Source organism: Notolabrus celidotus, chromosome 13 (genome assembly GCF_009762535.1).
Source record: "Notolabrus celidotus isolate fNotCel1 chromosome 13, fNotCel1.pri, whole genome shotgun sequence".
NCBI lineage: Eukaryota > Metazoa > Chordata > Actinopteri > Labriformes > Labridae > Notolabrus > Notolabrus celidotus.
The window spans coordinates 16607805-16679893 of NC_048284.1; the positions used below are offsets into that span (position 1 = coordinate 16607805).

General features: G+C 39.6%; 3 protein-coding genes and 1 long non-coding RNA gene across 7 annotated transcripts in view; 2 read left to right on the forward strand and 2 right to left on the reverse strand.

The window, feature by feature from the left end:
* Nucleotides 1-2119: 2119 nt before the first annotated feature.
* Nucleotides 2120-6189, reverse strand: LOC117824380 (melanocortin-2 receptor accessory protein 2A-like). Its single transcript, XM_034699855.1, has 4 exons — nucleotides 5911-6189; nucleotides 5682-5818; nucleotides 5059-5158; nucleotides 2120-4479 (listed from the first exon to the last, which is right to left on the reverse strand). Exons 2-4 carry the CDS (start codon nucleotides 5797-5799, stop codon nucleotides 4008-4010), a joined length of 690 nt encoding a protein of 229 aa, XP_034555746.1. The 5' UTR covers nucleotides 5800-5818; nucleotides 5911-6189; the 3' UTR covers nucleotides 2120-4007.
* A 22536-nt stretch (nucleotides 6190-28725) lies between these two features.
* ripply2 (ripply transcriptional repressor 2) lies at nucleotides 28726-29809 on the forward strand. The gene is made up of 3 exons (XM_034699769.1): nucleotides 28726-29183; nucleotides 29290-29357; nucleotides 29452-29809. Exons 1-3 carry the CDS (start codon nucleotides 29061-29063, stop codon nucleotides 29612-29614), a joined length of 354 nt encoding a protein of 117 aa, XP_034555660.1. The 5' UTR covers nucleotides 28726-29060; the 3' UTR covers nucleotides 29615-29809.
* Nucleotides 29810-33379: 3570 nt separating this feature from the next.
* Nucleotides 33380-43985, forward strand: LOC117824314. Of its 2 annotated transcripts, none has more exons than XR_004633558.1 (5): nucleotides 33380-33476; nucleotides 34668-34734; nucleotides 35979-36088; nucleotides 36202-36288; nucleotides 43301-43985. It is a non-coding gene; the product is annotated as an uncharacterized LOC117824314 (long non-coding RNA). The 2 variants fall into 2 exon arrangements; XR_004633557.1 differs by lacking the exon at nucleotides 43301-43985 and adding an exon at nucleotides 38162-38682.
* A 21240-nt stretch (nucleotides 43986-65225) lies between these two features.
* Nucleotides 65226-72089, reverse strand: part of LOC117823665 (single-minded homolog 1-like) — a 14959-nt gene continuing 8095 nt past the window's right edge. For all 3 annotated transcript variants that reach the window (XM_034698892.1, XM_034698891.1, XM_034698893.1), the window contains exons 10-12: nucleotides 68118-68274; nucleotides 67631-68015; nucleotides 65226-67179 (exon numbers count right to left, since the gene is read on the reverse strand). In XM_034698892.1, coding sequence (XP_034554783.1) covers nucleotides 66443-67179; nucleotides 67631-68015; nucleotides 68118-68274 — 1279 coding nt within the window. In that variant the 3' untranslated portion in view covers nucleotides 65226-66442. The remainder of the gene's footprint in view (nucleotides 67180-67630; nucleotides 68016-68117; nucleotides 68275-72089) is intronic.

Here is a 72089-nt window from a genome sequence, read left to right on the forward strand (position 1 = left end):
TGTGTAGGTGTTTTCTACAGGAATATAGGCACAAACAGAGCAAAACTGATCCACAGAAGTTTAAGGTTTGCTTAGAGCTTTTCTTTCCTTCCAATCCTTAAATCCTTAAAGGGTTCACTGCAGTTTTTAAAGGACAAATTAACGTATTTCGTCATTTCGTAAATAGCTCATATATATGAAGAGTTCATTTGCAAAAACAGATATTTCCTTTTAATATACATTTTTAATAAAGTAAAATTTTTAAGATACCGCTAATTATTAATGTCATTTTGACTTAGTAAAAGCCACCCAACTTCTATTGATTGATAATACCTAAAGCTAGTAATAGAAAAAATGTGTTTTATGAAACATTTTTTAATTTTTTAAAGTGAGTTATCTTTTTTTGCAAATGAACTCTTCATATTTTAATGGTCACAATGTTGAGAAAAATGAACTCCATTATCAGATCTTTTTACCATGTTGGGCCCGAGCACACAAACTTTTAGCCATGTGCATGAAAAAGTGACGTAGATAATGTAAAGACAGTTGTTGGTTTGTGGTCAGTTTTGTGCCCAAGTTGGGTATTATGACCACAGTAGGATTTTTTTTTTCTTTTTAGCCAGAAGCAACCATTTTTACATTCAAATAAATTGGAGAGGACCTAAAGCTTAATAAGGACTTTGAACATACAGTCTTTTCTCACGGCAAAATTGTTATCTAGCTAATAAATGGTATAAAGCTAGTGTTGAGAGGAACGGAGGGAATGGCAAACACAAAATGTAGCTAATTCTGTATATCTAATGCAATAGTTTCCTGCAGTGATCCCACAGTAAGAGATTATATTCGTGGTGAAAGATAACCAAATGGCAATGGTAGAGGAGGGCAAGCAGCTGGTAAAGAATACAACCTTGATATCCTGAAACTCGTCTTCACATCATTGTTTAAATTAAACTAATCATCTTTTTATCACTGTTTTCTCATCATGGGGGAGAGCTCTGACAACTGATCAATGTATGGGTAACACAGAATGAAAATACAAACCAGATCTGGAGAGTACAATCACCAACACCTATAGACACAACACATCCCAGAGTAAATGATATGTCACATATTTGTGTATAAATGAACTAAAAAATATATCAACACCACCACCATGAAAGGTCATGATCAGAGACTGAATTAGCTGAGGAGAAACCTCACATACAGCTAGTAGCACCTAACTGTCCATTCATGAACCTGCAGTTTCTGCACATCTGTACTGGCTTCATTTTTATGCCCGAGAGGTTCCTGCTTGCATGTTAATCAGAATCCAGTTAATGCTGATTAACATGATCTGACCAACATGTAAATGTGAGTCCAACAATCAAGGTCCTTCCAGCTCCAAAAACTCTGAGGGGAAACACGCTTAAAAATCCCCAAGATGGCCTTGGTTTCAGTCTCTTGTTTGATTGCCAGAGGGGTTCCAGAAAAAAAAGGATATTGGCTTAATTTTTATGAAAGGTGCTGTAAGATTTTGGCAGAGGCCACATAAGAACCTCTTCTGATTTTGGACTTGCTCCAACTCAAGGTCTGTGCTCACAAAGTGCCGCTCTGGCACTTTGAGTTAATCATTAAGACCAATACATGTTACACATGTCAATTTGATTTCAGTACGACAACTCACGTTAACTTCAGATAAAGTTTATTGCCGCATACAGTATTGTGTTTGGCGTGTGGGCTCCGAACCTCATTACTCAGCATATATTATTTAATTCATACATTTAAGAGCAATGAGATAGGACTAACCCCCCTCGGAGCCCGCAGGTGGATGCCGGGGAGGAGGTGGGTTCAAAGTTTGCACACAGCACTGAGCAGAACAGCAGGAGCACTTGCAAAGCAGAGGCAGAGACGGGGAGACATGCAGCTGAAATAGACCGCCAAATGAGGATGTTGAGATCAGCTGATAGGGAGGATGATGACGTGTCAGTATGACTGAGCGCAGCTCGAGTTGTCTGCCTTAACTAGCTTGCAGGCGGTGCTCCATTCATTTCTGAAATACCTATAAGCTATTATTGATATTATGTTGGTCTTAAATAAATCATACATTTGAAATTGATTTTGTCTCACATCATTACGTGTTAAAAAATGCTGCAAACACAAGTTCTCAGTTGAATTCCAAAACCCTTTGGGTTTTATTTGAACAATTAAGACAATCTAATCTAAAGTGAACTCTGTCTACAAAATTATAGTATCACATTACCAGCTCACATTACCTGCCCTGTAACATGTTTGATATTCTGCAACTAATTACATGGTTCAAGTACATGTCAAAGCTCCACTTCACCATAGTTGCAGTCATTTTCCTCAGTTATCACAGTTAAGAGTTGGAAATGCATTTACAGTGTTGTACTGCTGTGTTCCAGGTTTTCAAACCACATCATCACAGGGAATCTGAAAAATTAGAATCATCAACTTGATCATAATTGAGCGACAACTTAAAAGACAATGTTTAGCAAAAATCCAAAGAGGCAAAATGTTAAGCAAAAATATCATCCATTAGCTGCTATTTGCCAACAGCTTATACTACTGTTTGATATTGTAGCATTTAAGCATGAGGAGAGGATACATTTTTTGCTCATGATAATGCTAGCAAGAAATAATCCCCTGTCATCCACTAGAAATTTGGCAAACTTACTTGTCTGCTAAATTGAAAAGTTAATGCTGAAGTAGCTAACGGTAATATTGGCTAGAAAAACGTGTCTTCCTTGCGTATCATGTCGTGGGGGCCTGGGATCAACAGGAGGAATGTTTGTATGCTAATCTTAGTTTTGCATTATCAAGTGGATTGTTTAACTTGAAATATGCCAGATTATCTCTTTAGTTTTTCATAATCTATCGTCTCTCAGTTGCTCATTTATCAGAAATGAATGAAAGAGTTAAGGCTGATTTATACTTCTGCGTCTCCCCTACGCAGCAGGGGCTGACGCGGACATGAGCACCACATACTTGTGCGTCGATATGTCCGTGACACGCAGCACTTCTCCGCCGAAACGCTTGAGGGCAGTGCGGTCTCTCTGATAGCCGGCCGCCTGCTTCCAGCCCCGTTACGATCTCTGTTTACTTTTCCACAGAGATTCAGAGCGTGTTATGTTAATCTACAGCTGATACATGTTGCTGTTTATCATACAGACATGATTACATGAAGAATAGAGGGGAGGAGATGAAATACACGGCCGATGTGCGGCCGATGTCCGGGATCCCGGAAGTCCTGTAAATGCGGGAAACACAATGCTGCTGAGCGGACCAATTTCAGGGCTTACGGTCCGTGTCAATTCTACGCCTAGTAACATTTTGGAGGAGGTGCACGTCAGCTACGTGCGTAGGCCTCTGCGTAGGTACGGGAGCTACGCAGACCCCCGGCGTAGGCTATGCCGTCGATTCGACGCAGAAGTATAAATCAGGCTTTACAGTCAGATTTATTACATTTCCTGCTTACAACCTTAAGAGCCACATCCTATGACTGAAAATGGCCACTGTGTGAATGTGGTGAAAGAACAATATACTATTATGAAATTTCATACTTTTGGCATCTGTTTTCTGCTAGAGATACAGCATTCGTTTAAAATCACTGCAGAAGAAACAGCACAGCAATAAGTGAAGAATGAACTGGAGGTAAGTATGTCTCCCTGCTGACTTCACTGTCCTCCCATTTCCCTAATGCAGGCACAGTACAGCTCCCTCCAATAGAGAGGAGCCTCGTACTCACAGTAAAAGCTGCAATTTCTGGGGCAATTTTATCTTCATGAAGAAATGTCATCTCATACAGGGAGTTGAGCTTATTATTGAATTGTGGGTCATCCTTTGTGTTCTCTTGCTTGATAAAAACGTATGCTTGTTGAAAAGGCTATTGAAGGGTTGCTTTACAGGACAAAAGAGAGATGTTGAATGTGATTCCCCCTATTGAGTCACAAATGGCCCAGTGGAAAAGGAGAGTAATAACTGTACAATACCACAATGTCCATGCCTGTGATGTATTAGCAGAAACAGCCTTAGTGGATGTCACAGTGAGCGCCCTGTGAGTGAGAGTGGTGTTCCAGTATGGCAGACGATTCGTACAGAAGGTCATCCTCGCCGAGGTTTGAACTGTGATCCAAGTTCACAAAGTTAGGGATGTTGAATTGGGAGAAAAAGGCACTTTCTCTGTCCACTTTACCCTCCTCTATTAGTCCACTTAAAGGTTGGTGTCTGCCAGCTTCCTCCATATCATCCTCCATCTCGTCCATCCCTGAAGAGCTGATACCCCTGGGCCGGTTGCAGGACTCCTGCTGCTTACTAACTGTCTTTTCCTCTGGTTTCTGCTTCCTGTGGCCTTGATCCTCTTCGTTAATGTAGAAATGGAAGTAAGAGCGGGACTCTGGTAACAATGGACGAGAGAAGGCTTTGTCATTTTCGTCTTGGGGGCCATCAATGTCTACCAGACAGCTCCCTGGTCGATGCCGCTTTTCAGCAGATTCTGGGTTACTGTATTGAGAGACAGAAAGCACAAGAGTAATGCTGCTACAGGAGAAGGCTTTGGAAGTAATTGATTTTTATGATGTACCCGAGATAAACTACAGCCGAACACAGTAATGAGTGATCATTTCTCATCCTGTTAGTCATTTTTGCATGAAAATCAATACTGAAGTCATTCTGACATGCTTCCGTGAAAGAGGAAAGCCAATCATTTTTGCATGTTCTCTCAACTTAACCTCAGTGCTCTCAGTCTGACCTTATACTAGAGGTCTCTCTCACCAATTCCCACTACTGATCTCACCTTGAAATGGCCATGCCCCTTCCACTGCATAAACTAACATCTGAATGAAATATTACCTTTTCTCAAAAGCACAACCTTGAACCACAGCATACAAACCTCTTTCTTTAACTGAAATTAACATGTCTTGCAAATCATTCAGGGTAACAAAAGCATCAATGAAACTAATTAAAACCATGTGCAGTCTCAATGCATACATTTCCCCTCAGAAGTGAAAGCAGCCCCAGCTCTGAGATGAGATGTGGTGTATGATGTGCAGTGTAAAATGTACTAAAGCTCATTATACTCACTCTTGATGGGGTGCTCCTGTCTTTGTGAGCAGTGTCAGAACAAAGAACATGAAAATGACGAAGACAGCAAGTCCAACCCAGAAGCCAATGACGATTGAGTCTGAAATGACAAAGACAGAGTCATATTAGAGTGCACTGCTTTCTTTTTTTGCACTCATTACTTGTGAATTACTTTCTCTCAGAGGTGAAGAGAGCCTCAGTTTATTCATCATAACTATTTCTCAAACTTGAGTACACCTGCCTATCTGTCTGTTTACTTGCTGATGGTTCTGTTACGGTTTCATTAATTGGTTTGTGTATTACCAGAGGAGTATGATTCTACAGTAGTACAGGTGCTGCAAGAATTAATACTGCCAGATAATTAGTTTTAGGAGAAGCAGGGGGAGTGTGTCTTCCCACTGCTGAAGCAATAAGATAAAGCAGTGTGCAGGCGAGCCTGGAGAAATAAATTATTTCTAATTAACAGTCCAAAGGTGAGTAACCCTGACAAGAGACATCACACGCGCGCGCGCGCACACACACACACACACACACACACACACACACACACACACACACACACACACACACACTGTACAAGTTAAAAGCAAACAAAGGATCAAGAGATTGTAGATTCAGCTTACATCTGTGCGCTCTGAGACCCTCAAAAGACACGGGCTCTTCGTCGTCGTAATATTCATACTGCCACACGTAGTCATTGCGACGCGCGCTCGTATGGCTCCGGTTGTGGAAGTCGGACATTTCCAACCGATTTAACAGCCTGTACAGTAGAAAGCATAATCGAAATCAACCCACAAGGACGTTTTACACATTGATAATGTTACTACATTCGTAAAAGTTACAAACCACAACCTCTTGAGACGTGAAACCTCTCTATTCTGATGTTATCCACCGACTGGGAATTACGCAAACAACTCCTTAGATATTACCTCCGTCTTTCAGAATTCAACAACGTGCGAAAAAGGTGAGAAAGAGAAGGGGAATCCATCGCTTTAACGTGACGCAAAAAACTCACTTCATCCTTATGATGTGCTGTTAGCAAAAGCAGGAGCCTTATAGCGAGCTGCTCAGTGCGCATCACCTCCATCCAGCATCCTCTGTCCTGTTGGCTCTCTCACTCCCTGACATACTGCAAATACTGCTGTGAAAAAACGCTCATCTTATCAGTCACTAAGCAGGGGGCTGAGAATGCATGACGAGGCTATCCAAACACCATTCATAACTTTACATTACTGATAAGAATGAAGGATCATGATTTTATTGTATGGTTATGCAGCTGGTGGTATTATCAGTATTCTTTACGTGTATCTTATGAATTTACTTATCAACACAGGATTGTCGACCATGTGTCAAAAAGGGCTCAACTTCAAGAGGACGGATTACAAGGTGAACATTTTCCCAATTCATTTTAATCTCTTATTCTGGAGTTACCTCAGATGTTATCAAAGCCATTACAGGTTCAGAACAAATTATGTAAATGTATCATTATTGATATTTCAATCAAACACGTCAATTACAGGGGGAAAAATGAGGGAATGGGGTAACCTAGTGATCCTCCTCTACTTCCAGGTCCATACCGAATGATTATATTATGAATTATACATGATTATATTTAGCATTAGTGGGACACAGCCCTTTATTCAGGAGACAAAAGGCTCATCTGGAATGATTCATCAACGGTCAGTGTGCAGGCTCACAGACTTCTAGACTTCTAGGAACTAATTAGACACAGATGAGATTTTATCAAAGAGCATGATGTCAAATTAACATAATTTGCATTTCTAATAAAGTACTTGCCTGTGATTTATTTGTGACCAACTTATAATCAGACAGTTTTCTCATCTGTTCCTCTGTCATTGAGTACCTAAACATAGACATGGTTGTGTAACTTATGCAACATTAGTACAGGGCACTATTTTAGAAGTCATTACATAAGACAAACACCAAGATGCAGAAATGCTGTATGATCATTTCAAACCATCAGATAAAGCCAAATGAATCCATTGACTGTATAAAAGACTGTATATAGATACAGATACAGATATATATATAGATATAGATGTACTGTATAAATGGACGACATGCCTCTATCTTCTCCCCCTGTAAAACAGTGAAGCAAAAATACAACCTTGCTAGGCACTGCCCATAGATTGCTTTTTTTTTTTTAATTATATTTTTTTGCTTTATTTTATAGGACAGTTGAAGAGAGACAGGAAACGTGGGGAGCAGAGAGCGGGGGAAGACATGCAGGAAATGGTCGACTGGCCGGGAATTGAGCCAGCGACCCCTGCGACGAGGACTGTAGCCTCTGTACGTGGGGCGCTTAGACTGCTAGGCCACCAGCGCCCCTGCCCATAGACTGTTTAAAACATACTACCTACTAATGTAGTAGGCAGTAGGTACTGTCTATGCTGCGTTTGAATTTAGTATGTAGTATGACTGTTCTGTTCGATCAGTGTTGCAGTACGCTGAGCCAGACGTCACTGAATTTCCGGTTTCGGAACGCAGAAGTAAACAACGGCCAAGCTGATAGAGAAACTGCTTCTTTAGCATCCACTTCTGATTTAAAAAGTTAGGAAGTAGTTTATATGGAATTTAATAATTTTCACAGCACCTAAAAACTGAGTTCCCCCCGTCAAAAAAAGAAGAGAAAAGAAAAAGCGGAACAAGCACTGTGCATTATGGGAAACAGTACACGAGGCAGACTGGTCCGATGCATACTGTGAAATTTTCCCAAATCAGAAGACATCCGGGGAGTTTTGGCATACTGCAGATTTTGCTCTTTTTCAAATACTACATACTACATACTGAATTTTGGCCAAATCAGTATGTACTGATAGTATAGTAGGCGGTTTCGAATACAGCCTTACTCTCAATTGTTCTCCAAACAAGCACAGAGGTGAAGCCATGCCCCTAATTATGAAAACAGGTATAACTCTTAGCCTTTATATTATTTCAGTTGATGTGTTGAAAAAAATCAAACACTCCCACAGCGTTAAAGAATAAATAACAAGCTACATATCCAAACTGGGTTTTAAACATGTTAAATTGTGCTGTAAAAATGACCATACTAAAATGGGACCTAATTGGGATTCCTTGGCCTTGAAAGGACTCTCAAGGAACAGCACTTCTCTGCCTCATTTTCCCTCACATAAAGTAATGGCTTGGTGCTGACATATTGCAATGGAGACTAATGACATGCCAAGAAGCAACCTGGCTGGTGGAGTCCTGCAACTGGTGAGACGCCTCATCCGCTAATCAAAGCACACATTTGACCTCCTGTTATAATGGCAAAGATCCCTGTGGTCATTACAGCCCTCAACAGGCTGTGCCAATATGAAGCAGACACTCATGGTTGTGGAAAGTTCAACAGCTTTTTTACTCTGTTAACCTGTGAACTAAGATGTTAATTTATAGAACAGTATTAAAAAGTAACACAAATATTTAATGATAACAGAATAACTGATAATTCGTTGGGCACACATCTGTCAGCTAACTAATTACAACAAAAGTTTTTGAAAAATGAACACTTGCACATAAATACGCATGTTAGAAACTAACTCTCAAGACAGAACGCATGCATGTTTGAGAAAATGTATAAAACATTTATTAAATGTTTTCCTAGTTAGATCCATGATCTGTTAAAATGGAGCAAGAAGGCTTTGTGATGGAATTCATGAATAAACTGGACACTGGACACTGGACACAGAAGACTCAGGAGACTCTGACGGCTTACGTTGAAATAGTTTATGCAGAACTAGATCGAGGAGAAATAACATAACAGTACACAGGCAGGGGAGTGCAGTGCAATGCCAAGTCAGTTCTGTCAGACAATTCCTCAGGCATGTACCTTTATTCCCCCAAAGACGACACTACAGTTAGATAACCATATTTGGACAATAGGAAAAAAAAACAATTGGGAAGAAGACCTGTGCTCTAGTCTGGAGACAATAAGTTGGTCACAACACACAGATAAAGACAGGAACAGGGGGAGAGACCTTGATTACTACACTGACCATGTCTCACTTATCACCCAGCAGCCACAGCTGACATAGGAAGGAAGTTACTCTGCACCTGACACTTAGACTAGAGAAATACAAGAGTTAAACATTCTTACATACATATATATAAGAATATGAAAATTCCACGACAGGCTTAGTGACCTGTACAGCAGCCAGTCACCCGGGGATGCTCTAAATATTTAAAATTTTGGCTTCACTTTTGGGGAGCTGCTGTGCCGTCCATCCAGTTATACAGTCTGTGGTACACAGGAATGTTTCACTCATTTCCCCAATATGCTGCTGCCAATAAATTTTTATTATAAAATATTCATAGCACTATTTTTGAATTGTTTTCAGGGGGCATGAAAGTAATGAATTACAATTAGAGGCAACAGCTTCAGTTTAGTGATCATTGATGTGTAAACCTTGCGGTGCAGTCGTATGATTTACCTCCCGCTGAGTCCCTCCAGGAAGTGCACATCTAATGTTCTGTCCAATTGCTATTTCAGTGGTGCAAGCCCTTATTAAAAGGTTGTCAACAAATGGACAATGAGTAGTGATTCAGAAGTTATTTTCAAAATTTGCTGGAGCTGTCTGATTCAGGCTGGAAATGTTTATCAATAAAACTAAAATGCCACATCATGATCTTTTCATCTTTTGATCAATCATCATTTCAGACACAGGCTTTTTTTTAAGCATCCTGCATTACTGTAATTTCTCAAGTACCCCTAGAGCAGGGCCACAGCACAAATTATTTCATTCACTGTTGGCCCATAAAGTGTTTATTTCATCATCATGAAAATGAAATTCATCAAAAGTGCATAAAGTGCATTTAAATACTCATGTATCACCTGCCCTTGAATTACTCTACTGTTTTAAAAGCATCTCTGTTTACAGACCACAAGCGGGAAAAATCTTGATTTTTGTGTCTTATGCAAATTTAATGATACTCAGTTTGTCTGTACTGGAAACTTAAAGGTGGAGTAGGACATGTTATTTTGATACATTTTTCTCAATCACGAGCAAAATGCGATGTATACATCGATAGGGAGTAATACACAAAGTGATCTAACACTGAGATGAGAAATCTCAGTTGTCTGTGTCAGCAGCTAGACTGCAATAAGTTCGTCCAATCATTCATTCGCCACCGAGCGCAATGATTGGCTGACCGGCCGGATGACCTGTGACCTGCCGAAAGACACACCTCCTGTTTACAGGAGTGCGCGTGACCTGACTGAGATCGTCATCAACAGGCTGTTCACTAACGCAGAACATCTGATAAACACGTCAGAGAGAGAGTAACCAACGATTTAGCTCAACTTCTGCCCTCAAGTTCTGTCGCTAAACAGAGCAAGAAGAGGGAGACTGTGATGGAAAAGGAGACGACTTAAAAACACTGGATGAAGATACAAACACGAGTCAATATTCGGGATGCATTTCTGCGACGGCTGAAGGATTTGAAGGGTCTCTAAAGCGACGCCATGGTTGCTGATTTTCTACTGGACAGGTAATCATGTCATTTCATTTGTCTTTGTGTTCATGGTTTAGTTCATCTATGAGACAGCTAGCGATAACTTCGGCTAATGCTAGCGGCCGGCTAACGGCTTGTAGCTCTGTTTATAGAGACCTGTACACAGTGTGTTAGCTTGTAGCTCTGTTTATAGAGACCTGTACACAGTCTGCTAGCTGCTAGCTCTTTATAGAGACCTGTATACAGTCTGTTAGCTGCTAGCTCTTCGGTTGCTCTTTATCAGCATGAATGGGGTGTTGTACTAAGTCTAAATGCCGTCTTGTCTGTGTTTTCATAGCTACGAGAAGGAAACATCGACATCCACACCGTTAAAACACGGGACGCAGAGGCCTCCACCCCAGCTGTTTCATGTGTTCGGAGTCCCCCTCTGACCGGTGAGTTTCAGGCCCGATAAGAACTCCATGAACATGAACGTTGCTTTGACCACTGCTTGCGTGGAGGTATAAATACTGCTCTCTTTTTTATTATCAGCTATTTTTGATTTACGTACGCAGAAGGGTTTTTTTTAATGTCCGCACAAAATAAAATCCAAACCCTTCTCTTTCACTTCACGTGATCTGCATGCTAAATCGCAATCTGAGACCACACCATACAGACTAAAGAGATGAGAGACAAAAAGTTTGGCTGATAAAAAATCCTGTGAATGTTAGCTGCTTCTCTAAAAGCTTGGTTTGGTGAAGGAAAGCATGAATAAAAGTGTTCAACAAGGAATCAAATACACAGAATAATTGTATCAATAATCTGTGGGCACAGTCTTCCTCTCCAAAGAGGGAGAGAGCACATTTTGACATCACTTACTCTGAAAATATTAGATAATATACAAGATATCAATAAGAAATACAGTATATGTACCATATGTGCACAATACACACTGCAGTAGGCACTAAGCACACACTAGTGATAGTGGTGTCAACTCCTTGCATGGCTAGAAGAAATAACTGTTTACATACGGGGCTGAAGGAAGGGTTATTATGATCGAAATCAAATGCACAGTGCTGTAAAATAATGAGAACCTTTGACTAAACTTCTGATTCTTTCTTCTATGTCAGGTATTGCACAATATTTAACAAGAAGTCAAAAAAGTGGAGCCTGTACACAATGAAGGTGGATAAGGACTACAAGTACATCACAGACCTCCAGAGCACAATCCTGCACAGAAAGCTGACAGCAACTGGGGGATGCCATAGAAGAGAACAAGGAGGCCGGATGATCCACGCCAACATGTTTACCTTCAACAGCCATTATTTTTATTTCTGTAATAAATACATTTTCTAATAAAAGTAAATGTAAAACAACTCTTTGATATTGCAATTATTTGTTTATAATGTTGTATGTTACTTGATATGGATTTAAATTATTTTGTGATTTGAAGAGAGAAGGCCAGGGTAAATTTAAAGATTTATTTAACAAATGTATACACAGCACACTCAAGTATTTTTTTTACATGAAGATAAAATATATACAAAGGAACTAAAGGGTCACCATACAAGTATTGTATGTAATCATGTCATAGTTTAATTCACTTCCAACTGAAACCTTTATACTGTCCATGTGGAAGGGTCACGGATTTTCCAGATACAGCAACAAGGTATTACTCCTCTATGACCTGCACCAAGTGCTCCATGCTGCCAGACAACAACCTGTCTGTGCAGCATGGCGGAACTTTGTGTTGCTGTCCCCAGGATCTGGAGCTCGTCCCCGGTCGTTGCTCTCCCTCTCGCTCGTATGGCTCTGCCTTGCACTCGACCCCGGTCTCGTCCTCTCCGACCTGAGGTGCTTGGCTCAGGATCGTAATCAGAAGTCATCATGAGAGCTCTAACAAGCACAAAAAACAGTCAATATGTTGTAGTTCCAACACGAAAATGAAGACTGTCAACAATGGTGAACGCTAATAAATATATAGGCACTGTAGCCGTCTAGTAACTAAACATCATGACATGCTAAATCAAAATAAACATGGCTAGCCGGAGTTATTAGCCCGGCAGCAACAACTTGCTCTAGCTGTATTTCAGATGATAAAAAAACAAACACACATAAAGCTAACATGCAGGCTATGCTGTGCATTCTAACTAATTACATAATTTTTTAATGTGGTAATATAAGCGGTTTACTTACATGGGAGATAGACGTGTTTTTCCTCCGATGAAAATAAAGTCAATCGCTTGCCGCTCCACAGCTAGCTATCGTGACGTCATCCTCCAGCTGGAGTCTGCCACAGCGCGTTCATGTGTTTGGAGGCGTGTCCCTCCCCTCTCCCTACAGGCTGCTCTGAAGGAGGGGGAGGGCTCTGTTCGGCTGTGTGCTTTCAAAGTCAAGCGAACTGCTGCGGCTTTCTCAGGATCTCCTACTCCACCTTTAAGCTGTAGGAGGACTGTATTTTGCCAAGTTTTTTCTTGCAAACACAACATCATGATCAATCCATATTTATACCCTCTGCATGGTTTCAAACTCAGTTCTGATCAATATCTCTAAATTGAAGCCACTGTTTGTTTCATTGCTTAATTTGGCACCATCTGGTGGTAGTATAAACACTGACGTGAATACAGACCAAAGCTGTTGTGCTGTCAGACATGATGTTGGTATCAGATAATTTTGCAAAACTTTGGATTACATTCACTGACTTTTAAATGCCTCATCCAAACAGTTTCTGTGTATTCCTAGAAAATTTTGCATTTGAACTACAGTAAATTTAAGGTTTGGGTAAGATGACTACGACAAAAATCATCAGCAAATTTGAGGCCTCAAATAAATAAATATATGTATAAATACATATATATGTATGAATTGCTTCAATTTGACATAAAACCAACCCCAATTTCCAGTGTGACAGTTGCTCATCCATCATCTAGATCCAGATCTCTCCCATAATGCTTTGTGTTTTATTATAGACTGCAAGCATCAGCGCTGAATATGATATGTTGAATGATCCAAGACCAGGCAGATGGTCCACAAACAGATCCAAACACAGAAGAATTGGTGTGATAATAGGAATTAGACTGCACTGATTTCGATAAGCATTTTTTTCTTTTTGTGTTCCACCAGAATGATTGGAAAGATTTTCCCACATAAAGCACACATCAAGCACAGAAGATTTTTAATTTTAAGCACTTAACCTTCTAGTTATTGTGTGTCTGATACTTCTTTTGATATCCGTCTTTTGGATTAAATCACCACTTTTTTTTTTTTTTTAACTTTCTGCTGCTGAAAAATGCTGAACATCTTAATTTGCTGTGTAATATTTCAGAAATTATATTAACTGATTTCAACTCTGAAGTGGGTATTGCCCTTGGGGATGAGATGTTCACAAACAAAAGAAAAATCTATGATATAAGGAGATGAATCACAAACGCAGCTTTGTCATATATAAAAGCTCAAAATTTCATCACTAGACTTTATACATTTCCTATATTTAGTGATTCGTCTCCATCATTTTTTAAAAGCTGCAAGGGCTGAAAAGGCTACATCAAAGCTGTCTTTTCAGGGATTAAAGTCTCATATTCCTCTCTAGATCAGTGATGCATATTTATATGAAAGCAACCGGTTACTCAAATCTGTCCCACTGTCAGTGCTTTTGGGTGATAATCTCTGAGGTATTGCTTTGTTCTGCTTTTGCCGCCATGATCATAGGGATAAGATTCGCTGTGCTCTTTCTCAGTGAAATTTTCAAAGGCTTAGATCAAAAGAAATGAGTCTAGTGGTACCTGATAGCACAATGTTGGAGGCATCTGTTTATGTTTCTTTGTATCGCTTACACAACAGATATCTGCAAAATGCAGATAAAATAAAACAATCCATGCCTTTTTTCTATAAAGTTTAAAGGCAGGAACAGTTGTATATTGTTGTAGTTGATTGTTGTTGTGGTATCTGAATTAGAATGCGATAACAATAACACACAATAGCCTGTCATCCAAGTGGCAACCTCTGGTGGTGAAAAATGAAGCCAATGCAAAAGTGCAAAAACATCCCTGCAGTGTCCACTTGAGGCTGGCTGCAAAAGGCAAAGAATCTCAATTTGGTCCTAGATTACAATGATGATTTTTACAGCAAAATTAAACATTTCAACTGGGGCTGGAGCCAGACACCATAAACATTAGGGGCTTGGACCAAACCTAGGGGGGATTTTGGGGGCATGAATATTTTTTTGAATTTATGCTAGGTATAAGCAGCATTTCAAAGCCTTTTTACTCTAGCGAGGACCACACCATCAACATAATGTAATTTGAAAATCATATATTGATTTAATTGGGAAAGTGATTATGAATTTGGCATTGCATTTGCTTTACTGTATTGATTTAATCTTATTTTTAAGTATTTTATTGTACTTATAATCATGCCTTCTATAATTTTACCATTGCTGTTGTTTTCTGTCTCTCTGTTATTCTGTGATGCACTTTGGGCTTCATGTTTTTATGTATGAAAGGGGCTATATAAATAAAGTTGAGTTGAGTTGAGAGTTGAGTTGAATTGAACTTCTAGCTGTTACTGGTTTGGGGGAAGCCTTGCAGAATCTTAGAACGAAAGGGAAGGAGAGGGATAGGTTTGAATTTATAAGCGTGCAGAGAGTGCCTTGGTTGAGTTGCGGTCCTGCTCCTAAAAACTTTACTATTGAGTATCACTAAATAGAAATTCAGATCTCAGATCTCAACATCACTTTAGAAAAAAGCAACATACAGATGATAGTATTTTATACACCTGTCTCATAAAAAGGGGGCACTCTCTGATATTTATATTTTTAAGTTATATTAAATAGGTAGGGTTTGAAGCCTATAGTAGGTGTTAGATATACTGAAGAACCATTATTTTATATAACACATTTTAAGTGAATGTTCTGAAATAGGTTGCAAACTCCTTACCTGCCTGGGACAGCAGTAGCAGGTAGCATCTTTTTACATAGCATTATGGCATTGCAGAAGCACAAGAGGCCGGACATGTGAACACACAGGAGGAGCTTCACACTCCCACACTTTGACTAATCCAGGATTCATGTTCATCAAGTGTTTATCCTCACTGAACACGTTAATTTCAATTATGACATTTTATAATGCAAGTTGTTGTTGTGTAGAATGGTATGTAGCTGGCATGCTTCTGTGAACTCTGCCTGAGCTTGTGGTGTGACCACTCACACCTGAGGAGGTGTTAAAAGTGTGACTTGGCTGAGCTCCTCAACCTTCCCACAGTCACACCACCGCCTGTCACTTTGGCCACAGACCTGCTGTCTAATTTGCACAAACACAGAATGGTTTTGATGGCGGGGTTTATGCTGGTTACACACTGTTGTAGTAGTTTCACATGCAGTTCTGCTGTGAGCCAGAGGGGGCACTGTGGTTCAAGTTTGTAGTGCAGATAGACAGGAAGTGCCACTCTTTGTGGAGGGAAAAAGAAGTCAAATTTGTGTTCTCTGCCTTTGATGTGGACTCAGTAATTTACTGCTGTGGATGGATATCTGACAAAAATGACACAAGTGGAATTTGCATGTTACAACGGTACGTTCTGCTTTTCTTTGGATTGTTTAACCATTTTCATTAAGGATATTATGAAAGAGGCCTTTTGTGTGTTTTTGTGGAGTAATTTTGTAGATTGAGCACACCTGCCCAGTGCATATCAATGAATCAGTGACTTATGATGTAAAGTGCAATGTTTTAGCTGTTTCATTCTTGTGGACAAAAGAAATATAAGGGTCTGTCCTTGTATCATAGACCGTATAAAATATGGACGTAAGATCCGTGACGTCACCCATCTGTTTCTGAAGTGCTGTTTTGAGGCTTATTGTCGGCGGCAGCCATATTGCTTCTGTCGAGCGATTGTTACGTAAAGAGGCGGGCTTTGAGCCTCCTAGCCAACAGCTACATTGTCAGGTCAGCTGTGCCTCTCATTGGAAGACTCTTAATCTCAATATCTTTGAAATTGCCGCGTTAGGAAAATAATCACCCCCCTACAGTGTGTGCCGATCGAGAAATGAGCTATCCAGACTACACTCGTCTTTTGTACCAGGCTGTAAACATGTTTATTTCTGCTGTAAAGATTGGCTTTTTTGAATTGGTGTGTATGTGGTTTCCTGTACTTTGGAGCCAGCCTCAAGCGGATCCTCGATGAACTGCAGTTTTTAACACTTCCGCATTGGACTCATATTTTTAGACCGGAGGTTGCCTCTTGGCACACACATGCAGCACTGCCTCTGACATTTAGCAGTGATCCCATAACATCCCTTATCTACCTCTGTTATTACCTGTGGGGTATCTTTGGCACAGTGGTAGAGTCTGTCACCTCTCAGTCAGAAGGATGGTAGTTTGATCGCAGCTCCTCTGCAGTCCACATGTCAAAGTGTCCTTTGTGCAAGACTCTAAACCCCACATTGCATAGCCAACAGCATGCAAATGTGATTACTGATGATCATCGAGGTTTGAGCGTGCGTGCGTGCGTGCGTGCGTGCGTGCGTGTGTGCGTGTGTGTGTGTGTGTGTGTGTGTGTGTGTGTGTGTGTGTGTGTGTGTGTGTGTGTGTGTGTGTGTGTGTGTGTGTGTGTGTGTGTGTGTGTGTGTGTGTGTGTGTGGACTAGAACAGGGCTTTAATCTCTATCTTATTATCATTTACCTACGATGTCAGCACAGTGACAAAGCAACATGGTCCCACTTATGTGTGAAACTTACAATGGAGGCAAGATGTTACAGAAGCATGAAAGTACAGCCTTAGACTGGCAACATAAAAAAAGCTACTCAGGCATTTATTAATTTTAAAGGGCACTGAGGACTTGTGGAATGCAGGGCTTTTCTTACATGCTACATTCTCTTTCAAACGACCTTAAACTCCTCATCAAAGATCTGTTAAGCCAATTTCATAATCCTCTCATCCTTTTCTTCTTTTAAAGCTGGGGTTGGTAATCAGATTTAGATACACTTTTTGTAATACTGGTTAAAGTGATCTTTATGTCCAGATGGCCATCAATACATAATGTGTTCTTAAAAAAGAGTGAAAAAAGCTGCCATCTACAGCCTGAGAAAACCTGGGAAGACACAAACCAATCACCCTTTTTGGGTCCCAAAATTTTAAACCAATCAAATCCCGTCCTGCCGTTCTGCCCGCCTCCTGCGCATACATTTCATTTGGCGTGCACTCCGAGTCCCCGTCCCCTGCCTCTTCTTCCCCTGACTCTATTTAATGCCCCTCTCGCTCGACCTCGGGCCTGTCCCCTCTGAAACGATAAGGTGCTTTGCTCAGGACTGTAGTCCAGATCCAAAAAGCTCTCACCACGGGGGCTCTGACAAGCAAAAGAATTAATGAGATTTAGTAAGGTGACTAGGTTATTTGTCTCTTTGTCCCAGTGGCCTGATTTTTCTTTTGTGCTGTAATCAAGCCTACATTTTTTATAACCCATTAAAAAAACAGTGTCAAGCATTAAAAATGATACTTTACATCTCATATCACATTTATTAAACACACCGCGCGACAAATTATGCTCCAATCTTACTATCCGCCAGAGCTCAGAGAAACACTCAGTCATTAAAACTCTACTTTCACTGTGATTGTACTAATTCAGCTGTAACACAGACTGCCACACTGGTGAGAACAATTTTAGATTAATTCTCAACAGCTGATTCCACTGTGCTTTTTTTGAGTAGTTAATTGATTATCAGAACAAAAACTCATAGAACAGCCAGCCTCTCTCATCAATATTGGATGTCATTTGTAACCTGTCACTTCTGTAAGACTCCTCTATAAAGCCTGCAGACCTGGTTTGCATGTTAAAGACCCTGACCACTGGGAGCAGCCCTCTCTGACTCATCACTGCAGCTGCTGCAGGTAGGAGGTGTGTTCTGATTAAGATGTGTTTCTTTTGAAGATAGCCTCAACCCCAATGTTGCAGCTGTGTGTGTTCACATTGTTATGGACCTAACAAGTCTCAGATGTTGCTTTTGATTGACTTTCACTTCACTCATTTGACAAATTACATTCTGGTCACACGTGTTAAAGCTATAAACTACGCACTGAGGGCTCCAACTGCTGTAGATCTCTGTTAACTTTGTGAAAGCACCTTTTGAGACTCCTAAAAAGATGATATTAAATATTCATGCTGTAGATCTGCATTATTGCTACGTGCAGTGCTTAATTCTGAAGGAATTTTCTTCTCTGCTTAATATTCGGCCTTGCGATGGAATCCTCTGCATGGGTCTTGTCCCAGTACACACTGGCTGTTTTTGAAACCGCCTACTATACTAGCAGTATGTACTGATTTGACCAAAATTCAGTTTGTAGATAGTAGTATGTGAACAAGAGCAAATTCTGCAGTATGCCAAAACTCCCCAGATGTCTACTGATTCAGGAAAATTTCACAGTATGCATCGGACCAGTCTGCCTTGCATACTGTTTCCCATAATGCACAGCGCTCGTTCTGCTTTTTCATTTTTGACGAGGGGAACTCAGTTTTTAGGTGCTGTGAAAATGATTAAATTCCATATAAACCACTTCCTAACCTTTAAATCATAAGTGATGCTAAAGAAGCAGTTTATCTATCAGCTTGTCCGTTGTTTGCTTCTGTCCCATCATCAAGGAAGCCAGGAGAAAGTTGGCCTCCCTTGGGGAAAAAAATATTCGAAATGAATTAGAATTAGATAAGGCAAAGGGAATGCCAGCACCAAACTGATTGTTCAAGTCAATGCCAAGATAAGACAGTGGCTTTTTGGCTTCACACCAAGTATATTATTGCATTATGTCATTGTGATTGAAATCACAGGAAATAGTGTTCTTGTAGGTAATACCTTAAAAAGCTGCTCTAAATCTGCACTTATACAGAGAAGATTTTATAATAAAACCGAATTTGACCAAACTACCACTAGTGATGTTGTTGAGTCTGCAAACCTCGAGTTGAATCCAAGTCACTTTACAAGACTCTGAGTCAAATCTGAGTTAAGTCCCCAAAGAATACATTTGAATTGAGTCCCCATAACTCGAGTCCCAGTGGAGTCCTCATTACCTGAATCAGAGTCAAATCCCTGTTACCTGAGACCAAGTGCGAGAAAGAGTAGAGTCCCCAATACATGAGTCCAAGTCCAAGTGAAGTCCACATTACCTGAGCCAGAGTCATGTCCCTGTCACCTGAGACCGAGTCTAAGTCTGAGTAGAGACCCCATCTCTTGAGTCCAAGTCTAAGTTGAGTTCCCAGTCCCCATTTCTTGAGTCCAAGTCTGAGTTGAGTTCCCAGTCCCCATTTCTTGAGTCCAAGTCTAATTCCAGTCCCCATCACTTGAGGCTGAATCTCCGTTGAGTCCTCATTACCTAAGTCAGTGTCGAATCCCCATTACTTGAGTCAGAGTTCAGTCCTCATAACCTGAGACAGAGTTAAATCCCCATCACCTGATATTGAGTGAAGTCCCCAGAGCATTGATGTTGCCAGTGTCTGTTTGCTATCTGGTAGTTGCAAGTTCTACATCTGTCTGATGCGATTGCCCCATATAAAACAGGAGATATAAAAGTGCATCTGGTTATGTTACATTCAAATCAAATCAAATCAAATTTATTGATATAGCACTTTACACACAACACAGTTGATCCAAACTGCTTTACAGCAGAAAGTGAGGCAAACAAAGAGAAAATGAAATTAAAAAAACAAACAAACAGAGGAAGAAAGAGGGATAGAAGAGTAGTAAGAGAGCAATATAATTAAAAATGAAATTAACAGTAATAATAACAACAGTGATAACAAGAAATACAATTAACAGTGCAGTGAGTATCTGAGCCAGTGTGGTTAGGGGCAGTTAAAAGCTAATGAATGAAAGTGAGTTTTGAGACGACTTTTAAAAGTCTCGACAGAGGGGGAGAATCGGATGATGGGGGGGAGCTAATTCCACAGTTTTGGGGCACAGATGGAGAAGGCCCTGTCCCCATATCTCTTTGTCCTTGCTGTGGGACAGACAGGAAGATTTAGTGTGATGATCTGAGTGCTCTGACAGAGTGATTCGGAGACAGGAGTTCTGAGATTGAAGTGGGGGCCAAACCATGAATTGCTTTATAAGCCAACAGAAGGATTTTGAAATGAATTCTGTAGCTGACCGGAAGCCAGTGTAGGGAGGCAAGAATTGGTGTTATGTGGCCTCTTTTTTGACCTCATCAGGATCCTGGCTGCTGCATTTTGAACTATTTGAAGGTATTTGTTGTACATTGCATGTTACAACAGCAACAGCAAATTCTTTCTGTAAAAGCTCCTTCAAAAAGTACAGAGATTAAAGGACTTGCCACTCTTTGTTATCTCAGAAGTTTTCATCTTGCCACACCGCTAGTTATTTTAACAGTGGAACTGCTGCAGGTAGAAAAAGACCCATCTGCTTGCTTTGATGTCCTGCTCATCCTGTGGGGTTTTTAATCTGCTAAAAGAACCCACTCACAACACTTTATCCCTTCCTTAGCTTCTGTCACACACAAGGGCCATGTCCACTAACGCAATTTTGTGTGCTGGCAGTATCTTTTTTTAAAAACCAAATGCAATTAAAGGTTTCCAGCGCTCTGTGTCCTCAGCGCCAAGATGCCCTCAGCATCAGCTAATTTAGCTGCTGTGTACTAAAATGGTTTAATACTACTAATAATAATAATAATAATACATTTTATTAATATAGCGCTTTTCAAAAAACTCAAAGACACTTCACAAATAACACACATTAAAATACAGAATAAAAACACAGGGGATATAAAACATTAACAGTTAACAGCAGTTCTGAAGAGGTGAGTTTTGAGCTGGGACTTGAAAGTTTGTAGGTCAGTGGAGTTGCGTATCTGTTTGGGGAGGGAGTTTGAGAGGACGGGGGCAACAATGGAGTAAGCCCTGTCGCCCCAGGTACGGTGCTTGGTCCTACAGGATGGGGAGAGGAGGTTTTCATTGGAGGAGCGGAGACCACGGGAGGGGTTGTGAGGGTGAAGCAGGTCAGTGAGATAGGAGGGGGCTAGGTGATGGAGGGCTTTGTAGGTGTGGAGGAGGAGTTTGAAGTTTAATTTTCGGAATACTGCTGGGCTTGTCAACTAATCTTCTTGATCAACGATCAATTGGGATCAAGAAGGCAAGGGACTTCAGGTGTAATCTTTGTCAATTACAATGGCTGAGCTCTGTACTGAGGAGAAACTAACTATACTTGTTTTCTAAGGCACAATTTCCACGTATAGAGCTGCTACTAATGGTCCGACAAGATGTCTATCAATTGTTTTTACATTCCTTTTTTAAAATGCCATTAAATGAAAGCAAATATGAAACAAAGGGAGCATTTTCAAACAGACTTATCCGCCACTACTAAGGAAAGCAGAAGGGCAACATTCATTTACTTGCAACAATAAGTGCTGCGTCGACATAGCCCTTTAATATTAGCATTCAGCCACTCCCTTAATACTATCAGTGTTAGCTTGGTAGTTGCTCAAAGCTCCTATTAGCCGTTGGTAGTATTGCAGAATACAAAAGGTTTACATTTCTACCTGAAGATACGGTAATATTAGCTTAAGTCATTCTTAAGCATTTTTAACCCCATAGAGAGAAAACATATGGATGCTAGCTTTAGCTGTTTGGTTAGGGTGTGAAATATGTTGCCTGTCCATCGTGTCTGTGTACATTTTCATCTTCAATTGTTTTTTCCAGTTGCTCGTGAATCTAGAAGCGTGGAAACGGTGCCGATTAATCTTAAGTCTGACATTTGCAAGCGTTAAAACCTTCAAGGCAGCTGGAGAGATTCCCACCCTGAATTAGAGGACAATGGCTTGGGTTTGACTTAGGTGAGTTGCATTCTAATACCCTCATTTTTCCAATACTGGATTTATTCTGCGCTTCAACATCTGCAAAATGGAGTCTTCAGTCTCCACAAACTTGCTTCACTAAGTCTGGGAAATTGAGGCTTCCCTATTTCACAAACAACATCCAGTTAAACTCACTCATTTCGTCCCGTAGACTCAATTTCCCTTCTCTCACTCTGCAATGTCGACCTTAAAGACTCTTTCCTTTTCTCCTGTCATCCAAATTGATTTCCACAAGTGGTGTATTTCAGTGCATCAGCTCTGATGGATTAGCCTTCCAAATGTGTTTTTGTCAGTGTGCAGTTGAAACCGAGCTGCATTTTGAGCAGATACTGAGGTTATCCAAGTGCAAAGCAGGAGGAGACAACAGTGCACGGCCATCGTGACCCTCACTTCGGGATTAGATTCTTTGAGGGCAATGTGGAAAAATGGAGATGATAAGATTGAAAAAGAAGAAATAACGGGAAAGAAATTAAAAGCCAGAGGAAAGAAATAAGATGTAGATCAATTAAGGAAATGTTGAGGATACCAGGGCATGGTCTTATAAATTATTCAATATTCAACAATTGTTAACATCCATATTTCACTAACTAAAAGCCACACTGAATATTAAAGAGTCCCCTGGTCTCTGATAGCATGGTATGTTACATCTAATATGAATTCAAATGTTTTGTTGTCCTCGGGATTTTTCTCCTGGCCCTGTTGTCTTTTTGTTACACTTCACTTTGAACACATCAGTTCGTATCCAGGGCAACGCCAGGAGCTTGAATTAAACTGAGATCTGGTTCAGTCTGACCTTCTGCTTTTTCATTCTCAGAATGTAACTGATACCTACACAAGCACATTTACAGAGCCGTGCACTGCGATGCTCACTCATGGGTTTTACTTCATGGAACTGACAGAAACAGAAAAAACAAATGTGGCATTTTAAAACATTTTCTTGTCTTTATTTTTGCACAACAGATCAATCAACCTTTATTTATACTTGAGAGATCATTGAGGGGCAACCCTCATTTACAATGATGTCGAGTCATTTACTGTGACATTTAAAAAACAAACACAAACAAACAATGCATCAAGTATCAAAGTCATCAAATAGGATATATATATATATTTATATATATATATATTTATTTTTTTTTCTTCGTTGGATATAAAAACAATTAAAAGATCAAACAAAATACTACAAATAAAAGGAGGTGTTTTGGATTGACTATAAAAGCACTAAAATAGGAAGGACCAGTGGTTAAATGATAAAATAAATATACTCAGGTAAACCTAGCTAAAACAGTTGCAGAGCTGGGTTGAAAGGTTAAAAATTAAGATTCTGAATTGTCCAAAAGTTAAAAATGCATTTAATTCAAGATGCTGCTGCAACTTGTTCCAGGAGTCAGGAGCAGAGAAACAAAAGGAAGTTTTTCCCAGTTCTGACCGAACTTGAGGAACATGCAAAAGCAGCTGGTTTGAGGTGCGAGTCTGATATAAGAATGGAGACACATTTTAACACCGTGCCCAATGCGCATGCCTGCAGGTTCACCTGCCTCTTAAAAGGAGTGAATGAAGACCCTCTTTTTGGTTTGGTTTATGTTATGCCAAAAACACACTTTTGAATAATAGAGGGGCTTATCCAACAACTTTGTGCCTTGCACCTTGCCTGAATAGGGCTTTAAATCTGTAAAGATTCAAAGATGTGTCCAAAAGTCACAATATAACAAAAGAAAAACAAAAAAATGTGCTACACTGAAATACAAAGAACAGTTAAGGCTACTAGCAGTCTGTTGCAGAACAGCCCAGATGGTTGATTTGAATGTAAGTCTAGCATCTGACAAGGCAAATATCCAAACAGAGTAAAGGATTTTAGTGTTGCCACTGGGGTGGCCAATCAAATTCCAGGGAGGGGGCTTGCCCACCCCTGGCTACTGCTTGGATCCAGCCCTGTTGATGTGATAGTTTCTTAAATCTACTCATCAGCTCTTGAGCAGGGTGTAGTAGTTAGAAAGGCTACATGTTTTGTTTTTTATTTTAAAAAATCCTCTATTTATTGTTGTAATGAATTAACTATTCTAACCTCCTACGTACGTCTTATACGTTGTTCTACATTCATATACGAGCAGAGGAGGCTATTGCTCCTATCTGAACCTGAACCTGCTTGAGAGTCTGTGCTACAGGCTATGGAACATTGTGTATTTTTGATCTGATCACCTGTCAACCAAGTCCAGGGAAAAGATCAGCGAACCTTAGAAATGCTGCTAGCTCTAGTACATCAGATCAAAGCATGTTCTCCGCACTGTGTCATAGAGTGCAGCTCTGATTTGAAATGATAGCTCTTACCTAAAAGGTAGAAAATGATTTAAAACAGCAGCATAGAACAAAAATAACTGCTTCGTGCAGTCACACGAACTGAAAACATGACTGTTCAGACTGAAGAACCTGGTTTATCTGTATGTTTAACTGTCATCTGATGGCATTATAAAGACTCTATGATCATTTGAAATGTTGAAAAATGTGCAATCTACAGAGGTGGAGTGATGTGGAAGAAGACACCAGTAGATCACCAAAACATGAAACAATTTCCTGGTGACAGTTTCCATGGAGAGGAACTTAACGGAGTCAAGTACTGAGTGCCTTTGTTTGAGAGAGGTGCGAGTGACTTGGGATAAAAAGAGGGAACATTACTCGTGAATTATAAAGCAGAAAGAGGGGAAAAGAGAAAGAAAGGAAGAACGAGAAAGAAAGAAAGAAAGAAAGACAATAAGAAAGAAAAAAGGTAGAGATACAAAAAGAAAGAAAGAAAGAAAGACAGGAGGACAATCAGATTCAAAGAGAGAAAGAAAGAAAGAAAGAAAGAAAGAAAGAAAAAAAGGAAGACAATAAGAAAGACAATAAGAAAGAAAGAAAGGAAGAACGAGAGAAAGAAAAAAGGAAGGAAGACAATAAGAAAGAAAAAAGGTAGAGATACAAAAAGAAAGAAAGAAAGACAGACAGGAGGACAATCAGAGTCAAAGAGAGAAAGAAAAAAAGACAGAAAGAAAGAAAGAAAGAAAGAAAGAAAGAAAGAAAGAAAGAAAGAAAGAAAGAAAGAAAGAAAGAAAGAAAGAAAGAAAGAAAGAAAGAAAGACTGGAGGAAAGAAACAGAAAGAAAACAGGTAGAAAGACAAACAGAAAGTAAGAAATAAGGATGGAAATGCAGAAGGAAAGAAGTGAAAACAGTAATGGATGGTATGTTTTTAAAATTATTTTAACTTCATAGATAGAGCCACATGGGCTATGTGTTTTTTCCTAGTTTTCAGAACTTTCTATGATGAGTCCCGTTGACATTCGTCCACTACAGGAGTGTGTGTAGTATTTTCCAGAATCACTCAGGGAAATGAAATGAAATTCCCCTTCACTCAGTGCTGACATTAATTTAACATCTCTGAGTCCTGCTTCTTTTCTTTTCGTTTTATACCCTTTGATTTTACATCGGTTGCACTGTTCTGGTCAAATGAACCATACAATATCTGCATGAGACGTGTATTTTTGTATTGAATATAGAGCAAATAAAACTGGACACTTAAAATACAGCCCAGGCTCTATTAGATCATTTGTGGAAAAAACTCTTACATCTTGCATCAACTTGCCGGCTTTGGTGAGCGTGGGGGCAAAGGTCATGTTTGTGCATGCAGAGCAGGAGCGTGCAATGAATCCATATGATTTTGTCATTTGTATAAAGTACAGCAAAGGAGTGAATGATGCAAAATCCCCAAAGAAGCCAGTAGAGATGCAGAGCATGGATGTATGTGTCCAATTAGCCACAGCACAGAGAAAGAGAGACAGAGGACTGGGGCAAAGGGGTATATGTGGGCCTCATTAACACCAAACTCTTATACTTCTTGATCCCTGGAGAGGCATGCTGTGATGTAATTGAAGCTTGTGGGTCAAGAAATGTAATGCTGGTCATGCACAGATCACCTTTAACCACGGATATCTTCTCCTCTAGCTTTCTATAACAGATAGTTGCGGCTCCAGTAGATCTGAATTAAGTCAGGTGGAACACACTGAGAGTTTCTCCCAGTTTAATAAAGGCCACATTTTTTCCCTTAAAGGTTTTAAAAAAAAATACAAACAATTGTAATTCATCCTAAAGCGCCACAGTGCCCCCCAATGGTCCACCAACGGGAAATGCAATGACACTGATTCAATCAGTGTAGCTTAAAGGATCTTTTAATGAATGGCAGGCACGTGCAGCTCATAAAGTAGCCCAATATGACGTTTTCCATACGAGAGTGATTAAGTGTAATGCATTCAGCTTTCTGTAAATGACCCCTACCCCTCCTGCTGTTGTGTACACAGAAGACTGACGCGTGTCGGTGTCAACCCCCCCGCCCGGTGCCCAAATGCACGCGAGCCGTCTTCCATCATGGCACTCAGCGGGCAGTGACAGTCAGGCACGGCACGTGTTTCTTCACACCTCACACTGTGCAGCACCAAATGGGCTTCACAGACGGAGGGAGACCCTGAGAGGTGAAGAGGTTAGAGATCTACGAATTGTTATCAAACCGAATACAACGAGCCAAAGTGTTTTGAGTTTGATTCAAATACAAACTTCATTTACCTCGTGTTAAAAGATATTACATCTGATCCAAGCATATGTTTCGGATTGTATCATGCACAAAGGCGACTCATTTTTTAAACTATGGATATGTACAATTTTTGCAAACAAAAGGAAACGAAAACAAAAGGTTAAGCCCTTTAGCACCATAAAATGTCATTTTCCCCATGCACACTTCTTTGATGAAAGCTATATGGCTTTTGACTTGGATTATAAAAGACATGTTCGATTTTATTATATGCTTAAACCTGTGACATTGACACCAGTGGAAGCAGAGAGCAGGTATGACGGTTAAACATCTTATAACAGTTCACCCTGGAAACATGCAATGGATATCAAAAGTCAAATGTCAAAATGCCAGGTTTTGTGATGTAAAAAATTGAAGCCGAGATAAATCATGTCAGAACTTTTTTCACCTTTAATGTGACCTATAACATGAACAATTCAATTCTTTTTTTTTTTAAATCTCTTAGAGGGAAGAATACAAAATAAAAAACTGAAATAATGTTGTTGCATAAGTGGCAATATTTGCCCATTCTTCTTTACAAAAAAGCTCCAAATCCATCAGATAGTGAGGGCATCTCCTGTGCACAGCCCTCTTCAGACCACCTCACAGATATTCAACTGGATTCAGGTCTGGACTCTGGCTGGGCCATTCCAAAACTTTAATCTTCTTCTGGTGAAGCCATGCGTTTGTTGATTTGGATGTATGCTACGGTTCGTTGTCTTGTTGAAAGGTGAAATTCCTCTTCATCTTCATCTTTCTAAGGGAGGTCTGGAGGTTTTGTGTTAAACTGACTGGTGTTTGTAAATGTTCATACTTCCCTCCACCTTGGCTAAGGCCCTGGTTCCAGCTGAAGATAAACAGCCTCAAAGCATGATGCTGCCCCCACCATGCTTCTCTGTAGGTATGGTGTAATTTATGTGATGTGCAGTGTTGTTTTTATGACAAACATACCTTTTGGAATTATGGCCAAAAAGTTCAACCTTGGTTTCATCAGACCATGAAACATTTGCCACATGCTTTTGGGAGACTTCATGTATGTTTTTGAAACATTTTGCCGGGCTTGGATGTTTTTCTTCATAAGAAAAGGCTTCCATCTTACCCCCCTACACATAGCCGAAACATAAGAAGAATACAAGAGATGTTGTCACATGTAGTACACAGCCAGTACTCGTCAGAAATCCCTGCAGCTCCTTTAATGTTGCTGTAGGCCTCTTGGAAGCCTAACTGAACAGTTTTCCTCTCATCTTTTCATCAGTTTTGGAGGGATGTCCAGTTCTCTGAATGTCACTGTTGTGCCATATTTTCTTCTCTTGATGATGGCTGTCTTCACTGTGGTCCATGGTATATCTAATGCCTTGCAACATTTTTTGTACCCTTCTCCTGACTGATACCTTTTAACACTGAGATCCCTCTGATGCTTTGGAAGCTCTGTGGACCAGGACTTTTGTTGTAAGATGCAACTGAGGAAATGTCAGGAAAATCCTCCTAGAACAGCTGATCTTTATTGGGATTAATCAAAGTCACTTTAAATTATGACAGGTGGATACTGACTACTATTTGTCATGAGTTTGAATGTGATTGCTTAATTCTGAACACAGTCACATCCCCAGTTATAAGAGGGTGTGTACACTTATGTAACCACATTATTTTAGTTTTTATTCTTCCCCCTGAAAGATTTCAAATTTATTTTCAGTTGAATTGTTCATGTTAGAGGTCACATTAAAGGTGGAAAAAGTTCTGACATGATTTATCTTTGTCTCGATTTTTACATCACAAAAACTGGTATTTTAACAGGGGTGTGACTTTTGTTATCCACTGTATGTCTCTATAGTCTGTTTAATAATTTTACTGAATACTTAGATTAGGTTTGCTTTCTACAAAATTCTGGATTAAGAAGAAGGATTAGAAGAAGTAAAGTGGCCATATGGTCAGAGTTTGTTGTAGTGTGACTTCGCACCTCAGCACCGTGGCGCATGGAGACACTTGGAGACGCGTCAAAGCGCAATTTGGCACCAACAGCCCGGGCCCCTGATAAATAGGAGTTTCCTGCTCTTAGCCACATATCCTCTGAGGACTTTAAGCAGGACTGATCACTACTACGAAAGAAGGAACCATGGAGACTTTTACCGCAAACAACGGATTATCTTCTATTCTTACTGGAATCAATGTCTCACAGCAGCCCGGTCGTTTGTGGAGACCGTGGACTGGAACAGAGGACAAAAGTAGCGCACAGAAGGTGAGTTTAGCCTGGAGTCTTGAAAGTTTCTCAATTCAAATGTCTATGTTCAATGGAACAAAAGAAGTCAAAATTGTCACTAAAATTGCCTCTTTTTTGCTTAAAGGCTCATATTCATGAGGACATATCTGCTGTAAGACATCCCAAAACTCCTCAGGTCGTCCACCCAGTGAAGTAAGTGAAGTTTCTCTTCTGGAGTCGTTACTTGCCTTTATTGGTTTGCAAAAGTGTCTCATTTATTAATCTATTTTTTCCTCTTATTTCAAAGGTTGTACTGGCCCAAATCCAGATGCTTTGATTACTTGTACCAAGACGCAGAAATGATGCTGCGTAACTATCCGGTCCAAGCAACCATCTGTCCTTATGAAGACTCCAGCAGCGATGAAGACAGCGATGATGAAGAGGAGGAGATGGACAAGGAACTGAACTGAACTGAACGTGGCTCTCTGAAGCTGAACACAAACTGTTACATATTGCGATAATATATTTCTCTTATAACTTATTTCTGTAAATATCTGTAAATAGACTTTTTTTTATTTCGCAAGAATGCAAGCTTAAGTTATTTATCTGACATTTTCTACCTCTTTTGTATTTTGATCTAAATGTAATAAAATATTTCAAATGAATGTCGTTGTTTGGGGCGTTTTCCTGACATGAATAAGGGTATTTTAGGTCGTGACAAGAATATAAAGTCAGAGTGATCAGTTATTAAAGCAGTAACCAGTTAGGCCTTTCATATTTGAAAAAGTGTAGCCCACTAACATATGGGACGATGTGTGGAGCTTCTTCATTCAACCTCATAACATGAACATTTTCTTTGATATTTGACAAATATTAGTTGCATGAGCAGATTCAAGTCTTTGGCACGTTCTACTCGTGGCCAAACAGTTATTTTCTCTAGGAGAAGTGCCAAGTCATAAACCTGCCGTTTCCTGCGCAGTGTCGCCTCAAGAGAGGAAACAACATGACACGTGGAAGGTGTCAATCATGAGTGTCAGGGGGCCATAAAGATCTGCGCTGAGGCAGATACAGAACAGTGTTTAATGCAAGATAACAAAACACGTATGGCGATAGAAAAATCGTCTTTTTGTTCAGTTTTGAACTGAAAGAAAAGTTTCTTATTAGTCAGTGCAAAGACGCCTGTTCCAAGAAAATATGGCATTTTATTACAAGTGATTCTTTTTATGCACTGGAAGGATGTATCAATTAAAAGACAAAAAGTTCTGCTCAGTAATAACATAACTTATTGACCGAATTGATTCCAGATCTCATTCTGTCACTATGACTCTCACAGATCCATCCAAACCACAAATCAAAGTTCTTAAACTAAACAGTGAAGCACATTAAAACATTATGGGGACCTCCTGCAAAACATTTGAGGCAGGGCCCCCCTTACCTACTTGTTTCTTCTACTCCTGAACATTTGATCTGTTCACAATTTCTTCAAATTACATATAAAGTTCACCATATTATTAAATTGAATATCTTATAGTTGCATTGAAAATGTGGTAAAATGAAAAAGAAACACCAAGAACAACAAAAATACTACTTTTTGTACGATTTTTCGTGTTTTCTATCAATTTTGTTGTTTTGATTTTTTTTTCTATGTATCCAAAGCAAAGGAAAAGCATTTGAAAATGAGTTTGATTCCTATAGGTGTACACAAACATGGGCTAACAATGTGATCAAGATTATGTGTCTTCAGTGAAACATATGGGAAAACACAAGAGCTCAGGATGAAATAATGATGTAGCATTCCTTTAAGTATTTCAGCTGATGTACACAGCTGTGCAATTAATATAATAACTACAACATATACAACACACAAACAGCAAAATCAAAAGTGTTACATTTTCAGTGTTAAAGTTGAGAGTACGAATTTAGAGTCAATTCAACTCTTGTTAAGTCTAATTTAACTACAAGATGATAATTCCTCAAAAAGGGTGAGTGTTGATTCAGAGAGTCAACTGTCATATTTTCCAATAAACCTGTGCAGTGTTGATTTCACAACATAACCAGTGTTAGTGCTACTCCAAGAAGTCCAGGGGTGCACATTTGAGGCGGGAACTCTGCAAGCTTCACTCTTTGTCTTTGAGAAAGATGTTTCGACTTGAGATGAGCAGACATCACTATATCATTCAGTATATAGTTGTTCAGTTGCAGCACGTTCAGAGTGACTTTTGCCTGTAGATTTAGTGTATGCTGACATACAGTTCAGTTTTTCAAACACAAAAATGGTGTTTAACTTGGGAAAAAGAAGGACTCATTGCATGTTGCAGGCAAGAAGGCATGTAGCCTTTATTCCAGAGCTTTGTGTTATCTGCATAGTGTACAGTTTGAATATGGAATTGTAGTTTGAGCATTCAAGCATCAGTAAAACTCCACAATAGAACTGTCATCTGTTTATGTATTTGAGTGCTTGTAAATATACCATCTTACCCAGCATGCCTCTGTTTTCTTCTGATTATTGTCTCTACTTCTATATTTTACATCTCAGATTAGTGAGTTGAGCTCTTCAACTCACCATGGTGCCTCAGACTTTTCTGTGGGAACCCTTGGGATCATCTTTAGGTGTTCTTTAGGGTGCTAAGTTTACACACCTTATAGACGTGAGACAAGGTGGCCTCATGGGTCTGCACTGCTTCTGAACCTTTGACTTCCAATGGGCTGGACAGTCTCCTTTCTCACTCCAAAAAAACAGAACATTAATGATTCTTTAGAAAACATTTTCATACATGTTTTATTTATCACACCCACATTGGAACAATTTTTTTTTTTTTTTTTTTATCTTTACTATCAGCACAGCTCTTTGTTCAGTATGTATAGAGCTGAAGAGGTAAAACTACAGCAACAAATGCTCTGATGTGTTTTCTGGAACATTCACAGCGATACTTATGTACCATGAAACAACAATCACAACACAGTGGTTGTGATGATGCTCTGATAACCTCTTCACCTCTCTCCAGCCTGGTCGAGACTTTCCCAGGCTTTGGTGTCAGAGCTGCTGGTTTCAGGAGTGTCACTTACTTGGGTGTGAAATCTGCTCACCTCCTGAGTTAAACATAAAACCAGGGTCTGATGCCCTCTCTGATGAACTTATAACCTTCACTGCACACGCTTTAGGTCAACTGAGATGCTTAGAATGGTTTTGTACATGTGCATGTATTAAGTTGACACTCGTGTTAGAGGGGGATGGAAGAAGTTACACACAGACAGGGAGAGACCACTGCAGAGGGAAATACAACAAAAACAAAAAACAGGTAACAACACAAGCTAACATGCAGTTTGAGGCAGAGAATTTGCTTATGAATAAGTGGAAAACTGCAGCATCAACAATACAATAGGTGTTTTGTGTTTGACTTATAAATGTTTTTAATTTCTGGGGGTTTACATTTACACATTTTTATATTTTTAACTCTGTGAACTCTGGTGAACTTTGCACAGTTCAGTTTTTCAGACTCATGCTGCCCCTTTTTTTCCCAGGAGTTGGTGTGAAATCGGGCGTGAAGAATACACACCTTCAGGAGTGAACAGTTTTCGGTCGCATGCTTGACCTCTCTGTTCCCATGAGCCAACACTGCTTGGCACCCTATGTTTACCTACAAATATTCTCAAAATAATGCACATTTGATTAGCGTTGACTGTCAACAACAAGCTACGACTGAAAAAAAACAACATATTGTAACGATTTCAGAAGCCTACCTGTACATGGAAATTACCCCTCCCTCCTCCTCCCTCCCCCCTCCACCCCCCCAAAAAAGACTGAGTGAGCAAACCTGTATGACAATAATCCTGGATGCATGGTCATCAAGTGTTTATCCTCACTGAACACGTTAATTTCAATTATGACATTTTATAATGCAAGTTGTTGTTGTGTAGAATGGTATGTAGCTGGCATGCTTCTCTGAACTCTGCCTGAGCTCGTGGTGTGACCACTCACACCTGAGGAAGTGTGAAAAGTGTGACTTGGCTGAGCTCCTCAACCTTCCCACAGTCACACCACCGCCTGTCACTTTGGCCACAGACCTGCTGTCTAATTTGCCCAAACACAGAATGGTGGTGGTGGAAAGGGAGTGTATTTTATGCTTGTTACACAATGTTGAAGTAGTTTCATATGCAGTTCTACTGTGAGCCAGAGGGGGCACTGTGGTTCAAGTTTGTAGTGCAGATAGACAGGAAGTGCTACTCTTTGTGGAGGGAAAAATATGTCAAATTTGATGTGGACTCAGTAATTTACTGCTGTGGATGGATATCTGACAACAATGACACAAGTGCAATTTGCATGTTACAACGGTACGTTCTGCTTTTCATTAAGGATATTATGAAAGAGGCTTTTTTGTGTGTTTTTGTGGAGTAATTTTGTAGTTTGAGAACACCTGCCCAGTGCATGTCAATGAATCAGCAGTGTTTTAGCTGTTTTATTCTTGTGGCCATATTGCTGCTGTAGAGTGATTGTGAGGTAAAGAGGCGGGCTTTGAGCCTCCTCGCCAACAGCTACAGTGTTCCCCGCCTGTCAATCCAGTCAGCTGTGCCTCTCATTGGAAGACTCGTAATTTAAATAGCTTCGAAATTGCCTCGTTAGAAAAAAAATCAGCCCTCTCACAGTGTGAGCCGATGGAGAAATGAGCTATCCAGACTACACTCATCTTTTGTACCAGGCTGTAAACATGTTTATTTCTGCTGTAAAGATCATCTTTTATTAATTGGTGTGTATGTGGTTTCCGGTATTTCCGGAACCAGCCTCAAGCGGATCTTCGATGAACTACGTTTTTTAGCACTTCCGCATTGGACTCATGTTTTTAGACCGGAGGTTGCCGCTTACCTTGTAGCCTGCCTATAACTTGCATTTGCATTTGGAACTTGTTTAGCTAGGTTTTATGCCTCAACTTAACCAACATAAGCTATCCACCATTTATTCACACTGTTAATAAATAATATGACCTCTTTTTTTTAAACACCTGATCTTTAGTATGGCAGAAAAACTATGTACGTATATATACTTAGCCTAATACTTTTATAAGTGCCTATATTTTACTTGTTTATGTTTTATGTTATGTATTTATTTGCACAATTATCAAAGTACACAAGGATAAATAAATAATATACAATGCAGGAAGAGGCAGAAAACTAAGAGAGCTTATTTGAAGCCTCAACCCAAATAATGTTCTGATATCAGAAATTAATTAAAAATACTGAATTGACACACACATACAGACAACAGTTTATACTAATAAAATCACATAGGGAATATACTAAATTAACAAGTTATATAAATACAATTACTACATCAACATAATTCAAAAGTAGAACATATGAGTAACACCACAGTGATCAATATTAGCATTAGGATAAAAACACATTCATATAAAAAAAAGATTATGATAAACCTTTAATGCAGCAGTACAAAATGAGTATAATTAAATAACAGGGGTTAAATGTTTTTTTAGGCATTTTGTATAACATTCTACAAGTTTTTGTTGACAGTTAATTGAGGGTGACCTAGCGCAGTGACAGCATTTGACCACCAGATGGAGCAAGATAAGATATCAAGGTACTGGACTCGGTGATGTAACTCTGCATTAAATCCAGCTGGTGGTGGTATTGCACTTGCACAGTAACCTGTACCTTTCACATGTGAGATTTAGACATTACAAATTGAAAGCAACAACAGATTCAATGTTTTTTGAGGGTTAAGCATGTGACTTTTGAAATATTGGATTACAGATACCAAATGTAAAAAAATTACATGCTTCAAGTTTCGCTTGAAACATATTTCTTTGGAGCTGAAAAGTAATATTGTGCTCCCCATTATGGAAGAAAATACATTAAGTAGATTCATAGAGGTGTTTATTTAAAATTTGTCATTTTATCATGGTTAAAATCTGATAGTTGGAATTAGTGAAATTATGCCACCAAACAGTTCTGATCAGATTACATATAGATTAGTGTCAGCCATATTTTTTATTTCTCCCAGTTGCTTTCATCATAACTTTTTAGCCAATGTGAGCTTATAGAAAATTCAACCCAAAATGGAACTTCATTTAGAAAATAATGTATTGCTTCAAGATAGAAAAAAATAACATTTAATCAAGATAATTATAAAACTAAACAACCCTGATTCCTGGATGTATTAAACAAAAAATATTTCCTTTTAAATGCATATATATTTTTTACCTATATGTAACCATATATGGTCTGAAATTACTACTCATATTTCAACTTATGTATGTACCTATTTATGTTTTATATTTTAGGTAATTTATTTTGGTGGCAGAAATTTAAGTTGTTTCCTTTTCTCTGTTACTTTGATTAAATGTACCTATTTTAAGTCAGGCTGCAGTCAACACACATCGTACTGCACTGTACATATGCATCACCTGTCATTCATGCATTTGAGAGCACAATATACAGACCTGGGTGTGATTAAGTTGCAAACAGACTGAGCAGCAGTGTTTCAGTAATGAGATGAAGGAAAAGCAGCATAAATCTGTCAGTAGTTCCAACGCCTTCACTTGAAGCACAGAGCTGCTGCATTTCCTCTCAGCACATAAACATTGGGCCTCACGCCGCTGTCTCACAGATGTAGCTGTTGTGCTTTTCTCCACCTTGTTACCTTGGCCTCCACTTAAACAGTTAGTTTGGTCTCCTCTCTCTGAGATGTGTGCAGTGCAGATAATTACAATTTCAGCAGCGTTTGCCAGGTGATTACCTCATAATCCCCTATTTCATTTGATAAGTCACGCATTGATTTAACTCCGAGTTGGACCTAATGGAGTATCTTTTCCACCGCCACAGTGATTTGTATGCCGGGGCGAAAGGACAATGCCAGATTGGAGGCAGAAAAACAGCCGCTCGCCATTCCTGCTCGCTCAGACGCTGGTGAAAGATGAGCAACAAGAAGGCAGGTTTAATCACAGCAACCTGAATGTGAGCAGTAAATCACTGCCATGCCTGATATGCTAACATGTGCTGGTAGTGAGAATACTTTCTCTTTTATATTCTCTCCCCACACAGGCAGGTGGAGAGGGAGGGGGATGGAGGGATGAGATGAGAGATAAGAAGAGAGACCTGCTTGGTATTCACCTGTCTCTCCGGATCAATAAAGGTAATTTGGGCTGATTCCTCCCTGTAGGCCTCTTAGCAGACAGACGGGGAGAGGGGTCAGCCTCTGCTGAGCTGCGGGGAGCTGGAATAACTTAGAAACACACTCTGCAAATTACTGCCCCTGTTTGAGAATCTCTCATTCAGCTATTCCTCTGCGTTTTGGTGCAGCGTCTTCACACAAATCTGCCCTGTAGCTTTAAGACCTTTACACTTTAGGACCTCCACATGCATGAAAAAAGGCGTTTATTTATTAATAATGAACAATAATTATAACTTTTTCAGTATATATCATTTGATACAAGGAAACAGGCAAATAAAAACCCATCTAAATACTTTGTGTATATCAAAAATGAAAGTGATTGACGCATGCTTCGATTGTATACACAAGATCAAAAATATCAATGTATAGGCAAGATAAAGTTTTCTTTGATTTTATTCAACAAGTTCTCTACAATCAAAGATCAGTGGGTCCTCGTGTTTTCTCTCCCTGTCCTGTTCTTCCTGTTCCCTCAGGTAAAGGAAACCATTCACCATCTACAGTGGTCCCCATTCTGACCTACCTGCCCATATATACACTTTAAAACTACCCAGTTCTATCAAAATAAAAGCATTAAAAAATGCTCAAATTCTAAATAATAACACTTAAGGCGTCAAAATGGATCTTATATCTTCCTCAAAAAACCCCAACAACAAATAGATAAATGACTACATGTTGAATAACCAAATAAAACCTCAATGCCAAAATGTTGGAACGTTTTTGGAAAAGTTAAACAAAGCATTGATTTTCTGCAAATAAATTAAAACCCTATAATTAATTGAAAATGGTGCAAAATATCAGGAATATATACTTATTTCAATTTTATGCTAAAAACAGTCAAAAACATCAAAGATGGGGACAACAAATCACTGAAAAAGTGGTTTAATGTTAAAAAAAAAAACACCTGGGTAAAACCCCACCTCCACTGAGGTTGTAATACCAAACAATAGGAATAAGTCAAAAAGTGTGATAAAACTAATCAATTAAGTAAATAACAGACAAAAAAAGCACCAATGAGCAAGAGCAAGGATAAGAAAGAACCCCCCAAAAAACACTAACAAAAAACAACGTAGAAATTCACAAAATCAATAGATTTAAAATATAACAACAAAAGGACTGTTTAAAAAAATGAAAGAAATGTAGTTTAGTTAAGTTTTCAAATGTTTGAAAATAATCACAGGTCTTGCATTTTATAGAGCCTTGGGTGGGAAGCTCCATAGTCTTGGTGAACAGTTAATAAAAGCTGAGATGCTGATTTTATGATAGTTTGTGTTTAAAAATGAGTCTGATGACACAATATGACATGACACGATACGACTCGACACGACACGATACGACATGAAATGATACAGGACAATAAACTTTTTGTCCCCTTGTGGAAATTTTATTTTGACTCAAGTGATAGATACTTGTTTAGATACCTCTGTGGAAAAAATAGGGTGTATCTTTATTGTCATCATTACCTGAAAAAACTGAGAACTATTCGTTTTCACATAAAGCTGTAGATTCCATAAAGTTCACAGAGGGGTTATGATGCCCATGAAGAAGAAGAAGAGAGTTTTGGAGGTGGGAGTTGGGTGTTCACGTTCACAGGTCAGGATCATTAATTACCTTGAAAACAGGGGTGACAGGTTGGATAAGAAATTACTATTTCAATAAACACAAACACATTATAGATTCCTGATGCATGGCCGCGGTATAACATCAAGGATGTTATATTTCCTGTCCACCCTGTAAGATATGACCGAATCCTGTTTGCTGCCTTTATTAAGTTTTCCTTTCTCTTATGTTCTTACCCCACATTGGTTTTTTCTTCACATTCCCATCCCAACCTCAGCCGTTCAGTCTCACAGGGCAGCAGCAGGTCTCATCAGAGTGTGATAGGCATGGAGGATGCCGTCCGTCATGTGGGGTCACCAGTCTGAGAAGAATGCTCTGTGTCAGGGGTGGACAGGGTGTGACGGGGTCCCATGGGACACAAAACCCACCAAGTCTGAGCCCCCAATCACTGCAGCATGTCTTGCTTCAGTTGTGTGCTCTACACCTGCACATATAAACACACACATGTTGTAGACTTCACTGGGATTGTAATGTGCAGCTCAGTGACCTCTTGTTGGAGTGCTTATATGATGTCAAGAACACTGATATGCTCATACATGCTCTCTTTTTCTCCACGCTGCCTCCTAAAAAGACATCATGTTGGTGCCATAGAGTGCAAAAAGCTTTCTTGTACGTTAATGACAAAAGAACTGAGATGAAACAGGTTTGAAGCACAGGCTCAATTAGGAAGCATCGAGTTTGGCACTTTGGTGGTAGCCATTTAATTTTTTAGTTGTATGTTTTTTTGGGGTAATAAAAGCGAACATATTTGAACTTAAGGGTGGATTTGCATTGCTACATTTCTATCCTGGTTCACTCGCCCCCTGTGGTTGTAGCTTGTACATCATAGGGAACCACACTGTGAGCTGACCCTTCTTGGGTAGCATAATGCCAGGGAGCATAATTCACATCATGCTGTATTATAGTTCACTTGATACCAGAGTTCAGACCATAAAGTCATCAGGAAAATGTTTACTGAGGTACTGAATTTTTCCGATCTGGTTTGACGCTGACTTCTTTTTGTGACCGGTGGTGATGCCTCTGCTGGCCATTAGAAAAGAATGCAGGTTTGAGGCACCTCGAAACTAGGGGGCATAAAGGTACTGAAAGATGAAACCTGCTTCTACAACATGCTATCTGTTAAAAACAAGGCCAAACTGACACGCATAACCACCACAGCCTCTAAAATAATCGGTCACCCCACACCAAACCTCACAGACTTAAACAACAGGGCCATCATACGCATCGCAACCTCAATAGAACAGGACATCACACATCCAATAAATACCCACCTCATCTCACTCCCCTTAGAACACAGGTACAGAGCACTGAGGTGCAGAAGGGCTTGCCTTGGCAAGAGCCTGATCCCTGCTGTTATAGTGAGCCTGAACAAAAGGCCTTGCTGAATGATACAACTTTGTCTGAGTGTTGATGTCTTTGTGGATACTTTGTTGAGCTTACAGTGTATGTTCTTGTGATTGTCTATGTCTGTGGAAATGCAGAAAGGTGCTGTGGAAAATAATTTACACAAGGGGACAATAATATCTAAAGTCTAAAGTCAATTCAAAGTGCAAAAACTGCTGCTCCTCATGTGTCCACTTGAGGCTGTTGCCAAAAGCCCAGAATGTACCACTGACACCCTCGTTAAAACGCCTGATATCCAAACTAAACATTTCAACATCCTGGTTCAATAACAGCTGTAGTCTGACTAGCTAATTTCCCGTCACTGGAACACACTGTAAGGGGTTACATTTGTTTTGACTCATCTGTGTTTAAGATAGTACAACAAAGAGTTGAGTACAGTTTTATATAATTAAGGGTGTGGCTGAGCTGACTGAAGTTAGGCTGGGTTTGCTTTCCATTATGACCGTCCCCATATTTGGATTTGTAACGACTCTTCAGAAACCAAAGGGTGACGTTGCCTTTTTTTTTTCTTGGTCTGTGGGCATTTATTTTATTTAGAAGCATCAAACATTGAAAATGACTCTATGGAAGTTATAGATAATGCCACTGGTGGTCTCTTTTGCTTTTGTTGGTCACATAGAGGCATCAGTATTTATTTCAAGCTGTTTCATAACCAGCTAAAAACTGCTCCCAGGAGCTTCAAGAGGAGGTTTAATCAGAAAATGCTAAAAACAGAAAAGTTAATGACCTAGTTCAGATGCAGAAACTTTCCAGAGCTTAAATTATAAAAATGGCTCATAATTTCTGAAGTCTGTGGCCCTGCATGGAACAATCAAAATCAGAAAAGAGAAATGGGTTCTGGATGCGTTGGTTGCTGAAAACACTGATATTGAGGATAATCTGATAAAAACATGATAAATGTATTCTAAGAAATTGTGTGTTTTTAAGGGAATGAGAGCTACTTTCAAGAATTTAGCCACAATATGTTTCTTTAAAGCTTCATTCAAAAAGTTCAAATTCATGATTTCAGTGTCCGCATAAATATCTGTTCAACATTTCCAAGCATGCAGCAATTTATAAATGAAATTAGCTGGCTGAGTGGCTCTGTAAAACATATTATAGCTTTTGTGAAATGGTCTTTAAAAGAAGAAGAAGGATGAAACTGTTAATTTGCTCTTACATTCACGATTTTGACTGAAGAATAAAGCAAGAATCTAGCCTAAAACATCAAGTGTCTGCCAAAACCTGTGATCAACAGCCTTCTTTCCACGTCCTATCAAACTCCAATTATCTCCCACCATCATTAATTGTTTCTTAAGGCAGCACATATTGATAGTCCGACATGTGCAGAACTGTTTGAGGCCGACTTAGCTGACAAGTCATTTCCATTCTAGTAGCCTGACCTAATCACCATATCTTATTATCATTCACATGAAAACACTAATTACAAAGGCAGGGTGAACCTGATTTATGCTAATGGAAACGTGAATATGCGACGGATGCATTAATCTAGAGTATAGGACCCTGTGCTGGTGTTAACTGTGATTAGCATGTGATTACCATAGCATGGGTTCTATCTACTGGAAGCCCTGCGTCTGATGGGCTGGGGAAAATCTCTCCACTCTCTGGCAGGGAATGAGGCTGTGACTCTTCACTACGCAAGGAAATAATGTTAATAATGGAAAATGAACAATTTTGATTGTTTTCCTGTAAACAAAAATATCCAATTAACAGCCAGTCAATTGTAACATTTTGTGTTTTAAAGTGAGCGTAGCAGCTAAGATGTGATGACATTAGAGTTTTTTTTGTCGGAGCTTGTTTGGGGGATTACAGTAGAACAACAAGAGTAGAGCTGTTTTCACATTATGCACAAAACTTATAAAAACTTCCCAAAGTTTTCAGGGGTGGGGGGCATGTGTCTGTTGTCTCTGCTCTCCCAGACTTTACCCCAAATGTTCCTGCCAGTCCCCTGGTAAAATCTCCATATAATGCAACTGGGGCAACCTGGAAGAGCGAAATGTAATCGTATGAATAAACGCATTCAAGGTTGAAGATGGAGAATCATTCTCAAAGCAGAGATGTCTGCACTTCTATCCATTTTCACACAGATTTAATATGAGTGAAAAAACAGTCATAGCGACGATTAGTGTTTGGAATTCTGACTCTTTGTTGATCCAGATCATCAGCTCAGCAATGAGAGTCGGCTCTTTTGGATCCCAAATGGCTCTTCCTTGTACCATTTTGGCTTTTACTAAATCAGAAATTTGTTTTGACCTATGACTGATATGTGTGCATGTATTTTACTTTAATTATTAACCCTTAAAGACCTAGACCATTTTTGGGGGTACCAGACTCTCCCGTATTTATCTTGTTTTTCTAATCTATTGAAGCACTCAGCATCAAGTGCCATACATCATTTTATTCAGGAGAACCTTATCTTTCACTGTGCTGCATTTAAACTACCAGTTTTACTTTAGTTTTGTCTGATAATGGATGAAAATACTGAAGTTTTTCAAAAATTGTTTGGAAATTTAGGTCATTTTTTACTGTGAACTCAGACAAAACATCAGGAAGTTTTGTTTTGTTTTGTTAGAAAGTTGTACTTAGGTGTTTTAGACTTCCAAAATTTTTTTTGTCACTATCAAACCTTTACTGAGCAAGTTACAGCCATTTATTATAGTATTTTCTAAGGCGTTTTTAGTGGAAAAAGCAGGTGTATTCTTTTGTTTCATTTACTGACCCTGTAGATGTGTGTAAAAAAGGTCTGGTTTCCCTGACGAATCAATGCTGCTAAATTTGATGGCGTCATCACAGTCACCACGCAGCCGCTGAATATGCAAATGAGACGAATGTGGTATCGATGGAAAGCTGAGAATGTCCGCTGTAACTGAGTTTTTAAAGCTTGTTGATAGGATCAGAGGTTCAAAAGTTATTAAACATTTAAGAAGAAGAGCTATTTGGGGCCGCCGGCAGCCATCTCGGTCTTTGAGGGTTAAATGTAATTATAATAAACCACACCATTCCCAGAATAACACTGTTTTACATGATGTTTGGTATAAAAACATATTTCTTATACCATCAAGTACCAGTCCTCTGAACGCTCATCGCCCTCTTCCTGCATCCTATTAGTTGCATGACACAGCACACAGTAAGTGGTGTGCTTGTGGCCAAGCGGTGTGGACAGAGGGCCGCCCTTTTATTCTGTCCTGTTGCTTCGCCTGTATATAAGTTGTAAACATTACACTGTGGCTTCTCCAGTGTGCTTTTGATACCATGTCTTGCCTGCCCTAATGTAATACTGCTAAAGAACAAGGTAATATTCACAAGTTTGTGCCATACACCAGGAACCATAGGGTTCCTGATGAGTCTAGTCCAGGTGGGTTCTTTGAAGCCAGGCAGTATGCAGTCAAAATTAGGCTTTAAACAGGTTTTTTTTTTCCAGCTTTTTACCCAAAACATTGGAGACAAACAGAAACTTCTTTAAGGTGCTCATACCATTGATGGTTACTTTTTAACAAATTTAATTGTCGCATCCCTTTTTAGAATGACTGGCCTTGTGACTCCTAATCCAATGTAGGACTCCAAGAGTTTTAAGAGGGACTACATCTTTGGTAAAAGTAGTTTAAACTAAAAGTCAGAAACTTTCAACACAAATATCTCTAAACCTCATAACGTAAATTGCAAACTTTCTCCTCTGTGAGCAAGGCATTTTTGGAGGGAATTCCTCAAACAAGAGTAAACTATTCGAGGACTACTTTTAGCAGCGAATTAATACAGACGGGCAATACCAGACTTTTGCAATACCTGTCACTTGGTCGTTGTTTTTGTCTTGAGATTTTTTTATATCAAGCATAATACAAAGTACTAACAGAGGTATTATCTCCATTTGAAATATAATGTTTTTTTTGTATAAAAAGTGAATCCAAAGAAGCTAGACATGCAGATGTGTTAAATGCCACACTTCCTTTTCTAGAGTGCAGGTGTCTCTCAGTCGTAGTCCCCTGCACCATCTGTTCCTCCTGCTGATCAGCTCGCAGCTTCCATCAGACAGGAGGATACGTTTGTTTTGGGAGACACGAGAGCACAAAGAGAGGGGGCCCATCCTTCTATCCCTGCTTTGATCCCTCCATTGAGAGGACCCAGGCGCTCTCTCTCTCTCTCTCAATGTCCCCCCGGCTTGTGGCTGCCTGGATGGCTGAATCTGGGGCTTTGGCGACACGGCACTCCAGCAGAATGAGCCTATTGACGAGGCGACAGATTGGCTTTGAGTGTACCCGATGGTTATCCCCTACTTCTCTTGGCTGCCCCCCCTCGTCCTCTTTCAACCAACCAAAGACAATCCCTGCATCTCCATCTTTTTAATCAAATTGCCAGTTTGTAGTGGATTTAAGAGAGTGGCAGAAGCCATTGTCGGCTAATCTGTATCAGAAAGGAGAGCTGATGTTGAGTGCAGTCCTTTTCTTAGTCAGGATTAGACTTGGTTAGCCCTCTTTTGGTAACACGTTAGGCTCCTGTAGTAGCTTGGCGGTGATAGAAAAACTCTTTGATGGGCTGTAAACCAGCCAGCTGATTGAATCAAAGTGTGCAAACATCAGAGCTGTTCTGATACACCAATGATGAAAATTCTGTCATTCTGCCTACAACAAAAATAAAAAATTACAAACAAACAGTATGGAACTAGAATAATTGTAACATTAGTGAAAGCTAGCGAAATTTAATATTGCCTCTCTGTTTTTTCATCGCTCTGGCATTGGAGGGATAATAACTATTTGGCAGTATTCATGTCAAGGAATCAGATTGGTGCGGGAAAGGAAAAACAGTGTCTGAACATTTCTGACTGCAAGCTAGGCTACTGCCACTGTGGAGGTATCATGGATGCTAACAATAACTGCTGTTCTTGGGCAGTGAAAACAAAAGTTTGTGGTCAGAGTAGTAAACAACAACAAGGCATGCTAGCAAAACTATAGTTACCTTACTCAGAATTACACTCATCGAGTGGTTGAGTTAAAGCAGAGGTGTCGAACTCATTTCAGTTCAGGAGCCACATAAAGCCCAATTTGATCTCAAGTGGGCTGGACCAGTAAAATCATAGAATAATAACCTAGAGAAGGACAACTAAAAATGTTTAAATTTTTTTTAAATACATTCTGAAAATGTCCACATTACATGAACTATCTTTTTACAAAAACAGCTGTTGTATTTTTCGCCATGATGAGTCTCATAGTGGGACCTATGATGTATGCACATGTATGGTAAGCATGTGCACGTTATGTGGCTCCTTTTTTCGAAAAATGTGAATCCACCGTTCCTGCTGTTACGAGTTTACATATACGTAAACTTGAGTGTTGATTGGATCTTGAAGTGCTCTAAAAAGTCTGTCAATTTCCACCAGATTATGCAAACTGCAAATATTCTCCTGGACCGCCGTTCAGGTGCGCTCCATCAGCACTATGATTGTATGTTACCCCAGAGGACAAATATGAAATAGTAGTTACTTTAATTGAAAATTGTAGCTAATGTCTTCTCTGTAATTGTTTCACTTTGGAAAGTCATCCACGGGCTGGATTTGAACCTCTTGCGGGCCGGGTTTTGGCCCGCGACCGTATGTTTGACACCCCTGACTTAAGAGTTTGTGTGTTTTGATGATACAATAGACTTAGCACTTCCCTAGGAGATACAAGCCTAGCTGTAGCTAACATTAGCATGGGTTAGTGTTCCTTTATTGTTTATAGATTCTTGATTTCTTTTTTTTTTTTTTATAGCAGTCGCCACATTAACTGCAGAGAGCTCCTCCTCTGCCTTGCTTCAGGTCAAAAATATCAGTCTTTAAAAATAACTGATGTGCTGACAATTTCAAAGGGGTCACAAGTTAACATTTTCTTTGTTCCTGAGGTTTCTAGCCTTATGAATATTTGCAGAAGTGTCCTCTTCTCTACAACAAACAGACTCAGTAATAAAACTTATATAAATCACCTCACATAAAGCATCTTAAGTTTTAAAAGCATAGCTATGATCTGCCTTTTTTGTTTATGTTGAGTGATTATTTTGTTTTCCCTTCCTCAGGTTTAAACAATCAACATTTTACCTGCACATTTCCTAAAAACAAACTGATATCGTAAACGTAATCATAAAAATATAGAGTAAAGCAGCTTCAGGTTCAAAATCAGTGTCTCCAATAATCTGATGTAGATACAAGTCAGAGAGATGTGACAAGAAATCCTTGCCATCTGAAATTGTTTTCTATTCTTAGCTCTGTTGATGAATGTTCTTCATCACCTATGATCTACTCGTAATTCAAAAATGACAGCACCCTTATTTTATCTCTTCAGGGTTGGTACTATACAGCTGTTGTTTCAAGTCAAGCCCTGGTATTGGATCAGCACCTGGCATCAGCTGAATTTTAAAGACTATAATTGTATCCAAACGCCCCTTCTTAAGATGCAGCTTGGCAGAGGTAGAACAGCTCAGTGATGGCTTCTCAGCTAGCCTGCAGGTAGAATAAAAGTGTGTGAGAGTGCATGCGTGTGTGTGAAATAAGTTGGTGTGAGGGTGGATTCATCATTAGCCGGGCAGAGGGTCATCTGGCTTTAATAGGTGTACTCAGGTGTTGGTTCTGATGTCTGCAGCAATGGTGTTATTTGCTGTTGGGAATCAAGTCCTGGCTCTCCCCCTTCCCCCTCTGCCCTCCCTCTGCCCTGCTCGGGTCCCTCTGCACCCCGGCTAATACCAGGCTCATTAGAGTGCTATCGATCGGCCCTAGCATCACACCAAAGGGCAAAGAAGTCCTCTCCTCCCTCTCTCTCCTTTGTCATTCTTTTCCCCTCTTACACCCTTTTATAATCTGCTCTCTTTTCTCCGTGCCCTTTCCTCTCCTTGGACATCCTACTAACTGCTATTTCCTCTGTGGTGATTATTTTTCTGTTCAAAGAGATGGACATTTTCAGAAAGTGAGCATGTATGCACATAAGCCTTAACACAGACAGCAATGAACGAAAGGAAATATCTGCATCCAAATGACTAGAAATAGACCCTTTTTGGTGCAAAAGAGGCTTTCTGAATTGTTAAGTCGTCATGTTGTGTGCAACGAGGTGGAGATACTCTCAAAATACCCCCCACCTGTCACTTAACAGACCCTACACTCCCTCTGTCTCCAAGCCTTCACGCTTCTCTCTCCCTCATCTCAGCAAAGATTTGCTGTCGTGTAAAAGAACACCCAATTTATTATCCAAATCTCTGTAGAAGAATGCAGCCTTGTGTGGGCTGAAATGTAAACACATTGAAGGGGGTTTCAAAGAGAGGCTAGTCTTAAATTACCACATTTTCCAGTGTAGTACGCAGGAATCGCATCATATGGAGGAGAGGCGGTTGCATGCATATTTGCAGATGTACACATGCACTCCCTTTTCAAACATGCTTAAGGAGAATGTCAAATGCTTTGAGAAATGTTTATTGAGTTCTAGCAAGATACAGTATATTTTCAAAAATATAGTATATGTTCTTCAGCTGCTGGGTTTTTAACTTGTAAAGACATGAGAAGACTCAAACATGTACAAAATGTCATAGAGAAAGAAAATTACTCTACCCCAGTTTTGTTATTTCAAATTTAGTTGAAACAATTTGAACAAAATTAAAGTTTATATTGATATTAAAAATGTACAGACATGAACAGCTTTCTAAGGAGGAACCAAGAAGCAATCATTTAATCAGTGGAGGTTGTTAATTCAGAAGAACAATTACTATCTGAAGAAAAGACGGCAAAATGACAACATTTACTTACATAGCATTACTGAAGCTACACTTACATTATCCAATCTTTTCTAATAGAGTTTAACTCTTAAAAATTATTGATTCTATTTAAGTTGATTATTCCTTCCTCTTTGTATTCATCCTTCTGGAAAACCAATGTACAGTTGTGCTCATAGGTTTACATACCCTGGCATAATTTATGATTTCTTGGGTAGTTTTTGTTGTCATTATGAAATAAAAAGAGTAAACACAGTTGTTTGACAATAAATGGCTTCACCCAACCACTATCCACATTTGAAAAATGGCCCAAAAAAAATCACAAATTTCAGGGTATGTAAACTTATGAGCACAACTGTACCAGTAAACGCTATATCACAATGTGAGGAGGGAACTGTTTACCTTTATAGCTTTCATTATTTGCAGTTTTTATATTAGGTTTTAATACGTTACTTCATCTATTACTATGATTGCTGTCCGAGTCAAGTCAAACAGATTTGAGTAAGAAATGTTTGAGAATGGAGACAACTCCCATGATCCCCTGCTGCTGAACATCATTGAGCTGTCTCTATGTTTATGTTTTGATAGATCTTATAATACAAGTCACCAAAAAAATTCTCATAACTTTTCCCAAAGCGTTTTATTAATTTGACATATTGAATTAAAACTATCCCAAAAAAATTTTCAAATGGAGAGATAATAAGTCCTCAACTGTGTATGTATTAGACTAGCTTTAACTAGGAGCCATATGTAAAACTATTCAGACGCTTTTTATTTTAATATAGGGAAAGCTTGGGTCCCAGGATCCATTTTTCCCTCCAATAAACTGACCAGAGGAACTTTTTGGACCTGAAAAAAAAAATGCTTAACATGGTATTAAGCAATTAAGTTTCAAAGGCTGTTTAAAAGGTTTGTGTTTATCCAACTTGAATCTAAAGCAGTATACATTCAATATAATCAATCTTTTTTGGTGGCTGCTACTCAGTATATTTTCCTTTATGTTGAAAAACAAAAACAGTTTTGGCTTTGCATGTCACAAAGTGTGCTTTGCAGAGAACTTCCTGCTCTGTTGACAGAATTTATTAGCATTTCTTCAGCTACAGTAACTCAGCATGGGGTTTTCTGTCCTCTGACCTCACAGCTCACAGACTGCATCGCCTCTTTAACCATAATTGCTTGCATACCATATTACACCACACTTCTTGACTTTGCATTTGCATCCTCTGGCCCACTGGTTGCATATATCTCCTGCAGTGAATTAACAAACAGAGTGGTACAGTAGTCTTTTTTAAATAAAGGACTGTTCAGTGCAGCTTAAAGAGGTGATGCTGGGGCTCCTGTTGTTACCCAGGTTGGCTACCTCTGACCCCCTGCTACCTCTACGTCTTTGTTTCACGGCTGACAGAAGGAGTGCCAGAGCTCCTCCAGCTCGGGTGATTTATGACCAGCAGCTGCTCCTGGAGCCCATGACCCACACAGCTGGGTGTCAGATGTGGTCTCCCTGTAAGTAGAAACTTATCTGGCAACCCAACATCAGTCGAAGGCTGGACAGAGAGAGGGAAAGAGTGAGGGGGTAGGAGAGAGGATAGAAGACAGAGTGGGGAGAAGATGGAGTGGCGGAATAAGTGGCAAAAAAATTGCGGAAAGTGAGGAAGCCGATGAGCAAAAGTGGGGGACAGAGAAATGTAACATTTTGTTTACCCAGCGACTTTGCTACCATTAGCCTTGATGTGTGTCCTTTTTTCAGACTTGCTATGTTTGTTACCCATGAAATGGCTAAGTCCAACACTAACAAACACTAACAATTGATAGGAAGTGCTTAGTGCTAACATTTGTGTAATGGTAGCCAGTGGTAAATTAAATGTTGGGTAGTGAAACTTCTGACAGAGGTATGGCCTTATTTTGAGGTTAAAGCAACAACAAATGTGATTACCACCTGGTGAAGACAACAGCTAACACTAGCATTAAACTGTTTCCATAGTGTTTGAAAGTGTTTCTTAAAATGCTAGGAATGGTACGAATGATTTCTAAAATAAGCTCAGACATTTTCAACACATTTGTTTTCACCCAGAAATAAAACACAGCTAACATGTATCACTGCTACACTGACATGTTAGCTATCCTGAATACTAACATTAACTATTTTCTTGTGGTAGCTAATGGGTTCTCAAAGCAGTTTTAATTTGGCAGCTATTTCAGTTTTAGTCTTAGTCTTTAGACAAAAATACCTATGAGTTACATTCTAGTCTTTTTTGCCCTCTATAGTTAAGTCTAGTGTGAGAAACTACAATGGACAAAGTTTTTTTATTATTTTATTATCGTCATTATGCAGAAAAAAGGAGATTATGATGAACAATAAGCATTATAATACTCTTGCATGCAGTGGTGGACAGTAACAAAGTAAATTTACTTGAGTACAGTACTTAAGTACATTTTTTGAGTATCTGTACTTTACTTGAGTATTATTTTTTGAGGAAACCTATTACTTTTACTCCACGGCATTCAGAAGACAATTATACTTTTTACTCCACTACATTTCTATCAGTGCTCTAGTTGCTCACTACTTTTGCTTTGAAGTCAGCTCATGAATTTCCTTCTCTTTTCTGAAATCTGATCCCTAAGACATTAAAATGTGTTTGTGTAGTTCTGTTTGTCTCAGTGGTTTAGTCATACCTGTATATCGTGCGTCTCCACGGTTGACAAGGAGCAAACACAGAGCATGTTTCACTCAGATCAGGCAGTTCAATTAGAGGTGGTAATGATGGCTATAATTCTCCACCTGAGCACCCATGGTCATATCTTCAGCCCGTGTTAGAGTTTTTGAAATGAAGAATGATACGTATCATTTGAAATGTTCTCCCTGTTTCCCACTCTGCCCAAACATACAAAAATTCACAGTCCAACCTGAGAAAGCGTGTTGAGCTACATAACATTTGTTTCATTCCAGATGAACATTTCAAACTAAGTTGTCTGTGCTTGGAGTAACTTAGTTTCTGTTTTTAGTCCATGGTATAGTTTTTAGAGATTTTAAGTAATGAGTTCTAAATAAACATGATGTAAACATGATGTATTCCCATGTATTCTTTACTGCACTTATGTATTTTGAAAATGCAACGTTAAGAGATATTTTAAAAAGAACTTTGTAAAAGTACTTCAGTGCTTTAACTTAAGTAATAATCTGACAGAGCAACTTTCACTTGTGTTGGAGTAATATTTGACCTGGAGTATCTATACTTTGACTTAAGTAATGAAGCTTTACATGAAATAAATACTGTATCAAATCTGCTGTCCATCAAAATTTTCACCAAGATTGTGTCTAGCTGATACTCAATCAGTCAGAGGTGAAATTACAACATTTGGTAGATCTCCTGTGTTCAAATCTCTTAGCCTGAACCCAACAGAAGGACATTATAAAAGCCTTTTAGTCTCCCACCTTGAGTCTGATGTCAAAAGAAAACGGGAGATTTGCAATAAAGGTGATTATTAATATAATGTATTTATAATCTGTCTTTAGATATCACTCCACAGCCCCCTCCAAAAAACACAAGTCAGATTAAGAAATTCAAATAAAGGCTTAAAAGGGGTTCAGCAGACATCAATTCCTGCAACAGAAAAAAAAAACTTGACATGTGGTCCAAGACAATTGATTTGAATGCAGCAGCTAAGCTCTGCATTGATTTCTGCTGGTGTGGAGAAAGCAAAATGTTTGTATTATTTCATAAGCCAATTAGCTGCAAGGAGACTTCTCTCCCTGTGCGCCTATTGACCCGCAGTCTGTGGCTACAGCTTTATTGTCTGGGGGGCGCTCTATAAAAGATCAATAGCAGGCGTGTGATTGGATTATGGGGTAATCAATGCATTGTACTAATATATCAGCAGTGATTACAGAGCACTGGCTAATCGCAGACCTTAGAGAGCTGTAATGACATCACACTTCTGCAGGAGAAAAGTGTGTGTTTAAATGAAGTGTGGTGTGGATGGAATTATGCATGTATGTCTGCAGACAGGTGCACATCACATGTGTACATATCACCTGGGGTGTGTGTGTGTGAGAGAGACAGTGTGTGTTTGTGTGTGTGTATGCAGGGGGTGGTGAGAGGGGAGTTGATGGTTGATTTTTTTGATTCTTCAAACAGCTGAAGAATAGTGTTACCAGATGGTGCGTGATCGCTTGCTCAGAAGAGGCCATCATTAGATTCCTGCTGTAACAGAGTGACAGGGCAGCAACATGTGTGGAGACTGTGAAGGATACTGGCTGTAAAAAATGTGCTTTTTACAATCTTATTTCTTAATTTTGTTTTTGAGAATGTAGTCAAACTGTCTAATAATTCAAATTAGCACAGTGTGATAAAGGCAGCTTTAAGATTTATGTACAGTAGGATTAACATAGAATACAAAATACAATTTCTTTTGAAATTCTTGGAAGAAAATTAGCTTCAGATGTTTTTGCAGCTATTCAAATCATTGTGCTTGTGACGTTTATGATCATCTGTTTTTTGACGGAGATACTCAAGAGATTTAACATCAGTGCTGAATATGGATTATAAATTTTAGAATTAATTAGCTAGGTCATAACTGTCAAAAATGTATAGTGCCTTGCACAACTCTTCTTAATGTATAGTGTTTGAGCTAGGGATGTGAGTGTAGTCTTTGTTAGTTAACATCAGAATGATGACTGATTCATTTTTTTTTACTATTGTACGCCCGAAATAGCAGTCATATATTGGGTCTAAGTTGCAGCCATCCTGCACTAGCTCCGGTTAATGGCTAGCGCCATGTTGTTATAATGCTCTACTACCAGAATGTAAACAAGCACAGATGGCAGATGGCACCACGCAGCGTGGCACGGTTTGGCAGTATTTTGACTTACAAATGGAGCGCCGCCTGCATGCTAGTTCAGGCAGACAACTCGAGCTGCGCTCATTCATACTGACATGTCATCATCCTCTATCAGCTGTTCTCAACATCCTCCCATTTGCGGTCTATTTAAGCTGCAAGTCTCCCTGTCTCTGCCTCTCCGTTGCAAGTGCTCCTACTGTCCTGCTCAGTGCTATGTGCAAACTTCGTACCCACCGCCTCCCCGGCATCCATCTGCGGGCTCCGAGGGTGGTTAGTCCTATCTCATTTCTCCTAAATGTCTGCATTTAAATAATCTACGAGGAGTAATGAGGTTTGGAGCCCATACGCCAAACACAATACTGTATGCTGCAATAAACTTTATCTTAAGTAAACGTGAGTTGTCTGACTGAACTGAAGTTGTGTGTAGACTGTGACTGTTTCAAATGGAATATGTTGTTGGATAGTAGGAATTTGAATTCCTGTTTACACGACTAGAAAATTAGTTACTTAAGAGCATCCAAAGTTATAACCTGGAATTATATACCTGCAGTCCTATTTGGACTTTTAGTTTGATTAACAAACAAAAGCTGTTGGTTGTAAAAGTTAACTTAAACACCATTGGTTGACAGTAAGGCACTGAAAACTTTTCTTATACATTGGAAATATATTGGTTATCTCCCCTTCTACTGGTGCCGATTCTGATACCAGTCTATGTGGCATTACGTCTTTGTGTTTTTTAGTATCTGTTCTTCAAATGAGCTTTGAGATTTGATGTCACAGTTACATGTCTTACAAACTGCATGTCTCTGATCTTTCTCGGAGATGGTGTATTGCTCCCTCACGGCAAACATTTTCTTCCATGTTCTACAATTAAAATAAATCAGAGTTTGTCCTGCAGGTCACTTCATCTGCCCGATACATACCTCTACTTTAATCTGCAGCTCCTGATTTGGCTGTTCAGCATTTAACTGATAAGACACAACAGATAAAGATCAGCTACTGATATTGATGCATGGGACACTATTTGCCCGATGGCCATAATTTACAGTACTTCCAAAACACCCATCATTTTTTTTGTGTCAGTGAAAAAAAATCAGAAAACTGCATTCTTCAGTCAATCAAATGGGTTTTCAGATTCCTCTTCATTAAATTTAGCCTAAACAAATACAACATATTTTTCAACCTTTGAAACATGTTAAAAATCCCAAAATTTTCTTACAAAAGAAACAGTTGACTGGTTTATTCTTTCCTTATCCCTAAGTACGTTGCCAAAGTCCAGGAACAAGAGCATGTCACCACCAGCTTGTAAAGTTGTCCATTGTCTGCTTGCCTGAGAGGAGAAACGTGACCGGCAGGCTAATCTTGTTAAACACTTAGCGCCACAATGGCAGAAAGTAATGATGTAATGATAATGATGAACCCTTACACAACTAATTATCCGTGTTTAACAACATGTGTCAGGCCCTTTGCTGTAATAAAGTGAGTGATAGCCACCAATCTTCCCTCTGCCTTTCATTATTTCTCTGATTTGTTGAGGTGTTCAAAGCTCAGTGATATGTGACGTACATGCAGACAGCAGTCTTAGAAGTAACTCCTTTGTCACGTTTTTTTTTCCTCCTATCATTTCCCAACTAAACACGAGAGAAAGTCAGAAAGAATGAGATGTGGTAAAACCTTAAATCCCTTTTAAGGTGTCTTTGTTTGGTTTCTTCTTAGCTGCTTTGTCCCGTCTCTGCTGCTCAAACATGAGGAGGAGATGTCAGCCGGTCCTGGATACTCGCACAGGGGAGCTCTGCTTAAGTTCCTGTTTGCTCAAGAGTTTAGGGAGCTTTCATGTGACAACTTTAAAAGAGTTATTACAGCATGGTAGACAGTGAATGAAGGGAGGAACAGAGGGTTTAATTGTTTTTGTTGGATTTATTGCACTTCCATACATTGATTCTGAAATTGCTCATATTTATTTTTTGGCAGACCCTCTTTTACTCTTTTAGAACATACAAAGAACACAAACAAAACGAAAACAGCAAAGGCCAAGCACATCATGGAGAATAGTAACCTCATTGACTCTCTTTATAAGGTTTATAAGCAGTGATGGACAGTAACAGAGTACATTTACTCGAGTACTGTACTTAAGTACATTTTTTGAGTATCTGTACTTTACTTGAGTATTATTTTTTGGGAATATTTATTACTTTATTATTGTACTTTTGACTCCACTACATCTCTATCAATGCTACTCACTACTTTTGCTTTGAAGTCAGCTCATGAATGTCCTTCTCTTTTCTGAAATCTGATCCCTAAGACAGTAAAATGCGTTTGTGTAGTTCTGTTTGTCTCAGTGGTTTAGTCGTACCTGTATATATCGTGCATCTCCACGGTTGAATGTGGATCAAACACAGAGCAAATTTCACTCAGATCAGGCAATTCATTTAGATGTGGTAATGATGGATATAATTCTCCACCTGCGCACCCATGGTCATATCTTCAGCCCGTGTTAGAGGTTTTTGAAATGAAGAATGATTCGTATCGTTTGAAATGTTCTCTCTGTTTCCCACTCTGCCCAAACATACAAAACTTCACTATCCAACCTGAGAAAGCGTGTTGAGCTTTGTAACATTTGTTTCATTCCAGATGAACATTTCAAACCAAGTTGTCTGTGCTTGGAGTAACTTAGTGTCTGTTTTTATTCCATGGTATAGTTTGGTAGAGATTTCAAGTAATGGTTTCTAAATAAACATAATGTAAGCTAATGTACTCCCATGTTTTCTTGACTGTACTCATGCTTTGTGAAAATACAACATTCTGAGATATTTTAAGAAGTACTTTGAATACTTAAGTGTTTTTAAAAGCAAGTACTTTAGTACTTTAACTCAAGTAATAATTTGATGGAACAACTTTCACTTGTGTTGGAGTAATATTTGACATGTAGTATCTATACTTTGACTTAAGTAATGAAGCTGTGCACTTTGTCCACCACTGCTCTCTTTATAAGATATATAAGTGTATGTGAATGGAAATAAACTGGGGAAAATCATATGCAGCATGTTTCTTTACTTTAGTCTCACTACAGTACATTAGCCCTTATCATGGATGAAGTATTAGTTCAGGGTCCTAGATCTTTTCACACACACTTCCCTTATTGTCTCGAGCTTAACACTGCTAATTTATAAATTGATGTAATACTTGTCACTATATGTTTTTTCCTGTTCTATTTGTAAAACTTTTTATGCTGCTGTCTTGGCCAGGACTCCCTTGAAAAAGAGACTTTGGGGACTATTCCTGGGAAATAAAGGTTAAAAAAAAAATTATAATAATAATAATCGTTAGTGTCTCTCTAAATGATAATGTTTTTCACCATTTTATTTCAGTACATTTTTAACACTTGAAATATGATTTTGTTTGCATTGACCTCTTAATTAAAAGCCATTTTGGATGTTGTCAAAAGGTGCAAAAACTTTACGGTATAAATAATATCAAATAACTAAAGAAGGAATGGTTATAATAACATAATAGATCAGAATAAAGTCATTATATCAAGCTGACTTAATGATATCAAACTACACTTTGATTCAACACATTTCTTACCATCGTATTTTGTTATAGAGGTCATTCTCCCATTGACGTGTCTCACTGTCACTATAAATGACATCCTCAGACATGTATGACTTATCTGTATCTAAATGCTAAACCCTTGCTGTCTTTCACCTGACATGTACAACTGAGAGCTTTGACGCCTGTTTATCACTGTTGTCACTTTCCCGGCTGTTTAAGTGTCCGTTTAAAAGCCGCTCCGTCCCAGAGGGCTCGTCTTTTACCCATCAGCCCCGTCCAAAGCTCTCATCAGCGCACAAAGCTGAGGCAACCCACCATCCGCTTGTTAGACCTCATCCCAATCTTCTGCCACATCCCCCCTTTGACATCCACACGGGCACTTAATTCCCCCCTATTATGTTCTTATGTTTCTATAGCCTCCTAATGAGACAAGAAAGGGGAGTATCAGGTTGTGTCCATTGATGCGGCGTGTGCTGAATGCGTGTGAATGTGTGTGTCGATGCTCTGAGCCATCTGCCCATCACAGGAACACGGCGTGTAATAACAGAATCATGACCGTGGAGATCAGGGCCCGGGTGGGGAGCCTTGTATTCATGGAGCTTTAAAAAGCAGCCATCCAACACTGATCGCACACGCCCTGCCTGTACCCCCCCATACTTCTTTATGTGCACCCCAAACCCTCACATAGTCCCCCTGGTTCCATCCTTGGGTCTCAGCCTCCATGTTGCCAGGGACGACATGGTGGCTGGGGTCAGAGGTGCTTGTTTGAGGTGAGGTTCAGACAGCGGGCCCATCTGATAGGACCATCTGGACGAGTGACCTGACATAATTAGTTATTAATTCTTCTGGAGGAGGGCTGAGAGGAGAGGAGGTGGTTACATGCTGCCTGTGGTCTTTAACACACTCTGCTGCTGCTAGCAACAGATGTGACTCTTCTTCTGCTGTTGGAGAGAAATGACTAAGCGCTAAAATGAAACTATCTACTCTCTCATGGGCCTCCGAGCTCTGTGTCAGTTTCATTGTAAGTTAAATTGTAGCTCTTGATTTTGCACATTAAAGGCCTGTTCCGGTACCGGAAACTCTACTTTTAACACACTTTGAAAGTAAAAGTTTTTCTTCTATTGTCGTTTGTTATTTGAACTTGGGGTCATACTTTGGAGAGTGTCAGGACCTGTGTTCACCAACTGAGTTTTTTGATCTGACAGCATCAAGACCTCAATTTCCAAGCCTTTTCCACCAGTGCTTACTATTGCATAGTAACAAAAGTTGTCTCGCTGACCATGATTTGCCCTACTCATTATGTCTCTTTTTAATTGCTCTGTATGCCGAATATTTGCTTTCACTCAAGGAAACCCTTACAAATACCAAGTCAGAACAACCAAAAGGCATTGTGTGGAATTAGCAGCAGCTCTGGACTTGGCATTGTACCCTTTAAATGCAAGTTTGAATGGGAGTCTCCTTTGCCATTGTTTTTGAATGACAATGACAAGCATGGTAGTGTTCCAAAGGGGTATCTTTCTCCAATTGAGGTCGCTGTGCTCACAGTGACCTCGATTGGAAAAAGAAAGTTGAAGCTGATGGTGTTTTGGGGCTATGGAAAGCTCTGAAAAAGCTGAACTGCTTTGGTTTTCTGTATAAAAAAGCCCCCAAAATGCTGCGGATGGACTCAGGCCCTTAAAGTATTTTCAACTGCTTCAAATAAATAGAAAAACAAAACAAAGTTTTGAGCATAATTAAAAATATTCCAATGTTAAATTCAGTTGTTGATGTTTTGGTCTTTCGGCTCTAAAACTGCTCTACACTTCCCATTAAAATTTTGTATCTTTTTATTGAATTTTTAATAAACAAATAAACAAGGGCAGGGTGTTTTTTTTTATCAGTTTTTGAATATTTCCAAAAAAGTTTGCAGGGGCTCGTCCTGTCCTCCATGTTGCCCTTCAGTCTGCAGAGCATAGACTTGTAGGACGCAGTCTCTACCATTGCACCCATCCAACTGAAACTGCTTTACACTTGTGCTTTGTCACTTCCCACCTCTGACTTGTAGTATCATAGACTGTACAGAACATGGACTTAATCTTTGGAAAGTCACCCGTTGGCTTCTGGGGAGGTATTTTGAAGCCCAATGATGGTGGTTGCCATATTAGAAATATGCAACAAAACTTTTGATCAACCTAGGCACAAGCGAAGCGATATAGCTGAGGCAGGTTTCAATTGTAGCTGGTGTAGTTGCTGCTTACAGCTGTAAAAAGGATCCAAACCCTCTTTACCATCCGTAAGCCTATTTAATTTTGTGGTAAAAAAAGGGGATTTCAACAAGGACCTAATGGCCCTTTTAAGCCTTTGCTTATGCTGCAAGTGAACTCTTGAGGATCTGCATTTTTTGACATTGGCTTTATTTTTCAGCCGTTGTGGCTTGTTCAGGATCAGATAAGGTAGAGCTGACTACAATGTTTCTCCAGTCTTGCTAATTAATGGACAGGCTACTTTTTAAAAGTCTAAAGATGAAATATCCTTGCATTTCCAGTCATGTGCTCAACATAAGCGATGGAAAATAGATCACAATCATCAGCGTATAGAGTCATTTGAATTTGATCGTCTCATTGTTTTCCTTCAGAGATCCATCTGGTGTCAGTCTCTTTGTGGAGAGTGTGTAATGTGACTATGAAGGACTATAGTGCTTGTGTGTCAGCAGCGGCCCCTCCTGCTGCTGGTGCTGCTGCAGGGGAATCTCCTCATTGGCATGCAGGCGGTGACTCGCAGCCGTGGAGCACCAGCACCCTCTCTCAAGGGACTTGCTCCTCGCTCCTTCCTTTTCTCCTTCTTTCTCCTTGTCTTTCCTTCTCCTCGTCTCTCTCTCTCTCTTTCCCCTTGTCCCCCCTTACACAGCTGTCACAACACCAGCTCGGTTACGAGTGCTGCAGGGATGGCAGGAGCAGAAGAGGAGCCCGGCTGATGTGCCACTTTAGACGCATAAGACTTCAAAACAGAGCGGCTGAAAGGCCTCTCAGGAGAGGTGTTGAATCAATCTGAAGATTTGTGAGCGATTTGTAGAGCATGCATGTTGTGCGGTTGTCAATGCACGAGAGGCATTACTCCCTCAACTCTACAGGAAATCATTTAATATAGATATACTTCCTGTGGGTTTCTTGTTCTCACATGTGTCCCTAATGGAATGATTTCAAACAGCATAATAAATCACATGAAAATCTGAATTCTCTCTGTTGTGATCTTGGCAAATTGCTGGGGTGTTTACAGAAAGAGGGACCGAGTTTCACACAAACAAGCCAACACAACTCTGTGGCACGAGTTTGGAGACCATTTCGCAGTGATGTTGGTGCAAACAATGGCAAAGGAAAGCAGAGACAGTGAGAGAGAAAGAGAGAGGGGTAGAGGAGGCATGGATCCTGGGTGGCTCTGTAGATTTGTTGGCAGCAGTGAAAGCAGAGAGAAGAGCGCTGATAGCAGCCAGATTCAAGCTGTGGGCAAATCAAGCGTGAAATCAGGAACAAAGGGATTCACAGGATTGGAGGGCATTAGATTCACAGTGTCTAAGCCCTGGCGGTGTGTGTGTGTGTATGTGTGTGTGTGACAGGAGATCAGGATATTGTACTTGTAGTCTTTTTTTAATAGCCTCATTGCAGAGGGATTAGTGAGTTTTAAATTAAGGTGCTTTTGATGGGCTTTTGTAAAAATAATCATTCTTTTCATGTGATTTTGACTGAAATGATTAACATTCTTATTGAAGGAGGTAGTATCCTATTGCAGTTATCTAAAAAATGCAATTGTACATACAAGTTTGTAGAATTTACTCTATAAGAACAAAATATTTTTTGTAGTTTTGAAACTTTTGGCAATTATGGACACCCAACATCATACTTAAAGCACCTGTGAGGGTTCTTAGCTGAATATGAAACAGACTGAATTGATATTGATGCAACTTTATGAGATATAAAATAAAACATGACTCTGAGCTTGATGATTGACTATTTCTTTGTACTTAATTTTTATCTCTGTAAAACTGCTAGTGTGAGGTTAGATGAAGTAAGGCACACTGCCAAAACAGGCTTTTTTTTTTACATTCACCGTAAAGAAGATTCATGATGAGTGATGAATTTCAGTAAAGTAGGATCATTTTTGGTTAAAAAAGCACTGATCACGAATGTTCAGGACCAGAAAAGAAAAATGGTACTACTTTTTACACAGGAGTCCCCAAAATGGACAAAAAACAAAAGTTCCTCACAGGAAGGAGCTTTTTCAAAACGTTTATTTAGGGGGTTTTATGCATTTTTTTTTAGCATTAGGAAAGTGGATAGAGTAGGTAACTGGGAGGAGAGAGTTTGTATGGCATGAGGCAAAAGGCTGCAGATCGAAATTGAACCTGAGCTGCTAACTTTAAGTACTATAGCCAGGGGCGTTGCCAGGAATTCTTGGCCCCCTGAAAAGATATCTCAGTAGGCCCCATCACCGCAGCCAACCCTACAAAATATAACATTGCTGCTATATTACTGGTTTATTTGCATTAAACAAAAATATATGCTCAAAACTATCCTGGTTAACTGACTCAAATCTAAGCTACATATCAATATATATATATTTTTTTTACAATTTCTCAAATGTAACTGCACAATACTGACCTTCAGACTGTCCACCTCTTTAAACAAGATTATTTGAAGCCAAGTGACTTGTTGAATAACAACAAAGGGGCATTATTTGGTATAATCTAAGCTTACGAAGTCAAATAAAACTAAAAAAACCTACAGTTTACTTTCAATCAGATTCAGCCACACTTGATGCTATGAAAAATATGACAATGACAAGCTTTTTTATGCATAGACAGCTGTTTAAATCACACTAATAGCCCATTGTTTATGCGTTTTTAACTTATTAATCGCGCTTCCACATTGATTGATCAAGGCTCACGGTCTGTTCCGCTGTCACTGTTCACTCAGCACCTCAGGAGCTGCCTGCTGCTGACAGACCGCTGCTATCCAAACGTAAACAGAGACTCCCCTTTTGGAATTCTGAATGTTTGTTTATTTATTCAGACAATTTTACTTATCTTATTGCAGTTATAACAAAACTAAAGAAAAGCGTAGTAGAAAACACATTTTATTTCAGGCCCACTTGGGCCCCCCTCCCCACTTGGGCCCCAGGTAGTCAGGCACACAGCAGAAATACACGTGTTTACAGTTTAAGGTATGTAACTCATATATTTAGTCATACATATTGTTGAGTTTGTGTGTTTGTGTTAGCTTAAGCTTGAGTCAGCATTCCTAATTTGATGACTAGCATTGTTGTGCTTCAAAACTTCTCTGTAGTTATTGGAGGGTAATGTCACTTAGACTGCCTCCATGTTTTATAAAGTGTACGTTAAAAACCCAAAGAGCATTGTCCAAAAGCTGATTAAAAGACCTATACCTACAACCAATTGATCCTGTTATTAAATTTCATGTTCAAACAATTCACAACTCCATCTAATATTTATGACTTAATAACATATAAACATATTATATAGCTACATTACTGAAAAACATTAAATGTTCCCTCATTAAAAATCAACCTGGTTATTATGAAGCCAATTACAACTAGATTTTTCTGCAGCTGTTAGTGGCTGCTTGCATACAAATCCGCATCAGAAAATAGTCCCTAAAAACTGTACTTTGTACATCAGTTTGAATCACATTTGCGAAAAACCTTTCGTGCCCAGCTGTTCAAAGAAATCATGAAAATGTGTTGTAGAAAAACTGATTTGTAACTTTTTACAAATCCTTCTTTGAAGGATTTTGTAGATTTCTTTTGTCTAGAGGAGAAAGGACATGTATCTTTGAGAATAGACAGGTTCGAGACGTATTTGTAGCCAAACTAAGAAATGATTGATTTGCATTGGTTAAGCGCAAACAATACATGTATTATTATTTGCCTTATTCATGTTCAGAGATTTAAATTAAAATTGTATAAAATTGGTAGACTCAGAAAAGAGAGGTATCAAAAGCAGAGTAAAAATGCACATTATAATGTTTCAAAGTACATGGCAGTTGTTTTGAATCTGCTTGTAATTAGCTGGATCTTTTCAAAGCAGCATTCCCTAATCAGCTGCTGTGACACAAAGACAAACCTTATTTCCTCTCCAATTTACTGAATGACCTCGGTCTCCAGGCTCAGCCAATCAAATCGACCGGATGACCTCAATATCCTGGTCCACCCGATCAGAACATCTAAATGTGTTCTGGCGCAATAAGGTCTACTGCAGAGGTGTCGCTCAATGCCCCGGTTCAATGATTTTCCCAGGTCCTGAGCTGTTTTTGCCCCTGGCTGATTCATTTGCAGGTGAGTCACCAGCAGCACTGCAGGAAAATGAACACTAGCATGCTTTGTATGTCTTTACACAGCTAAGCTATGCTTTAAAGCAAGAAATGTTAAAGCTGCAGTTTCCAATCTGGGCATTTCAGGAAATAAAGAGCGATTGCCATTTGCACTCACTCGTCTTTTAAAGGCACACAAACACAAAACATGTTGAAACATTTTCCTCCACACTGGTCTGAAGCAGCTTAACAGAGTTGTCTCCTCACAAAGCGCCTGGTTGAGTTATGGAGGCACAAGTGGGGGGAACACTTTAATTGATGTATGAATATGCAGCTGAGCCTCAATCCTGGGCCTGAAATCAATCAAGCAGACATTCAGGGGCTACTCTGAGCCTCACCACCTGCACCGGGGTTTTCTGTGGCTGTTGGTGAGTTTGAATCCATGTCTCCTTCCCAGCACTGAGATTTCACTCCAGTGGCTCCGTAGTTCACCTGCACGTGGAGCCGACTGCGCGACGCAGAGGGCATCTTTGGCTGCTTTAACTGCTAATGCCTTATGCTGCAAAACAATTATTTACTCTCATGCTGTTTATTATTATATTATATTATTATTATACATATTGTTGTTATATTAGTCTATTACTTTCTGGTAGATTAATTACAGACTGAATATCTGCTAATTTTTAAAGTAACTGTTTTACTTTGAAAAGACTTCAACTCTGCAAAGTCTGTTTTTTGTTGTCAGCCAGGAAGGAAAGTAACTGAATATGCAAGCACTACTTTAAATAGTTTTGAAGTAGTTACATGTTACATGAGAATTTCAAAGTTGTAGTAGTTCTTACTTCTACTTTGCACCTTTTCAGATGGACATTTTATAATTATAATGACATAGTTTTACTCCACTTTTATAGATTTACTCCAATATTATATTTTGCTCTGCATCTGTCAACCTAATTTGAAATATATGGACTATTAAATTACTTTTTAATCACAGATACAATCATCAACTCTGTTTCTTTCCAAAGGGCACACTACAAAGTGGTTTAGCATACAAAATATATCATCAACTTTCAAAATGTGGTAATGATTAAAGATTAAATAACATTAAATTAGCTTCATCTTCATTTTTACAATATTAAAATGCAACTTAAATCATTGATCAACAACAATGCAATGAAAAATGATGTGCTTTACCAAACTAGTCATTGACCATAATAATTACTTTTACTTTTGACACTTTTGACACACATGCACTGCACTCCTGAATTTGTTCTTAAATTTCCAGGGTAAGCTGCATGTGTGAACACAAGCAAATTTCTCACCCTGACTTTGACCAAGTATTTTTGTGTCAGTCATTATCGTGCTACTGGTGCCGTTTTCATGAAGCTAATGACACGCTTCATATATTTTCTTGTGCTCACCAGCATGTTCTTGTTGAACTCTTTCATGATCTGTGAATATGTCCTGTTACATGACGCGTTGATTTAAAGGCAAACAGCTGTCACTGTAGCGTCAAACTCTGCTTTGCCATCATCTTAGAAATCTTGTGAACATTTAACCATGGCATCACGTCTAGCCCACAGAGACTACCCCTCTTTGGTCTAAGATGTGAAATCTCCTGCTAGTACAAACGTGTAATTAACAACTCAGGAAGATTTCAGTGAAAGGCTGTCCTGAAATGTTCTAGAAATCCTTCGTGCATGTGTGGAAACGGCTTGGAAGTAAACTTCAGTAGTAGCACTTTAATGCTAGAGTAACATGTCAACACTTTTCCTCTAATGGATGAGTCAATCAAAGGTGTTTCTTCTTTAACTATTTGGGAAAAAAATACAATGTTTGCTTTTGTTCGTATATTTTTTAATCTTCAAGAAAACTCCTCTTTTCCCTCTTTGAGGCTGTGAAATCCTGTGTTTCTTTTTAAAGGACTGAGGTGGGGTGGAGGGGGTCTTGGTTGAGGGGGATGGAGGGTGAGGAGATGTAAGTAAGTTTGCAAAGTCTGGGCAGAGGGCCCAGTGTTTGGCCACATTTGTAGCTGACTACATGTGAAAGCCTTCAGGGCACTTCAGGCAAAAGCCCCAGTGTTTAGAGGAAAAAAATATCCTATTATTGAAGTATCTCGGCAATAAACACCACACACACACACACACACACACACACACACACACACACACACACACACACACACACACACACACACACACACACACACACACACACACACACACACACACACACTCACTCTTCCAAACCTTGGTGATGTCAACAGCAGTTGTAGTAGTTGTACCTCCTGGAATGACAGCAGCACTGATATCTGGCAGAGCATCACATGGTCACGTCAGCGGTGACTGATGGGAGCTCTGCACCGAGGCCCAGACCGGGTCCAGGTCCCTCCCAGCTCAGACAGCCAGGCAGGCAGGCCAGCCAGCTCTCTGGCTACATGTGAATAACTTACATATATTTAAAAACATGGCAGCCAAATTGGCTCTGAGCAGAGGTCAGAGCGGCTAAATGTGCAGGTTCAACAGCTCCAAACAACAGGAACGTGCTGCTGCAATTCCATTTCCAACGTGACAGCTCTGTAGTCCTAATAGCTGTTTTCTGTTGTAATGACCTGTAGTATAATGTGTAACAATGCCCGCATTCAATCAGTTGGAACAGGGGAAAACTACACATAACAGAGAATAGGACTTATAATGTAGATTTCAAATTATCGTCAGCGTAACAAGGGTTCTTTTTCAGTCAATATCATGTGTCAATCTGCAACTGAAACTACAGTGCCCAGCTGTTTTAAGAATTGATGTGGCTTTTTCAATTTGCATTTGTCACCATCACAAAAATAGGCAAGAAAAATTCCTGACACCACTTTTAAATTGTCAGACTTTTTAATCTTTAAAGATTCTATTTTTGCTTGTGGTTTTATACAAATTATATAAAGCTGCTGTGAGAAATGTTCTTCTTTTGCTTTTTTTGGCAAGCCTGTGGACAAAGCTGTACAATTTGCTGATCTTGTCCAGAACACATGTAAGGACAGTTTTTTCAAAAAAATATTCACAATGAATCTGGCGTGGGAAATATTAAGATAGGTGCTGTAAACAGCTTGCTTCTTGGAATAAGAGAGAAGTTACATTAAAAATACATGGCCATCAACTTCTAAATATTCACATTTTCCTCTGTATCTTAAGTGTTTTTTCATGATATATATTTTTTGGTTTACAACATTGGTCTAAGTATATTGTGATTTTGTGAAAATGGCATATTATTTAGCTTCACACAGAAATACAAACTCCACTAATTGAGTGTCTATTGCATGTAAAATCCAAATCTGTACATCTCAAGATGTGTTTTACAAAATTAAAAAACAATGTATGCCTACAGTCTGTATTAAAATGCAGTTATGAAGTGTTTCAGATGCAGCATTATGTGTGTAACATTCAACAAAAAGGAGACAAAAGTTGTTTGTTTGCAACTGTATTTAGATTAAGAGACTTTTTAAAACCAATCAATAAATAATCTTGTCACTTTTTTTCAAAAGTTCATTGAGTGAGAATATTTACATCACAAATTAAATAAGAGACAAAAGACATTTGACATATTTTTAGAGGAGTTCATATCAATTATTTTCACCATTTAGGCCATCAGGACAAAAAGTGAATGGATTCTTTAAGAACAATCTTATGTTCAGTAAGAGTTTAAAGCACACTTGATATATGCTGATCAGTAGGGTAACAGTTAGGTGAGGTAAAACAGGAAAAATAATACCCTTAAATGTATCCTTTTAGCTCCTGTAGCTAACTGTATGTGGAAACAGACTGTGCCTATATTTAGATGTAAAAGGCAGATTACAAGTGCGTCATCTCTTTACGCCCCAAGGGAGGGCGCATACCAGCCCACATGAAATCAGAAGATTACTTGTTCATTTAACACTTTTACAAATCAGATGCTTTTTTTCTGTTTTCCCTCTTCAATGTTTTTAAAAAATCTAATATAGGTGTCATCCAAACACCGAAACTAATTTTATTCAACCAGTTAAGATTCTACTTGGACAGGAAAAAATGACACATACAGAAAACAGCCCACTGACAAATAAATACCAGGAAACACTGACATCTTACAATAGTAAAACGCTTGCCTTTCCCATGTTGCACTTCACGTGTCAAACATTATGCTCCCTGTGACAGAGTTTTCAGGTAAAGGGGCAATGGAACAACATACTTTCTTTCTACCTTTGGAAACTGTGTCCAGGACAGATTAACTCACATGGCCAACAGTGCGTGAGGCGTTTGGAACAGAAACACTGGTTGATGTTTAACCAGACTAAGAACTTGGGTCGCCTTTGGCAGGGAGGTAAAATCAGTTTGACGCCACTAAAATAACACCTTTCTTGAAATGGAGCAAACCCCCTTCCTGTGAAGTGGCATACCCAATGTCACTTCTTAAACGCTGGTTCATATCATCCTTTGATGATAAGTTGAAGAGAATTGTGCAATGCAAAGGCTGGCAACACACAACTTGTGCTGAATGAGCCACCAAGAGCAAACCAACCTTGCACAGGTACTGTGTTCTTTTTTGTTGTCCCTCCATTTGTATCAATCACCTGCTCAGTGTTTGCTTGTGCATCAAGCACTACCTTCCTGCAACACCCTTTTCATGAGAACAGGACCTATGTGCACCAGACATCGTCAACTCCCATTGGTTATGATAACTGATGTGGCCTTATGTCCCTGCATCTGCTCGGCTTGCATCCTCACATGCGATGCCACATCGTACTGGACTCCCCCACAAGCCAGGCCCGAGTAACTCCTCAGATTCTCTGGATCATACAGGTGCTCCAAGGAGTACCCAGTCAAAGCGTAGGCCGCTTGCCTGTCCAGGGGTTGTCGATCTTGGGCTGTATAGAGCAGCGGACTTCCTTGAGGCTGTGGAGGATGAGGCGACAGATCCGTCTGCATGTAGTCTTTGGCAAGAGAAAGGCCTGATCTTGGGATCCCATCTGAGCTGGGGCTGCTGAGACGAGACATGGACACTGGACTAGTTGTGTTTTCGTCAGTATCATGTGGACCTAGCACTTTGACGCCATCCCGATGATGAAGGCGTTCAGAGGACAGGTCGATGCTGGAGGCTCCAGGGCCACGACACACGACGCTGGGCATGGTGAGCTGGGGGTGGTGGGGTAACACAGAGGTGAAGCATGGGCTGTGCGCTTTGACAAGTCCAGAGACGTCCAGTGGCGCTTTGTGTTGCTGCAAACGAGTCTCTTCCTCTTTGATCATCTGCTGTGTGGCCCGGATAAGAGTCTCCATCTTGCTTGGCTCTCTTGCCCGGAAGTGGTCACCATGGTAGCGTTCACCTGAATCACTGGTGGACCCGCCTCCATCGGGTGAACTCACCACACTGTCTTCATCCCATTGACCCCGTCCTGTGAAGAGAGGAATGGCCACAGATCAATCAATGAGTGACATCTTGTTAATAAGTAATTTGATTCTTTGTTCTTACATTGCAAAGTTCAAGACTACTCATGTCATAATGTGTATCCTGTAATACTTAGATATTTGAAAGCCAGACGCCTTAACCATGACTTTCCTGTGTGTGTATTTCTTCTTTTAGTGCATAAAGAATCATGGTCTGTTAGACTGAATCTCTTGGCAGATGCACACTGGGGGTTGATTCCCTGTTTGAGGTGTGGAATAACTTGGCTTTCAATTGCAGGCAATTTTTGAACAGATGGTAGCAATCGCCACACTGGCAAGACACGGCGTAAACAACTTAGCATGTCCCATAATAACATTTGGAAAAGAGCTACCAGGAGAAGCTAGACCAGAGCTATTTTGCAGAGACAGATGGTTGTGGTCTCAACCCTGACACCTCACCGTGAATTGCTCCATGGTAGGATGTGATTTCGTAGCCCTCGCTGTTCTCAGTAGACGTCTTCGGCAGTGAGAGAACAGAACGCGTGGCGTCCCACCACATATCTCTTCCCGACTGAGGGGTCCCGAGGAAGTAACGGCCGCTCTGGCATCGCACTCGGTCGCAGGTGGTTGTGTGAGGATGTGTCTGGGCATGGGCAAGATCATCCTCTGATAGACCCAGGCCATAGCACAAGGATCCTGAGTCTGGATACAGTCGGTAGGCGCAGGACGCCTCTGATGCCTCGCTGGGATCCAACAGCTGAGGAGATGCGGAGTCCGTCAGTGGGCTGCCTCCCCATTGGCTGTCTTGGTCTGACTCTGAACGCTCTGGATTGAAAGCTGAAAACTGCAGATGGAAATACGAAAATGACACCTTTAAAACTCTGAGTCACTTTTTAACAGAGAAGACTGTTTCTTGATTTAGTCCATAATACAAGCTGTTTATTACCTGTGGGTAGGGTGACACTCTAGCTTTGGCCTTTGTGGTGGTCAGACGTGACTTGGTACTCTTCCTGTCTTCACTGTGACTATCAGCGTAGGGAAAGGCAGGCTTGGTTGGGCTCATTTGGTCCAAGGACAGCTGCATTCCTTTGTATTCAGTATCCCTTTTGACATAAGCAAAACATGTTACTGACAAGTGCACACTTTCAACCCATAGGTATCACACAGTTCAGCCATGCTAGCTGCTCTGGGAATGGCACTGTAATTTGTGGCTAAATTTAGTACAGATCAAATCATCTTTACAACTGTTTAGTGTATCGCTATTAAATTTACACTAAAGATACCACACGGTTGAATTTTGATTTATTGGAGGAAATGTCTGAACAGCTGCTGCCAAAGAAATTGGGGAAATACTTAAAAGTACACCTTAGCACTAAAACTTGGATCATAGGGGACATACCAGCAGCTCAAAATGTTAACAGGAACTGAAAACTTGCCAGACTAATCGGGGCTCCAGCTCCCTTTATTCTGCATTTCTGTTTATACTTATTATTAATCCAATTTATATTATTTTATCCATATTTATATCTTATTGTATTCCTTCTTTATATTAATATTTTGACTTTGGTCATATTGTGTATAAGAGCATTCTGTTACAACTAAATTCCCCCCCCGGGATTAATAAAGTATTTCTGGTTTGTTATCCATCAGCTAATTGGCTATATGACAAAAGTGAAAGTGTTTTATTGTAGAGGTTGATAAAATGTCTATGCTTAGACCTTACTGTATTTTACTGGGAAAAGGGTGTCTACTTCAAGATGAATTACCTAGTTCCCACACACATGTTAATGGCGGTTTCAAGTTGTATTTGATATAGTTCAATCAATTTATTAATAAACTCAACAGCGTTTTCAAAGCACATGCACAGTTTCCTTTTTGCTTATTCTACAGGGAATGTTCAAACTGCTCTCTTTATGATGTCTCAGCCCATAAATTGTAGATATGAAAATTAAGACACTTTGAAATTATATAAAAACATTTTGAGTTTTCAACCACCCCTAGAAAATGTATTTGGACAATGTCCATCATACTAATCATATCTTTCCTTCTTTCACCTCCATAATGAAAAAAATTATCAAAATTACAAAACAAACTGTTATTTCCAGACTTGTTGATTTTACTCACGTAGAGTAGCTAAAGGATGTTGGGTTTGGACCTCTGGACCTCTGATTTCACCCCATTTTCAACCAAATTTCAATGTTCAAGTCCCAGTTAATGCTCAATTATTTTTTCTTTGTTTATATTTTTGGGCTTTTTGCCTTTATTTTATAAGACAGTTGAAGAGAGACAGGAAATGTGGGGAGTAGAGAGCAGGGGAAGACATGCAGGAAATGGTCGCGGCCAGGATTCGAACTGGCGACCCCGGCGACGAGGACTGTAGCCTCTGCATGTTGGGCGCTTAGACCACTAGGCCACCAGCGCCCCGTTAATGCTCAATTTGAATGAAAAAAAAAGTGTAAATTGCTCACCACAAGTTCTTAGAACCAAAAGTTTTGTCTTCAATTTACCATTTTTTTCAGAAACTACTTAAACCAAAGATCATTAATTTAAAAAATGACGTAAAGTAGAAAATCCTTACATCTGAAAATCTGGAGCCTCTTGAACCAGCAAATATTAGACAATGTTAGACAACTACAAACTTGCCAATTAATTGTTGCAGCATTTGGATTGAAGATTTTCCTTTTTAGCAAATTTTAGTATGCTAGCTAGCTCAACAAAGACAGCAAACGATACATACCGTAGATACATTTTGCACATCTACATGTAAGGATTGTCATAGTTAGCTCTCTCGCATTTGCGAACATCTGTTACCAATCCCCATCAATAAAGGAGACTCTTGGTTTTGTTCTAACATGTATCTCTACTATGAAAAAGTGTTAGCATTGTCTGCTATAAGCCATTGAGCAGCTACTTGTAGTGGTTAAGTGCTTGCTAAGGGCAACTTTAATTGTTGTTGAAAGAGGGCAGTGTGTTCCTTGTTCACCTTTCTCTTAAAGATCCTCTCAATCAATTAAACACTCCTTAAACTATTAAGCTAGCATTTCCCAAATACAATACTGACACTTCTTTTCTGTCCTATAAAGTTTGAACCAACTGACATAATCAGTAATTAGTCTGCAGCAGACGTCTCGACCAATATTGAATGTAGATAGCGGCACAGACATATATTGCAAGCAAACTTTAAATGCTATGAATACCAAGATAACTATGAGAAGTGAAAACAACATTAGAGATAAGTTCAAGAGATTAAGCTCTCCCACTTCTGAGAAAAACAGACACTGTGAAGAAAGTTAATCATTCTGTTTAGCCGTGCAGCCATGCATGCTGCAAGACAAGCGTGCACACACACACATGCATGTTCACATAAACTATCTATGCATAGACCCTCCTCTGCAGGAATCAAAAAAAAAATGTGTTTAATAGAGACGTTTTTGAAAGCATCCGTCTTTGACACTTTAACCCACTGTCCCGTGGCTGAACTCGATCCAAGTGTCACTGTCGAGGGAGTGAAAAAGGCTCCTGTGTCAAGTGTTCAGCAAACATGAGCCTATTCTTAACTTATCACATCAACAGTATGTAATAGCAGCTGCCTGGCATTTTAAACCCGGTGGCCCATCCCTGACCCTGCACAGCCAGCCTCTTTAATATGACTCTAAATATGACCCATTCTTCATATACAACACCTCAGGGGAAAGGCTGTGTTTGGAGAGCGGACGCACAGTGTGAGTGTTATTTGCTCTTGCAGGTATAGTTGCAGTGGCTGCTCCTGCATCCTATCTGTGCCCTGGCTGACTTATGTCTGAGCCAATAATGTCGGGCCGTTGTGCAAACTCAGCTGTGTTAGCCGAATTCCACCTCAGGGTCAATGTCAGAGCACCTCATGTCTGAAATACGCCACCGGCCAACCTCTAAACATGATTTATTAATGGATTCATGCTAGGTTAAAATGCTGTCAGGGCAAGGTGATTGAATTTGTGTTTGTTTTTTAAAACATAGTTGTTTTTTACAAGCTTTTGCTAAGTGTTAGCACCAGGCTACTTCTGTGTGAGAGCTAATTTTGGTGCAGAAATTCACTGTCATTTTAATGTAGTTACTGTGTTTTCTTCTTACTTCACTGAAGAAATCAATACCCAGAGTGCAGCCGACTCATGCATGCATGTACGCCTACTCACACAAACACACACCGAATGACACACACACACACACACACACACACACACACACACACATGGAGGAAAGTGAGATGTGGATCAAGAAAACCTAACAAGGAAAATCCAACATGTGCTCCAGCTATGAGATAGCTATTGATTCCTAGTTCCCCGTTTGATCGATTTTGCTTTCCTCGGACTGCAGATCGATGATGACAGTAGAGGTTTTTTGATGGGGTTGAACCCCGGTGTTTGTCTTGCTGTCTCAGAGGGCCTGAGTGTGCTTTGTGCTCTCATAACACACAACTGCCTGAGCCCTGCAGCCTGCAGTATTTGGCAGATTTGTTCAGAGAGGCTACAGAGGGATAAAGAGAAGGATTTCTCCAAGACAAAGACCCATCGTGTCATCGAGTGAGCCTCAAGCACGGATCACAGGAGTGTATGATATGATTTTGCTTAATCTAGTTAAATATTCAATGCTGTTCCTTCTGCAAACACCATTAAATATGCAGCTGCTTTTAGCCCAGTTTCGCTACTGAGGCCTTTTATTACTATGTTTGTGTAGATGTAATTTCAGGGATTTCAGTCCAAAATGCATGAAGTATTACAACTTAATGTTTGACAAATATGACTGACTAATGAAAATTAAAAGATTCAAGCCATTTTACAGGCCAGAATAATTCCTTTTACATAAAAAAGGTCCAAATAAAGCACTAAGAATTGCACTTATAGTCTCAAATCAGTCATTTCTTCCAGAGCAGCTCATTTAA

Bases quoted from the DNA above. Each gene is read 5' to 3' on its own strand.
- LOC117824380 (XM_034699855.1), bottom strand. From the start codon at position 5,799: ATGTCCGACTTCCACAACCGGAGCCATACGAGCGCGCGTCGCAATGAC. The intron at 5,159-5,681 runs GTAAGCTGAATC...TTGTCATTTCAG, and splicing joins GGGTCTCAGAGCGCACAGAT to ACTCAATCGTCATTGGCTTC. The intron at 4,480-5,058 runs GTGAGTATAATG...CTCTCAATACAG, and splicing joins ACAGGAGCACCCCATCAAGA to TAACCCAGAATCTGCTGAAA.
- ripply2 (XM_034699769.1), top strand. From the start codon at position 29,061: ATGGAGACTTTTACCGCAAACAACGGATTATCTTCTATTCTTACTGGA. The intron at 29,184-29,289 runs GTGAGTTTAGCC...TTTTGCTTAAAG, and splicing joins ACAAAAGTAGCGCACAGAAG to GCTCATATTCATGAGGACAT. The intron at 29,358-29,451 runs GTAAGTGAAGTT...CTTATTTCAAAG, and splicing joins CAGGTCGTCCACCCAGTGAA to GTTGTACTGGCCCAAATCCA.